The sequence below is a fragment of the Carassius carassius genome, chromosome 7 (genome assembly GCF_963082965.1).
Source record: "Carassius carassius chromosome 7, fCarCar2.1, whole genome shotgun sequence".
Classification (NCBI taxonomy): domain Eukaryota; kingdom Metazoa; phylum Chordata; class Actinopteri; order Cypriniformes; family Cyprinidae; genus Carassius; species Carassius carassius.
In genome coordinates this window covers 1,462,160-1,534,248 of record NC_081761.1, presented here as the reverse complement: position 1 = coordinate 1,534,248, position 72,089 = coordinate 1,462,160, and the positions used below count along the sequence as shown (strand labels likewise).

The window sequence follows — 72,089 nt, the reverse complement described above, 5'->3', positions numbered from 1 at the left end:
CAGCTGGGAAATAAATCGCTTGTTTATTTTAGATCTGTGTGGCAGCAGTAATATACAGTAAATCAATCAATAAATCCACTGTCTCTTTTGAGACTGGGACTTTAAACCGTGTTCTGTGCTCATCTGTGCAGCCAAACACAGAACAGTTGGCATGTTTTGCTCAATCTTTCTCCATGGCATCAAAGCTGGTACATCACACATGCTCGTTTTTTCAGATGCTTGCAGAAAAAGGCTTACCAAAACAAAGTTACTGGGTTATTAATCTTTTTCACCTTTCCTTGATTGGTGGATGCAGCACTTAAAACCTGGAAAAGTCAGATTTTCATGATATGTCACCTTTAAATAAAATAAAAAATAATAAGAAGATATGCTATGATTTTTTGAGTGGAGGGATCTGATCTTTTATGTATGATAATATAAATATGCATCACATTAATGTAATAGTTTATGTTAAAACTATGCAAAAACGAAACAAAAGCATGCACATCACTGGCAAAAATTGGGTGCACCACAATTTTTATTTTTTTTTAAATATTAATATTAATGCCTGCACACCAAAGCTCCAAAAATGCTAAATTCTGTCAGGTGATGTGATGTTAAAACCATGCAATTCAAATACATAAATCTTAAATTTAGCCCTGAAGTTTCCCTGCTCAAGATGCTCCAACGAACAGAAGCCATGTTTTATTTCAGTATTGACTTACAGTTGGCCCTGCATATTAAACAGGTTTGATACAGGAAGTATTTGAACATTCTTCATCTTTAACGTATATTGTTGTCGTCATGTTTTTTTTTCAACTATTTCTCTGCTAACTTCTCTTTTCAGTTGCGGTGAAATAGCTGAGTTCCTCTTTCCAGCAGTCTCATATCAGAAGTCACTCCTATGCAAAACACCCGCGTGATGCAACACACACCCTGCAGCTGATCTCAGGTCAGTCCTCTACAGGAGATCTGCCCTAAAACTGAGCTGAGGTCAGTCTGCTCAAGTCATGCCATACAAGAAGAAAATGGCTTTCACAAGGCTTCAATTGATAACAGACCACAGCAATGAGTAATAATGGTTAATGGTTATAATGTACAATTACCACATTTATTTACCATGTTTAACAAGGGACTATGAAAAGAAAACTACATTATTATGGTCCAAAATATCTGACAGTTTCTCACCTGCTTCATTTATGTACAAATATATGCTTCACATTAAGTTTCTTAGTTTATTCATGTTAAAACTGAGTTTTCCTAATGCATGGACTTATTATATGCAATTCAAAAATATAATTATTTTTTTTATTTTTGCAGTCCATTTGGTGATGCTAGAGGCACAGATATTATAAGTGCCACCTCAAAAAAAATGAAATAAAACAAAAAAAAAAATTATTCCCAGAATGCTCTGTGTGCTCTGTGATGGCATTTAAGGCAAGAGAATCAATGTAGTTTGGTTAGGCTGGTCTGTTTTGAGTTACTAGTCAAAGTTAAACAAGATTCAACTCGATTTTTAAGAACACTTTAATATCATTTAAACTGCAAAGTTTTTTACAGTATAAAATTTAAAGCAGCAACCTTACTGAATTGTTTGAGGTTAAAGTATGTAGATATGCTTTACCGATGCTCTTCAAATCAGTCTCTTATGATATTATATTTAAGTTAGTGTGCTGTCCTAGAAGTCAGCTGCCTATGTAGACAGTGACAGCAGGAAGTTCACTAGGCAGTTAATGCTTATATGTAATAGTGTGGTTGTTATGATTTGTTTCACGTTGATTGATATTTGAAAGATATAATATTTGTCTGTGGCCGAGCTTCATGGGAACTTGTGGTCAGGAGCGCTGTGTGTGTGTGTGTTGTGAAATCGTGGATTTCATTATACTACAACAGCCACAGACATTGTTCGCCTTTTTCCTCTTTGCCATCACGGGCAACCACTTCCACCACAAGCCACTGACTGATCTCAGACCAGATCGACTTCTGTTCAACATCAGATCTGAGATCAGTTCGTATGTAAAGGCATGGCTTACTCTAGAGAAGGCACTAACTTTAGAGAGACTCCACACTGTCTTCTCAGATTCCCATCATCTGTCTCCGTTTAGAGGAGAAAAGTCTGACATCTGTAGTAATAGACCAGTGTTGTTATTGTTAGCTAAAATTATAAAAAAAAAAAAAAGATTTTCGTTCATCACAATTAAGCTGTAGTAAAATATATATGGTACAGTATATATAAATAATCTGAGGGGAGCTGCAATAGGAATCTTGCAATAGAGAAGTATCAAATTGGCTAGAAACATTGTATATATATATACAATGAACTGAAGTAAAATTAGTTTTAGAAAAATATATATATAAACTCTTGAAAAAAGTTTCATTTATGGTGAATTTCAAAGATAAAATCTTGATAAAAGAATACTTTTATTGTGAAGTTAATAAAGATAATATAAATATTATACAAGCAAAACTAAAATACTATTGCTAATTGAAATACAGCTGAAATAAATTATAAAATAAACAACAATTAGACGTGTCGCCTTGGCAACCAACTGATATACAACACGTTTTAATTGAAATAGGACTAAAGCTTCAACTGAAACGAAATTAAATTAAAATCTGATTAGAAATATTAAAAATATCAATATAATAAAAGTGACAATGCACACACACACACACACACACACACACACACACACACACACACACACACACACACACACAAAAGCTTAAACCAAAGTTAATATGAAAACTAAAAATATAAGTTAATTCAAAATACGAATTAATTCTAAATCATACTTAAATTATTTTCGGCATTTGTAATGGATTTCATATTTTAATTTGAATAAAGTTAGAATTGAAAAAAAAATGCATATTTTAATTTTTGACCCACGAAAATAATATTGGAAATATGAATAAATGTTATATAAATAATACTAAAATAACACTGTTATAGGCACAAGTGTAAATTTGTGTAGAATTAATTTCCATCCAAATGTAATATTCACAGACAGTTTCAAAATGCTTCAAACTAAACTCATGAATCATGATTTGGTTGATGAACGCTCAGTTGAGAGTTTAGTTTTTCCCCTGTCCACTGCTGTTGATCTGTGATTGTTGACTGATAAAGGCACGTGTGTGATGTCACCCTGATGACTTCTGGGTAATCGTGGTGCCAGTAAACCCATCAGTCCACGCTCCGTTCTCTCTGTTATGGACATCAGCGCTCTGAAAAGTGTCCTTCTGTTCAACTTAACATTCAAATTAAAGTGCTCGTCTCTTTTATCTCTCTTTCTTCCAACAATCTTTTATTTTTCAGAGCAGTTTTATCATTGGAGTTGATGTAAGTGAAGTTAGACTGAAGTTTCTGAAATAGACTCTCCATCTGTGGCTGTGTTCTTAGTAGGAAATTGATTTCATGGGATTACAAATGCAAAGGAACAGTTGGTATTAGCATGTGAGGACAGTGAAAATAGCCATGCGTTGCTTACACATGTGGTGTGAATGCTGTAACCCGTTAAAATGAGCTGTCTGCACACTGCTGAGGCTAGATGTGTGAAACAGGACACTGTAAAACAGGCCATGGCATGCTACTGGTGGAAGTGTTTCATGTTGGACCATGCATACTGTTGTACTGTTATAATACTTTGACAGATGATAGACATTCTGCATGTTTTCACAATTTTCAAACTCTATGTAAAAAAAAAAAAAAAGTCTGCATGTGCATTCTCACTCTTTATTTAAATATTTAAGAAGTATTTTATGTACAGTAATAACAAAATAATAAAAAAAAACTAGTGTACAAAGTTGAGTTTGTGGTAGATTCAAAGCTTATCTGAAAGTTTAATTTAACAATGGATTTCATATTTTAAGATTGAGTTCTTTTTTGGTTTGAAAGTTTGAATTTATTATGGATTTTATTCTCTACTTTAGTAACTAATTGTTTCCCCCCCTTTTTTCCTTTATGATAGTTTTCATATTTTAAGAGGAAATGTACATTTCATATTTTAACATGGGAACTTATTTCCAATCCAATTTATAGATTTTTTATTTAAAGATGGAAATTCTTGGCAGTTTGAAATGATTATGAATTCAAAATGTTAACATTGCTACTTTTGAAAAAGTTTGAATTTATGCCGAATTTAATTATTTTAGATTGAAACTCTTGAAAAACTTTAAACATTAAGATGAATTTCATATTTTAACAGTGCACTTTATGATGGATTTCATATTATACGTTTAAAACTCTTGAGCGGAAAAGTTGATGAATTGATGAATGAATTCCATAAAAAAATATTTAAACTGGGAAAAAAAAATATATAAATATATATATATATATATATCTGTGCTCAATTTCATTTTAACACCTTGGGACTCTTGGAAACAAAGTCAAATTTATGATGGATTTCAGATTTTAAGATTGAAAAAAGTTAGTTTTTGTGATTGATTTCATAATTTAAGATTGAAAAGTTTGATTGGAACTCTTGGAAGAAGGTTTGAAATGAAAATCGACTTGAAATAAACTCCTATGAAAGCATCATCCGTATATTACTGCACATATTGAGCATGCTTTCTGAGCAGATCTCAGTGACGTCAGCTTCCGTCTCCTCGAACATGATCCTGCACACCTGCTAACTGCTTCATTAGCTCACATTACAGTGTGCTTGGAGGCACGTCTGTCTGTTATTAACCTATAGCTGGCGTTTGTGTGATTGTCTGCGAGCGTGTGTGTGAGCGTGAGCTGTAATTAGGCCGCCTTTGACAGCGTGGTGATCATGTGTCAGTAGTGTGAGGCGTGCTGTAATTACCATGTGCATGATCAAGTGTCATGGCTGGCCTGTTCACTGCGAGTGTGTGTGTGTGTGTGTGTGTGTGCCAGGCACTCCGTAATTAACATCTTTGATCTTCTAGAGAGAAAGAGAGAGAGTACGAGGAGAAAGTTGGCGAGAGATAAAACAGGTGGCTCAAGAAGAGCAAACAGCGTCTTTTTACCGCACTAATACACAGCCTTTATATCAACATAACTGGCTTAGTTGAAATTAAAATGATTGTAGAGTTAAACAAACTCTGAATGCATTTAGTACATTTGTATATTTAAAAATAATAGCAATAATAATAATAAAATAATTTGCAATAATATAGTACATTTAGTGCAAGTGAATTGAAATCATGTTGCAAAAACAAAAATGCAAGCAAATTTTACAAAAAAAGGAAATAAAGAAACAACAAGTAGCACTTTGAATTAAATATAAAATTCTGAAATAGAAAAAGATTAAATATTATTTAATGTAAAATGTACTCCATTCATTTTTTTGTTTTATATGCAACATTATCTATATATTTTTGTTTGTTTGTTTGTTTGTTTTAAAAACAATGAACCGTTCCAAAAAAATTAATTCATATTTTTTTAAAGGATTTTTTTAGTTCATTAAATGGGTTAAAAGCGACAGGAAAGACATTTATTATTACAAAATATTTCTATTTCAAGTAAATGTTATTCTTTTGAACTTTCTATTCATCCGTGGATTCAGAAATATAAAATACATCACGATTTTCACCAAACTGTTTTCAACACTGAACTTGAGCAGTAAATCATCATATTTTCATGATTTCTGAAGATCATGTGACACTGAAGACTGGAGGAATGATGCTGGAAATACAGCGGAGCATCACAGAAATACATTACATTTTATTATAGACACATAGAAATATTTATTTTACATTATAATAATCTTACACAATGTTTTACTGCATTTTAATCAAATATGTTAAATAAGTTAAATAAGGCACAAAGGTATGCCTTTTAAAAAAAGTGCCACCCCAATGACAACTTTTCGTATCTTTTTTCTGAGAGTGATGGTAAATATGATGTTGGCAGTCCACAAAACAGCCTTAAACTTCATGCATCAGTCAGACACCAGAGCTCAGGAACTCAGAATGACCTCTGAAGCTGTGGTCACTCCTTTGTGTTAACTTCTCGTTTCACAACTCAACCACCATCTTGACACAGACGTGACCTCGAACTGTGTTTATGAGGAAAAACCCAACGCTTGTTAACAATCTGGTGGTTTAACTTTAAGATGTGGTGTGTGTGTGGGGTCGTTACCAGCTACAACCAGGCCAGAGGCTCCAGTGTCAAGGGCAGCGACCTTTGACCCCGTCTAAACCACTGAACCGCGGCTCTAATGACTGGAGGTCAAGGGGTGCGATTGTTGTAACTTGCGATGCGTCTAAATTTAGATAAACTTTAACACAAACATGCAAACACATCTTCAGTTGAGTAGCATTGAAGCTGTGAGTAACGCTAATATGAACTTGCCCGTTTTGTTGTGAAATGTAAACCAACAAACTTACTTCAAGAGGAGTATAAATAAGCAGAAGTGCTTATTAAGGTGATGACAGCATGTGGAGAGGGTTTGCGAGTGTGGGGTCAGAGGGCTTGACGAGGGGAAAGCAGATAATTGGCCCCTTGTGGATCGGCCCAAGAGCAATATATATATATATATATATATATATATATATATTAAGACTCTTACACTCTATTCATAAGAATTTTCTTACATTGCTTTTTCTTTTCTGTATGAAAAGAAGGAAAAATTATCTTGTTTTTTGTGAGGATTTTTTAACGTAATTTTATTGTATTCATTACATTTTTTTTCTTTTAACGTTTAACCTAATGATCACGTTTTGGAGAACTTTTAAATGTAACATTTTAAACTTTTAAATAAACTTTATTTACTTATGAGTTTGTTTTTATTTGTTTTAATTGTTTTCGTTTTAAATTAATTTTCATTATTTGTTTATTTAGTCTTCTGTTTATTTAAAATGATCTCATGCTCGTTTTTTGTTGTAAATGTAATGTAATTACATTTAAATGTTATAGAGAAATATAATTGTATTCATTGTTTATTTGTGTATATGTTTTTGTTTTGATAACTTGTACATTTTATTTGATTTTATTTTAGATTAAAATTTAGCAGAATAAAAATTTAGATTTTGGCCTGTCCCATAACTAAGGAGATCTTGCCAAAAATATATATCATATAGCAGTCTCATAACCATTACTTGATCTCTTGAATTCATGTTCAATTCATTGATTCATATTACAAAAAAAAAAAAAATCTTATTTTAATTGCCAAAAATCAAAATTTCTCACATTGCATTCAATAAAGTTACTGTAAGAATGATAAAATAACTGATCAGATAAATGCTTTTTTTTATTTATTGGAAATATATTTAGTAATAACATAAGTTATAACAAATGTCTGATGATCTGCTGAAGAGTTTCAGCTCATATTCTGTAGCCTGTTGTGGAAAGTGGTATAATATATTAACTAAACAATAATGTTTTATTAGCGGCACAGTGGGAGCTGTTCATATCCTCTCTGTTTTTACCCATGCTGCAGTGGGACTGTTAGGGGTCGCTAACGTTTCCTCCTAACGAGGATTTAACGACCGGACGGCCCCCGATGGATCTGACCGCTGCTTCCAGAGAGCAACAGATCCATCCTCTTCATCAGCGTTAGGCTTTAAAGCGTTATCAACACGACCCTCTAACTCGTTATCATCACTCGTTAACTCTTTAGCGACCGCTAACGCAGAAGATGGCTGCAAACGGCAGGATTTGTAAATCATTAATGGACGATTTACAGCGTTTATTAACGGAGGAAGACACTTTAGGAAGTCCTATAAAAATAGAGGCGAAATTGTGGTTTTTTTTTTCTTTTTACACCGGAAGAATCATCTAGAGAAACAGCTGACAGAGCAATGTAAAAAAAAAATGAAGAAAGCTAATTAATAATTAAAATGAACTAATTAATAAGTCAAGTAAGATATTTCTAATTTCCTCGATGTTTCTTCTAGACAGCAGTGAAGTTAATTGCAGAGCAAATCGTTCTCAGATTCGTTTTTTAGATTTAATAAACAAATCAAATTAGAAAATAAATCAATTGCATGTACTGTAAATGTTCTCATAACAACAACAAAACCTGAGCATTAAATTAAACAGATGAATAAACAAGTAAAACATTTATTTAATACATTTAAGAAATACAATTACAAGTCCTTACAACAGCAAAGGGACATAAGCATTATTTGTTAATAATTTTGGCAATGTTCACTCAAAAAGTGAAATTCATTAACTAACCCTAACGAGGACTAGACAAAACCTGTGCTGACTGGAAGAAAACAAGTTGACAAAAGTCCGCTGCAATAACTAGCATTTTCAGGAAAAAGAAAATCCTCCCTGGATCAAAATAACCTGAACACAGCATGACGGTAAAATGAGCAACTATTGAGCAATAAAATGGCGAACTTATTATTTTTCGTAACTTGTTAGTATTTGGAACGTTTTCTTCTAATATGTAAACTTGTAGAGTGTTTTTGGTAATTGTTATGTAGTTTTCTTTTTTTATGTAGCATCTTTTAATTAGCGGATGGCGTGTGTCAGCGCTGTGTGCTCTTGCAGTAGTTCATGCATGGCTGTGTGATTTTAAAGCTCTGATGGGCTGACATACAGAAGAGGGGTCAGAACCCTCTGTCACGCCATTTGCCTCGTATACTCGACTAATTAGCAGATTAAACGCCATCGATAACACTCAGTCCATTAATTACTGCCTGCTGTTGTGGAGCTGTGTGCAGCGCTGAGCAGAAGATGGGCTGGGGGTGTGTGAATCGATCATGAAGATAGATTCAGTTTAATTGAGATGGAAGCACGATGAGTTTCTCAAAGGCCTTTGTAATGATCAGAGATCGTTGGGTTTATGCTGTAGCTTGTGAGTAAATTGGGGATTTTTTTGCATTTATTTTTTGGGGAATAGAGGTTGAATAGAGACTTTAGAGAGTTTACAACGTACAATTCTGACTTTATGATTTTTTTGCGCAGAATTGAGTTTATATCTTGTCACAATGAAATATTGAGGTTTTTCTCTGTTTATCCCTCTGGTGCTCCTCATTTGGGAGTCTCACTTGTGATCTTCACGGTCAAATGTAAAACTTTACCCTTTTCCCTTCAGTAAAAATAATGTAACATATAATTCCATGGTATTAATTAATATTTATGCAATACATATTTACAGTTTCTTCCCATTGAAAATAATACATATTTTAAAAAATATATATTTTAATATTACTAATGCAGTATTTCAGGTTAAAATAGAGTCATTGACTTTAAAAATCTTATTTCTAAAGCCTGATTGATGCCATGTTGTGGGAGTAAAATATGAACAATATCTGCAATCTGCAGCCCATAGATTCCTATATAGCTCTGTATAAAAGGCCCATACATCCTCTAATTGTTTTTAGACATAAATACTTGTTTTTTAAAGTTGTTTAGATATATATTTAGACATTCTCAAAAACAACATTTTGTAAAGTTTTAGATTTTTTTTTTTTTTTTTAATGTTGATTTGAAGTGTCAGTTTTTATTATTATTATTACTCCAGTCAAACCTGAACACAGAGAAAGCATTTTGCATAAATGCTTGGCCAACCGGAAACAAGCTTCCCTAACTACAAAATGTGTTTAACAAAAAGTAATAATGCTTTTATTCAGCAAGGATGCATTCAATTGATCAAAAGTGACAGAACAGTAAATATATTCATATATTACACGGTTAGTGATTTTAAACTGTAAAAGTATTTCACTGTATTTTTGATCAGATAAATGCAGGAGGAGAGACTTCTTTCAAAACATAATCAAATCTTACTGACCCCAATCTTTAATTTCAGATTTTTCATGTTTAATTATTCTTAAAATTGTACTTGTGTCCTTGTGTTAGCGTGATGCATGTTCATATAATCATGGTAATTCAGTGTTACTCTTTGGTGCTTTTTTGGACTAAATCAGACCAGGTGTTCAAGTCTCTCCAGTACTGAAGGCTGAGTGAATGTTTCCAGAATATGTGTGTGTGTGTGTTTTGTAGGGAGTGTGTGGTGAGTCAATGCTATATACATTTACTGGAACGATGAGAAATGTGTGTGAAAATATTCACATCTGTCTGCAAGCTTCTCGATTTAGTGTTGTCCCTCACGTACACTTAGTGAAACTCTAGTGTATACTCAACTGCTGCTCTAACACACACACACACACACTGTCGAACAGACGTTAAACAACATTCTTCCAGTCAAAACCTTCTGTGACAAACACACACAAAGTCATCTGTGATTGTGTTTGATGTTTCAGAGATTCAGTGTCTCATCACACACATCTGCTCCAGCTCGGCTCAATGATCGCTCATCACCGACATCATCCAGCAGCAGTTAGACAGTCAGATATATATAAAACACATATCACACACACAACGTCTGTGCGTGTTTGTCATGGCAAGCATGACACAGTACACAAGGTATTTGTGTGTCATTTCAGGGTGACCTTCTGTCCTAAAAAGCTCTATTTTGATGTAATGTGAGGTGCTTTACACAGACTGAAAATAAAATATCGTGACAGTTGGACTTGATATGTAAGTGTGATTGCTGATGTGACTGAAAGTTGTCTCAGACACGGAGGAAGTTTCATTTTGATGAAACGTGATGAAGCCGAACATTTTTCTTTAGAATAACATTCACTGATGAATCATTCAGAACAAGTAAATAGATTCAAATGTTAATTCAACACATGCTGAATATGTCCTTATATAATATTTCCATCTGTGCGCATCTCAGATACTGAATTACTGAATCGGATTCATCCTGTTTAAAGCAATATTATTTTACTATCATCAATATAATGTTATAGTATTTATTTGTATTTTTTATTTATTTTCATCTCAATTTAAAAATAATTTTAATGCATCTATTTAGTTTTCATTACATATTATTTCAGTTTTAGTCTTAGTATTTTTAAACTTCATCTTTAAAAGAAACTTAGAATTATTATTATTATTATTATTATTTTTAAACTTGCAGTTACTGTAACATAAATGTGTGTGATTATTTAGCTTTCCATAAACAATTGTTTGCATTATGGCATTTTTTCATGCCAGTGTATCCTTTCTGTGCATGCATTTGTGGTTGTTGAATTGCTTTGCACTTGCTTTAAATCACTGTAAATTTGTACGTTTATGTGTGTGTGTGTGTGTATATGTGTGTGTGTGTGTGTGTGTGTGTGTGTGTGTGTGTGCGTGTGTGTGTGCACGAGTGTGTGTTTGTGTGTGTGTGTGTGTGTGTGTGTTTGATTATATGTTGATGGGTCAGTGGTCAGAAATGCTGGCGTGTCCCGGGGCTCTCAGTGACTCGTGGATGTTGTTTGGGGATCAAAGCGCTGCTGTTGTCTTTGTCTTTCTGTTTTCTCCTGCTGTTGCTTCACCTGGAGTCATGTTTCACTGTCTGCTGGGCCCAGTGCCAAACTATGGCAGTTATGAACATTTCCGTAATACTTACATACAGAAAGATATGCGCTGTTTATGCTGTCTTTAATCTTTCATTCTGTCATTGTCATGTTTGCTCACACACACACACACACACACACACACACACACACACACACACACACACACACACACATACACACACACACACACACACACACACACACACACTCATCTTGTTAAGCTCTTCTAGGTAATCGGTCACAGAATTGACCTCCTGCAGCTCTACAGAAATACAACGGCCTGAAAGCCATTTCTGCCATGGAATAAAAAAGGTCATTGTGACTTATCTCATAGTTCAGACTGTGTTTCTTGCAATTTCAAGTTTACATCTCACAATTATTATCATTTTCTTTCCTCAAATCAGACTTTTCAATGGAATTGCATGTTCATTATCTCTATAATTCTGTTTTATTTTGGCTTTTTTTCTCAGAAGTTGTTCTGAACTATTTTTATTTGATGTTTTGTAAGTCAAAAAAAAAAATCAACATTTTGTTTCATTTGATTTCTGACAAAAAGTCAGATTTGTGACACTTTTTCTTGCAACCCCGAGTTTATATCACAAAATCAGGCTTTTCTTCTCAGAATCGAAAGTTCACAAATCTGCATTTATATCTTGCAATTCTAAGTTTGTCTCGAAATGTGCACTTATTTTCTCTGAATCCTGTTTATATATATCACATTTATTTTTACACAAAAAAAAATTTTAAAAAATTAAAATACAATTCTGACTTTCAATCTCAGATTCAGGCTTTTTTTCTGAATTGCCAATGTATTGTTTCAAAATTATGCATCTATACCCTTTTAATTTTTTTCATCCTTTGGCAGAATCAAGCTTCCATATAAAAGAGTATTAAACACTTAAATCATAGTCATTTATCTCTGAATGTCATTTTATTTGATATAAATAATCAAATCAAGTGTCATTTATTGTACGGAAAGATGAAAAAAAAGATGAAAAAAAAAACAATTCATCAAACGTTTGTTGGGTTTAAAAGCGAACGTTGTGTTGAAGATGAAGAAAGTCAGCATCATGTTCGTTTGTGCTTAATGGATCATGTTCTAATGATTTTGGTTCCTCTGCAAGGACAGATGTGTGAACTTCAGAAGAACTAACTTCATTGATTAAAAAAAACAGCGCTTCATGTTTTATTAGCTGGAGATTCCTGTCATGCTCTGTTAAACCGCATCACAGTCAGATGCTCAGATGTTTTCCCCATTACATTCACTCTCAGTGTGTGTGTGTGTGTGAGTGTGTGTGTGTGTGTGTGTGTGTGTGTGTGTGTGTGTGAGTGTGTAACCATTCCAATCCCTCAATTTGTTTTTTGGTTTTTTAGTGTTTAAAGCAGTAGTGAAGATAAAATCCCAAAATAAACAGATTTTTATCACTCTATATTGAGGTCATGGTTACATGCCATAGTCTCTCTCTCTCTCTCTCTCTTTTTTTCTTCTCACAACCAGCTGTGTTTCAGGAATATCTTGTAGTGTTTACTGATTGCATGACATTTCTTAACTATTTGTAACACACGCATTATCGTCCGGATTATTTTTAAATAAATGAATACTTTTGTTTTACCAAAGATCCTGAAAAATCACAGTTTCCACAAAAATATCGTGCAGCACGACTGTGTTCGACACTGATAATAATCAGAAGTGTTTCTTGAGCAGTAAATCATCATATTTTCATGATTTCTGAAGATCATGTGACACTGAAGACTGGAGGAATGATGCTGGAAATACAGCGGAGCATCACAGAAATACATTATTGTTTAACATGCATTCACTTAGAAAACAGGTATTTTAAATTGTACAAGTATTTCAGAATTCTTACTGTATTTTTGATCAAATAAAAAATATTCAGTTTTTTAAAAAATCAGTTTTTTAATCATGTAATTATTCAGCTTATTTAGGCTAATAATATCCAAAAGATAAAGGAATAACACCATGAAAAAAAAAAACACCTTTCAGTTCACCAACAACTCCACTGACCAGTAGCCACTGCACGATAAACAAATCCAAGTCGGGTCCGACACTTTTTGAGGTCTCCTTGAAACATTTCCATTATGGTCAGTGCTATTTGCAGCGCGTTTGTTAATTTGCATGTGTTGTGAGGATTTGCAACACTTGTGTTGTCAAACTGATGAAGATGTTTTCTTCATTTGCTGATGTTTGCATGTGTTTTCTTAAGTTGCAGCGTGTTGATCTGTCTCGGCCACTGTAAGTTAGTGATTAAATCAAATCTCTAACATTAAGGAGGAGAGGTAGGGCTTAAAATGATGACAGTGACAATATATATGTGTTTTTTTTGTTTTTTTGCATGCAGTGTACTTTCTGGTCAATTGCCCGGACAGTGCTCTTTCTCTCCAGCAGTGCTCTGTACAAGAGGCAGATTGTTAGTCCTCGTCATGTGAAAGAGCAGACGGTGTTGGACAGACAGGAACAGAGGTCGTCTGGGAGGGGGATTCTCACAGTTCACTGTTGTCTGTCTGGGATGCTGCTCGAGTCCTGTCTCATCCTCCTCCAGCAGGGGGACGTCAGCAGGTGTTTGAGCTCTCTGCTAATATTAATCTCTTTAATATCTCAGGCGTTTCTCCTAGATGGCATTGAGATGAACTGGAGAGGACACATTTTCTGAAATGCCATCTGTATAGGCTTTCACACATGCAGATGCTCCTCTAGCTGCTGAACTCCTGCATGCAGTGACTCAGGGTTTAATGATTATATTCATCATGACTCGAGTCTTTATCCACAGAGACATCGACAGAACAAAATATGCAAGGAAAGTCCCTGTTTTTATCTCCTCAATCAAACCACAGGCAAGAAAGCAGTTGTGAGAAACATCTGTATTTGTAGAAAATTATGAGGAACTATTAAATGCATGATTTTCTCTTTCCTGTAATGTGCCTCAGAAAGTGGTCTGATTAGTGAAATTCACTTTAACAGTTTTAAACTTTATCAAAACTCAGAAATGGTTAGTTAATGTCATAATTGATTCTCTCATTCTGTGTTTCGATGGACATCCAGGAGTTCAGCGGATGCAGCGAGGAGTGTTTTTCTCAGGGATGAGGATGTGTTTGCCGTGGGAAGACAGCAGGAGATGTGTGTGTAGGACAGCTGTGCGTCCCAGACATCAAATACAATAAATAAATAACAGATAGTCCGCCCTCCTACTCACCACGTGCAGTCATCATCTAGACATCAAGAACACAGAACCCTGGACCATTTCAGGTTCCTTAGCTTGATATGGTTCCAACGTTTAGAAACTGTTTCTCTTGTTTTCTCTTTTAGAGTTATAAAATGCAGCACTAAACTCACTGCGTCAAACTCTTACACACATATAATGAAAAATATAAATAACTATGATTACAGTGCAGCATTACCAATCCCAGCTTGTAGGCCTGCTCATATTTAAAAAATATAAATAACTTTTCCAAAGTGTAAAGTGCAGCATCAACAGTTTCAGTTTTTAGACCTGCTCAGATTTCGTTATTGCGTTGGACCGATCGGAATTAAGAGCAAAGGTCTGTTTAAATGCCGACGGGAGCTGCGTTTGAATCACAATCGTTTTTTTCCTAGTAGTGATGTTCACACTTGCGTGATGCCTTTTGAAAACCTTCGGCCGGTGACACACTGGCATATTGCACCTGTCAAACATAGTCTATTTTGCCATCAATACTGTTGACGGTGTCCTTTATCAGTAGGCTTTATATTTATGCTCAACATGAAGTATAGATATTGTTGTCGTGAAGACAAGATCCTGGTCTGTCGGCGGTATCCCTCTATGTCACCTACAGTAGCAGCAGCGCGCCAGCACCGCGTCAGGCACGATTCTGGTGTGTAAAGACACAGAAAACGTGAAGCAGCCGTCACGCAGCTGACACGCAGCAGAAACGTCACGCAGCCAGTGTGTCACCGGCCTTAGAATCAGCTGCAGGACGGGATTTGCGCTGAACGTGGAGACTTCCGCCACTTAATATGTTCGCTTGGAAACACGAAAATGTATATGTTCCGCAAACAAAATATTGTACTCAGTCATTCGGTACACACGTGCACCGTACCGAAACCCTGTACCGAAACGGTCCAGAACGAATACACGTACCGTATATATATATATATATATATAATCAATCAAATAAGTATGGTGGTATCTATTAGCTGATTAACCTTTAGAAAAAAAAATCTTGTAAACTTCTTAAAATAATTTTTTTGAAACTGTATAAAATGCTTCTTTCTCAAGAAGATGTCCATAAACCGACCCCTTATCGAAAACCAATTCCAGTTCTTGAACATTATGTTGGTTCAAGGTCTGGAATCATGGAACTTGATTCCTAAATGTTCTCAAATGGAATCCACCCCTGCCTTTTCATTATAACAAATATCACACCAAAAAACCGTTGACTCTGCAGTTCAAAGGATTTTTGGAACCTTTAGTTTTCGTATTCTAAAATCCGAAATTCAAACTGGAATCCCTCGACGGCTTCAGCTTTATCAAGCAGGGATTCTATAGCACTGATGTCTGTGGAAGCGTGTCTGCGTGCGCTTATGAAATCTGACTCTGGGTCGGGAGGGACAGCATCTGCTCCCAAACCTCCCGTCCAAACGGCGGAGCCAGGACACAGGTGTGGGTGTGTTTGGCATGTGCTGGAGGCGTGGTGCAGGTGCACATGTGCCAATTTGGGGCCGTCTTACCTGGAGGTGGACGCAGGTGTGTGGCGAGCAGATAATAGGGGCTTGAGGGGATGCAAGGGGCGTTTTGAGTCATGTGAGCATGGTGTTCCTTAGACAAAATGAAACGTCCTAATCAGGTGTGTGATGGGCAGGAGGCTTGTGCAACACTTGGTCGTGTAATGCAATGCCTTTATTAAGGGCAGGTGAGACGGTAATGAGGCCTGCAATTATGTCCACACCCGGCATCATAACGCATAATGACGATTATATTCAGACGGTTCATATAAGGAAAATATACTGGTGTTATTATTGATGTTATGCAGTTAATAATTGATATTGTGTTGTCTCTCATGCAGAATGAACAGACTCGAAGGTACCATGCAAGTCTACAATTTGAAGCAGGTAATGCAATCATTCACAGCCTGATGATGCAAAGGGACTTTTAAAATAATGTATGTGTCATATGCCGTTTGATTTGCATAAAGTTAAAGTATTTACTTGGGTTCCACTTAAAAATATATAAATCGCATTGCATTAGAATTTCAACAAAGCGGATTACATCTGCAAAGTAGATATTTTATGGAGCAAATTGGTTCGATATTTTGTTTTATAAAGCAATTGATTTTATTTATTTTTGCTTTTATTGTTTTCACTGTGCATGAAATACTGAAGCCTTTAGACAAGTTTATTGTCAGTAATAAAACAGTTTTATTTGCAAAATCAACCGGTTGGAATTAAATGTATAATGTATATGCATAGAGTATAAAATGAAAAACACATACTGTAAATAAGATTAATATTGAAGCAGGTGTAACTGCAATCATTTAATCATAATCATGCATAGCTTGAAATATGAGAAGTAATTGTCAAAATGTACCAAATATATTTAATCTTCACTTTAATCAGATGCTAAAAGTTAATATAAGTAGCTTCTAAAATAATTTGACACTTGAGTTGCACTTAAAATTATATACAGTAGATGTCTTTGCACTTTGCATTGTGATCTCTTCAAACATTGGATCCTGAATTTTTTTACACCTAACAAGAGTGAGTGTATTGTTGGTAAATACACTTTCATGTTCTGTTTATCTTGCAGAATCAACAGGTTGAAATTATCTGTAAGGCACCAAGTAACATGAAAAAAAAAAATAAGATATGCCATTAAATTGCCAATAAAAACACAACGCTAGGTGTTTTCTCTAAATATTTTGGTTTTTAGTGCATTGACATTTATTGGGGCTTAAATATATTTTTATTTAGTATGAGATATTCTTATCCATAATTCTGAAGAAAAAACAAATAATAATGATGATAATTTAGACCAAGTAGCCACAACTAAACACACAGTATTGTGTTATCTGTTTGTTTTGGAGAATCAACAAGTTGAAATCATCTGTGAGGCACAATGTAACATTAAAAACATAAAATACGATTTTTTTTTTTTTTTACTTTTTCGTGTCAGATGCTAAAAAGTAAGAAAATTAAACCCATAAAATTATTTGGCATTGAAAGTTTTTTTTTCTATTTTTTATTTTAAAAAAAATTGTGTGAATAAATGCCATTTATGATGGCTCAAATGTGCTTTTATATTCTGTGTGTTTTTTTAATACATAAATCTGATTAGATATTGCATTTTTTTTACACCAAACATGATCAGAACGTGGAAGTTTATTGTCAGTAAATACTGTATTTCTATTTTCTATTTGTCTTGCAGAATCAGCAGATGAGACAGATACGAAAGGCACCATGTAAATTTTGACGATCTGCAGCGCCTTTATGGCGTCTGAGACACAGGAGTAATTGTGTCCTCTGTTGGAGATGGATTTGCATGCTTTAACTTATGCAGTGTGACTCGCCTCGCTCTCGTACACAAACTCTGACACACACACACACACACACACACACACACACACACACACACACAGGCGTGCACGCATTGACTGTTAAACGCTGCTGTGTTCTCACCTACTCACTCTCAACCCCCCTCTGTTCCACTCGCACGCTCTTAACAATTAAAACAGACCACATCTATTTCCTCCTTTTCAAGCAAATGTGGACAGGTGGAGGTTTGATAGACCGGCCCGAATTCCACAAAACCTGTGCAGAAAAGAGCCAGAATTTTATTTGTTAGAACATGTGACCTAAACGGCCCAATGGTGCTTGGATGCTTTTTTTTTCAGTTGTGGGGAACAGTTAAACTTGTTGCCTGACTGAGGGAGAAGCTTTCTGTGGGCCGCCACAACCACAAACCAAGTCTGCGACCGGTCACGGCTCTCTAGGCACCAGAAAACAGCGAGATAAAGATAGACGAGAGGGACTCGAGAGCGAGAGGGGGAGGGAGAAAACGTGTTGATGTCAGCGTGTGAATCAGCCAAATCGCCGAAAAAAACCACAGTGCTGCGTTTGCGCTCCGGCTCTTTTGCACAAGGGTAAGCATCAGTCAACCACAGGCTGACCGCCGATCGCAATCTGCCGTGTCTGTGAACCATGCACAGAATCCAAGGACAGAACCGCCTCGCTGGACCGGCGCAGGGCGACCATGGGTTTCAGGGTGTGTTTTTTGGGGTCCGGTTTAGGGGCTGGAACGCGGAGGGCGTTTGAACGAAGCCTCTGGCATGTCATCATGGACGTATGTTTTTGCTCTTTGCAGGGCCAAGCCGGGAGCCCTTCAAAATTCGGGAGCAAATCAAGTTGGAAGAGTTGGATTCGGACGAAGAAGAGGAGAAGCAGCCAACGTCGCTCACCATGGCCTCCAACAGCATCTTCGAAAACTTCCAGTCGTACCAGTCATGCTTCTCCAGGGGTGAGTATCCGAGGCGATTATCTGCCTTTTAGTGTAACCCGACTCTCATCGCCATCCAACGCGCATCAATGTGGTGTCTGAGCAAAGTGATGACACCGAGGTGCTGGTTTGCACTGTCAGTGGAGTACTAAAATCTTGTGGCTGAATCTGAAAACCACAGGTCTGTGGGTTAGTGAGTACTTCACTGGTTAACCTCATTCAACCAGCCGATACATGGCGGACTCCAACATGCCGTTTCGGACGTTTCCTCATTGACAAAGCTTCAGAAAGGGAGCTACCATTTTTTTCAGTTCTCGTGTTCTTGTTACTTGGGTTTTATAGTTGGTTGCAAAGCTCACAGTGAAACGGACCCATTGCATAATAGCCTTTTTGGATGTGTCCTTACTGAAAAAAGCCAGAGAAAGGAAACTGCATGATTTTTATCACATGCAATGTCAGTTTGAAAACTTTTTCCAGTTCTTGCATTGGTTTTATAGATATTTTGTTGCACACTGAAACGAACCTGTTGCTTAACCTGCGTAATAAGGCTTTCGGGCGTATTGAATGACTTTTCCTTTTTGAAAAAGCTTGCGATGGAGCTGCATGAGTGTTTGAAACCTTTTTTGGTTCTTGCATTATGCAAAGTTTTAGAGTTAGATTGCTTTTTTTACGGGAGTCCTGTACAGTGAAACTAACCTGTTGCTAAACTCCAGAAGAAGGTTGCATTGAATGTGACTTTTTGGATGTGTCCTTATTGAAAAACTCTAGAGAAGGTTTGATCACATGCAAAGTGAGTTTGAAAACCTTTTCGGTTCTTTCACTTGTGAGTTTTAGAGTTAGTTTGTTGGGGTTTTTATGGGAGTCTTGCAGTGAAACTAACCTGTTGCCTAACTTTCAGTATCACTTCAATAGTTTAAAGGTCATAGTGAATATCTTTTTAGATGTTTACTTATTGAAAAGGCTAGAGAAAGGAAACTGCTTGAGAGTTTTGTTGCATGCATTATGAGTTTGAAAACCTTTTTTTGCATTCTTACATTGTGCCAAACTTTGAGTTTTCTTTGTTTTTTTTTTTTTATTTTTATGGCAAGTTGTGCTGTGAAACTAACAGCTGTGCTGTGGCTAAATGTTTATATTATTGCTTTAATAGTTCAAGAAGTCAAATTAATTTGTGTTAACAAATTTAGAGCTATGGTAAAGAAGTCAACTCTTGACCTAATCTCAGTTCTGTTTTTTTAAATTATTATTATTATTTGTATGACACAGATAGAGAGAAACCGCTTCATTTTTATCCACAGCTCTGGACTTTCCCTCCTGATTAAAGCCTGTGTAGTTTCTCAAATGTGTTTGAGTTCACAGCTGAAGCCCAAAGTTGATGTTTTAGTTTCTTTCTCCTACTGAAATGACTGAGTGAAGGGTGAATGGAAATCACCCTGTAATGGTTAAACTGACTCATTTAGCAACTCTTGAGTGGATCATCACACAGATACATTCTGCTGAGGTAACTGGCTCTTTATAAGTCACTTCTAACTGTTTAAATGCTCATTTGTATTGTCGATCATGCTTTGGGATCGTTTCTGTAGCTGTTGTTAATGAGGTCATGAGGTATGGTTGCTTTGTTTTTTGTTTTTTTTTCTCAGTCGCTTCTTGAGAAAGTCTCATTTCAGTTTCCTGACTGTCTCTTTCTCATGCACACATACGTGTAGATGCATGCGAGCGCTTTCAGTTAACACAGGAAGTTTATCAGTCGCACCCGATGCATGTTTGTTCTTGAGCACATGTGAACAGCCTCGATGTAACATCTCGAAGACGAAGCGAAGACCACATGAAACTAAATAAACGACCTTTATCCTATTAATGATGAAGGGTTGCTGAACCGAAGGCGTCTGTTTGTGCAGCTCAAAGTGTACGTTGTTTTAAAATGTGATGGCAGGAGTTTAATGAATAGTTTGGCCGAAAATTTACTTACCCCCAGGCCATCCAAGATGTAAATGAGTTAAATGTGGCATTGCATCAGTGTCTCTACAGTGAATGGGTGCCGTCAGAATGAGAGTCTGATAAAAACATCACAATAATCCACAGCACTCCAGTCCATCAGTGAACATCTGGAGAAGACAAAAGATGAAACACATCCAGCATTAAGATGCTTTTAACTCAAATACATAGAGTCTATAATCCATAATAATACTTGCTCCAGTGAAAAAGTGTTCTGGTCTGAATCAGGAGAGAGATCTGCACAGATCAAGCAGTGTTTAAACAGATCTAAACAAATCTGTGAGAGACAACAGCAGATGCACTTTTTCACTGGAGGAAGAGTTATTATGGATTATGGACTCTATGTATTTGAGTTAAAAACATCTTAATGCTGGATTTGTTTCTTAGAAATAATGTTGTAATGTGTCTCATTCTGACAGCACTTCAGTGCTGAGCAAGAGCTTGAATTACACTTTTCGCCCGATCTGTTCCGATGAAGAAACATGAACTGTTTTCTCTGTTTTTTGGCAACTATACATTTAAACAGTGCTTTTAGACTTTAGTAACAAGTTCTTTCTCATCTTGAATTATTTAACACATCCTGCACTGTATTTTAGTAGCTCATTACAATATCATTAGCAGTCTACTTTACATCAATGTGAAGCAAAATGTACATTTCCTCTGATCGCTTATTATCTGAACTGAAGAGTCTTTCTGAACATCGACGCATTGTTAGCATGTCTTTGTGCACATGTCATATTTGCTGATGTACATTTGCATATACATTTATATATCAAATGAGAATGTTTGTTGCATACGGCTCATTTGCATTTCCCTTTATCAAGGAAAAACTATGCATATGCAAAGCTGAAGAGCATGTCAGCGTATGTAAGCATGCACATGGAGTCACTTCTGCAGGCTTTTTGGCCTTTTTCATCTAGCAGACACATTTCTCTTCTTTACTATCAGCGCAGAGCTGACAGACACGTGTGAGGATTTACCCCGTATCTCTCTGTGGTATCGGTTTATCAGATGGTCTGTGTGTAAATCTAATACACACACACCCTCTCTATCGGAGTCGCTATTCATGCACATGCTCACGGTTCTCAAAGAAAGTTCTCTCTTTGAGCTTATTCTTTACGTCGGCGCAGAAAGGTGTGTGTGTGTGTGTGTGTGTGTAAATAATAAGGGAAGTTTGCTTTGAGACTCTGGCTTGACGTCATCATTACCAGTGTTGGGGAAGCTGCTTTGAAACTGCATCTTGTCAAGCTACAAAACACTCAATTTAAAGTTAAAGCTCATTTGAAGCTTCAACGAAACAATATTTATATAATTTTTATATTATTACAAGCTACTAATATAATGTAAAGCTATCTAACTAGACCAGAATGTTTTTAGTAGTAATAGTTTTTTGCAATAACAGCAGCATTTGATGAACTAAATATTTATTTATATATTTATTTATTTATAGTTAATTTTTTATTTAATTTTGTTAAATTTATTTTCTTATTTTAACTATTTCATTAAAATTAACAAATAAAAAAAAAATCAGACTTGATTTATCGAAAAAATTAAAATAGTTTAGATTTTGTTCAATGATTGTTTATTTTGACCCGTTATAAAATAATGTGCAAATTAATATTATATATTAACAAAAAGGTATAATTTTTGTGGCATACCTTTATTTGACGGTACTTTTATTTATTACTTTTTAGTAAAAATAAATAAGAATTTTTGCACTCGTAAATGTTACAAATACCTAAATATAGCAAAATAATAAATAAATAAATAAACATAACAAATAGTAGAAATACTGAAATAGATTTTTTTCTTTATTTTTTATTTTTTAGAAAAATATACTCCGAAAAACGTTATTTTATTTACCTTGTTTGGTCACACTTTATTTTAAGGTCCAATACTCACTATTAACTAACCATTAACTATTACTTTTGCCTTAATTAACTCCTAATTTGCTGCTTATTAATTGTTTTTTAATTATAATATAATTGTAGTTTTTAAGTTTAGGGTATTGGGTAGGATTATGGATGCCATGCATTATATGTACTTTATAAGCAAGCCAATATGTTAATAATAGGCATGCTTATAAGTAACTAGTTATTAGTGGGAACTGGACCCTGTAATAAAGTGTTACCCTTTGTTTTTAAAACAGGTGGCATCAACATAAAAAATGTTTAGAGACAGATCAAGCTGAAGTTACGCTTGGTTTGGTAGACGATGCATGTTTTAACTTTATTGGAGTAGAAGTTCTGTATCGATGCACTTTAATGTAATTCACTGGTGCGTGACTTAGATCTGCGTGGAGGTTAAAGGTTAACTTCAGTAGGCCGTGGCACGTCTGTGTCGAAGGGTGATGAGGAACTGTTTGAATCTATAAAACTGCACGTTTCTTTATCTTCAAGTCAAGCCACTTTCACCTCACTTTCACCTTTATTGCCCGTTTCCTTCTCCTGATCGTGCTCCATGCCGTCTGGCACCCTGGCCTCTGTTTCTTTCCATTTATCTCTCGGGTGTTTAACAGTAACTGAAAGTTTCACAAGGTTGCTTTTGTCCCTCTGAGGTGAGATTGTGGACAGAGATGGATTTACGGTGGTTCTCGAGGCTCGTTGTGCTCCTGTGGACCTGCAGTCGTTCCAGCGGTCTCCCGCCTGGCCTCCGCTGATTCTGGTTATCTACATCCACAGGCACCTGAGAAGGAAGCCGCTTCGCCTGGTCCATGCAGATTCACAGAGGGACTTGCATAGGGTCATAAATTCCTGCTGCCCGCTCCCATGTGTCCCTGTGGTCACTGGGGTGAACTTCAAGGGTTTAGCGGAAGGAGAAGGTGTGGATGTGAGCGATGGCCGTATCAGAGCTGTGGGAATGTGGTCACCTGCAATAAATTAGCTGCTTTACCACACCAGCCACCACAAAGTAAACTCATGATTTACCAGAGTACGTCTGCAATAAAAGGAAACCGTGCATCCGATTGGAGAAACACGGCACTTTCCCTGCACCTTCCCAAAGGCTTTTTATGGGCCTTGTTTCCTGTTTGAGACAGGTGGATGAAATTGTTAACAGAACTTACTCTCTGTTGGACATTTGAATAAAATTCTGTCTCTAGAAAATGTTGTTTAAAATTATGAATATAGTACAAAAAAAAAAATGTTTAGTGCACTTATTTATTAGACTTATTTCAGATTTCTATTTGATTAAATTACGAATATTTGTATTATTGTGTATTATTTTATTATTGTTAATTATTAAGCCTTAAATATTCTAATAAAAGTTATTATTTTATGCAATAGATGCAAATTAGACACTTCATTGATTTTGCGCTAATTTGTCATTTGCATTAATGTTGAAAAACTGAATATAGTCAACAAAATATTCTTTTTTTCTTTAAAGTTTAAGTAATTTCAATGGCTGTTTTTTATATATATATGCATATTATATATCTGTATTATTTATTGGTTAGTTTTAATTATTTAATTTAATTTGTTTTTATGTCTGTATTATTTATTAATTTTTATTTGGTTAGATTTAAGCATTTAGTACTTCAGTTGTCTTAAAAATAAAAATGTTGGCTTGATAACTAGCTTTTTCAATTATTATTATTATTTGATACCTGATATGTATGAAAGAGCCCTGTTCTGATATGAATTGCTGATGTCTCAATAACAGCGTCGTCTCTCATTGGCTAATATTGAGTTTCGTCCCCCGGTGTGTCGCTGTGCTGAAATGGATTTTCTGCTGGTCATATTGAGCCCATGTCTGCTGGACAGACCAGCCGTCCGCTCGCTATTGAGCCCAGCGTCCGACAGAAGCACGATGGGAATGTATTGAGCGGCGTCATCAATGCAGGAGATAGAGATGTCCTGTTTGAGATGGGTGTATGACATGAACACAACCCAGCCACTGGTGGACTTTACTTCCTAAAAGTCTCTGGGAAATGCTGTTGAAAAAATTGTGAACAAAAATATATGTTTACTTAAACATAAAACTATATCCACTTTAATTAGCGTTAATTAAGAATATTTTAAATATTTTTTTAACAATTATGTTTTATTAAAAGTTTATTAAAACAGCAGGTATTTTCTATAATGTTAGTCAAAATCATAAAATATGCAAATTATACGCTTCATGATTAATTCTGTTAATGTTGCATTAATGTTCAAAAAGCATTGTTTAATTTTATTATTATATAAATAGTTTCATATCATCTGTGTATATAACATTGTTATTTTAGTCTCATTATTTAGTATTGATATACTAATTAGATGTTTGTTAATATTTTGAATTCTATTAAATTTTTATATTATTTTTTCAGTTTAATTTCAGTAAAATTTTAAGCATTGTATTTAAATGGCTGTGTGTGTGTGTGTGTATATATATAGATATATATATAATATTTTAATATTTATATATAATATTTTTAATATCAGTTGAAAAGTTTGGTTCATGCAAGTTTATTGTAAAATAATCTGTCCATTTTGATTTTGAGAAAATGGCTTTTAACGGTATTTTTGTCGATAAAGAGGGAGATTTGATGCTCAGTTTGTCTGTAGTGTCTCTGTGAAGCGAGAGCAATGCTCGTTTATTAATTGTTTTTTAATTATAATATAATTGTAGTTTTTAAGTTTAGGGTATTGGGTAGGATTATGGATGCCATGCATTATATGTACTTTATAAGCAAGCCAATATGTTAATAATAGGCATGCTAATAAGCATCGGATGATGCTTGCCGTAATATCTTGCAATTTTTACCATTAATTAAAAAAAGTCTGACGTGTATTTCTCCAGGGAGGTTTGCTTTGCTGCGAACACGCACCAGTTTCATTTCAATAATTATTTTGAGGCCAGACATTGATTCGCTGACCACATCATATTAAATCAACCGCTGATTGGTCAGCCATCAATCTGCAGGAGACTCATATCGAATTGCAGCCGTCCTGTTCGTCATAATGAAGACTTCATGATCAAAATCAGTTTCGGAGCCCGAACACGTGTCAACTAATACGAGATGTTTCATAACTCAGATGTGAAGGGAAAAGAAAGCAGCGTCCTCGGCCTCACTGCGTATGTTCAGAAACCACAGAGAGGTTTTGTGCACGCAGATAAGAGGTCGGGAACTCTGCCTTCTTCAGTTCTCCTTCACTATTGGCCTCCCCTCACCCACTTTTCCTGTCAGTCGACAGCTTCACGCTACGAGGGAGACGTGCTGTTGAAAATAACCGTACCGCTGAGAGCCCCAGTCTCTGTTTTAGCACCTAGAGCCCTGCGTTTTACTTGAGAAAGCGGAATAAGACTCCGTTCAGGGCTCTGACAGGAAGAAGCAGCTTCTGCAAGGTGCGCGTCCCTTTCTCTCCGTCTGTTTGGTGTGCACAGGATACGTGCAAAAGCCTAGTGCAACTCTGAACTGCAAATATCCTCAGCGTGTGGCTTTAATATCCAGGGTTCGTGAAGCTGCTTTCAACCTCGTGAAGCTAAAGCTGCTCGTAATAGAAAGTAGATGAACTACAGTCAAGCTACACTTAACAACACCATTAGCTGCTAATGTAAAGAATCCTTGTTATTTATTTATTTATTGAACCTAATTGAACTGAATATTTTTATTCAGATGGTTTAATAAAATTAACATTATTATTATTATTAACAATCTTTTTACTTGTTAATTTCCTTAAACCGACCATTTTCATTCCAACAGTTCAATTAAAATCTATTTATTTATTTTATTTTAACTGAACTTGTTAACTTAATTAAACTGACTATTTTCATTCCATCAGTTAAAATATTTAAAAATGATTTTTTTTTTTAATTTATTTAATTGTTGAACTTGTTAGTTATTTAAAGCAACTATTTTCATGTAGACAGACCAATATAATAAACAAGTTAAAAATAAAATGTTTTTTTTTATAATTTTTTTTATTAAATCTGTTCATTTAATTGAACTCAATAGGTTAAAAAAATTCCATTTTAATTGAACTTGTTAATTTAATTGAATGTATTAATCATTTTCATTTAGAGGGATCAAATAAATCAACAAGTTAAAAATAAAATGTATTTATTTATTTATTTTGAACCTTGTAATTTGAATTGAAAATTGAACAGGTTGAAAAATATTGTATTTTTTTAGTTAGATTTATTTATTTATTCATTCACGACCCTGTTATTTACAATGAACTTATTATGAAAATATTTATAGAAGATGAAGCACATTTTAGGGGAGCATGTTCAGCTGCATGCAAATGTGCGACGTGAATAACGGTTTGTAAACACCTGAGTGACTCTCATGCTACTGAAAAACTGTGGTTAGGTTTGTAGCTTCGCCAAACTGAGTAGCAAATGTTCATTTCATTAGAAAGGCCATGGGCTTGTTTGTTCCTGAAGTTTCTTTGTTGAGTGTTTGTATGCGTCTGGAATCAGTAACAGAAGCCTGTCTGTGGTAACGCAGCGGTGACTGTGGCTACCTGGCTAGCCACACTTCCGTACCCACATGCAAAGTAGCCTAACCAGAGATCTCATTCAGGCAAAGACAGTCATGTAGAAACATGCATGCAGTAAAAACAGAACTACACTAGTCATGGGCTCACCATCTACTGCCTACAGACCAGGCTAAAAGAGAACAGTGTCAGAACGTTCTAACCCAGAACTATAATCTCTCAGCGTTACGAACAAACATCGTTCCAGTAGAACATTCATTCAAACTTCATAATGTTCTCAAAACGTTGGCACAAAAACATTTATACATTGTTTATGGAATGATTTTCGGAGTTGGATCTTTGATTTAGAGGACATTCAAAAGTAGCATTCCTACACTGTTTGCAACACAATAAAAGGGAACATTCTCCTTGATTTTGATAAGTGTGGATATCACATATCAATTAAACCTGCAGGGATATATATATATATATATATATATATATATATATATATATATATATATATATATATATATATATACACACACAACGTTAAGGCATTAATTCCGAGTCCTGATCGTTGTTTTGTGCAATATACTTAGAGATAAAATAATACACACCTCATTCAATTTATTTTTACTTCTTCACGTTATACATAATATGATCGGGACATTTATCACAGAAGGGAATACAGGAGGAGTCGAGATGATGTCTTTTGAGTGTGGTCCAATAAATTCTGTGACAAAAATTATAATGAATCAGTTAGTGATTGGGATTTTTAGATGAAGTGAACGTACTCTTCTGCCGTACTCTTCCCCAGTCTGTGACGAAGTAAAGAAAGTAAAGTGAAACCCTCCTCCCGTCTCTTTCCCAAGTGCGCTGTGTAGCTGAGAGTTTTTCTGTAACCTCTTTAAGGTCCCATGAGGGGAAATGGTTAGAAGAGGACGAATCAAACCAAGCAATGCATGGATGCATGGGAACCACGTAGGCCTTCATGGCCGACCTTAGGCACAAATATAAAAACAGAGAAGAGGTTTCAATTCCATTGTGCTCATACAATTCTTGAAAACTTAACATGCAATTAGCAACCAAGGAACCCTAGAGAGAGAGGACTGAGCCAAACCTTGATGCATTTTATTTGAAAGGCCCTATGATATAATTAAAAGTTTGGAAGAGCCAATCCCAGATTATCTTTGGTCAAACTTACCATTCCAGATTTATGAATCTTTTTTCTGTTCCATTTATGACTCATAAAATTAAGTTTGTGCCAAAACATTTGTAGGAGCAGGTGATGGAATCATATAACTAAGAAAATTGATTTCTGGCATGAGTCTGGCATGTAGTGATAAGGGCATCGAAGTCCATCTTTGGAGAGCTTCCTCCACCCTAGTTAAAGTTTGCAGATAGTTGGCATCTGGAATAGTCTGCAGGGATAAACAGAAGAACTAATGGAAGGTTGTATGGGAACATTACATGGTAGTCTAACTTTTTTAGCCATGCAATTAAAGTGGAAGCAAAGACGATTTATCCCAATTAAATTTTCCAAATATCTTCAGTATCCAGGAAAATGTAGATTGTAGGGCTGAAATAAACAGTAATATATCATCCGCATAGAGATGTATGTTGTTTGTATAGGACTTCACTGAAATGTTGATGTTGTCTTTAATGTTCACATAATCAGGAACAAACATTTAAAAACGGACATTTTGAACATCAAAAACATTTAGAAAAAACATTCTCATAATGTTAAAAAAAGGTTCTTTGAACAATTTTAATTGCATACTAACTATAATCAAACAAACAAACAAAAAAGGTTTAAAATTAGCAACTAAAAAATGTATACATTTTACCGACTAAATATTTTGCATAGAAAACAAATTTTAAAAAGCTTTTCAAAACTTTCAAACAAGCTTTTGTCAATAAATATAAAAAAAATGATGACAAACCTTCCTAGGTAACAAATTCATGGTTATATAAAATAAGTACTTCTTAAAATATTCTACTCACTTTTTTTTTTTACCCAAATTATAATGTTATTTGAACGTTTAGTTTAAATATTCTAAGTCCAGTTTCCTTGTTATAAACACATTTCTCAAACATTCTTCTAATTTTAATTTTATAATATCAAAATATAACGTTTTTTTAAGGTTGTTTTTAATATTTTAAGAATGTTAGTCCATTTTTCTTTCTGCGATTATAACGTTATTAAAGGTTTCAAAAAGGTTTCTTAGAACATTCATGAAGTACAAAAAAACATCATAAAGACATTCTGAGACTGTTGATTTCTAAGTTTTGTCTCAACATTATGAAAAAATATATAGTAAATATGTACAAAGTTATAAGAACATTCCATAAACATTACTTTGTCCTAACATTTATGACTTCTAAAAACATTCCTGTTGGGTTGCTTTTTGCTTTTGTGGTTAAAACTTTTAGTTTAAAAATTTTGGTTTACAAACATTTATTCAAATATCAGTTGAGTGTAATTCTACATAGCAATTCTACATCCTATATGTTAGTTCGATTCAAATTCAGGAACTGAAATTGAATTTAAAAAAAATTCACACACAAACATCCGGTCATGTGGTCTATTTTGAATTAGTTAGATTTTTTAGAAAAAAGACCACATTTCAGTGGTTAAAGTTCTAGCAACCAGTGACATTCTGAATCTGAAACGACAGGGTTCACATGTGCGTTTCTCTTTTTCCGGTAAATGATTGACAGGCCAGTCATTGGATGGGGGGTGACTTCCTGATGGCACATCCTTTGCAGCATCAGTTATTGGGCCTGTGTGTGTGTGTGTCATTAGATGTCACAAAGACCCTTTCAGTTAGACTGAGAGTTCCTAACGGTGGCCCTACAGCTGCAGCTTCCTTCCTCTGCAGTATCTGCTTCACAGGAAGCTGTTATTCAGTGTTTTCACAGTTGCAATATTTAGTCTAAATATTAAAAGAACTGTAGAAACCAACCCTTACAAAACCTGTGGTGCTACCATGGTCCAACGATAGTTTCAGATGGCTGCAATATGGCACTTTTATATATACCGTGGTGCTAATATGGTTTTTTGAAATGTAATGTGGTTCTGTTATGGTTTTTGGACATGTATCATGGTTCTTCTATGGTTTTTATACATGTTTAAATGGTAATACTATGACTTTTGGACATGTATCATGGTTCTGCTTCGTTTTTTGGAAATGTATAAAAGTCATAGTAAAACCACGATACATGCATTATGGTCATACTATGATCTTTGGACATGAAATATGGTTCTACTATGGTTTTTGGACAAGAACCATGGCATTACTATGGTTTTTGGACATGTATCATGGTTCTACAATGGTTTTCATAGTTGTATTATGGTAATACTATGCTTTTTGGACAAGTATCGTTTTTTTCTTGGTCGGAAGTGTGCCATCTTGTGACCATTGTGACACCCATATATTTATATTTACATTTAGTCATTTTGCAAAATTGGGGGATACATAAATTGATTCTTCTTAAAGAGGCAAACAGACACAGGAAGTGCTTGTAATACCAAGTTTTAGACATTGTTCAAACAAGTAAAAGCTAGAAAGAGAAGGCAAAAATAAAGAGAAAGTTTTTTGTTTTTTTTTACGATGAACCCAAGTAGTTTCAAAAGATATGAGTTTTCAGCTGTCGCTTGAAAATAGTCAGGTATTCATCATTCCAGATAGGGGTGGGAAGATCATTCCACCAGCCAGGAATGGTGAACAAGAATGTTCTGGAAAGTGATTTTGAGCCTCTCTGTGATATTATCATGAGGCGTCACTAACTAGTGGATCTCAGACTTCTGGAGGGGATGTAGATTCATAATAGTGAATGGAAGTAGAGGGGTGCTGGGCCTGTGGCTGTTCTATAAGCAAGCATCAATGTCTTGAACTTGATGCGAGCCGCAACCGGTAGCCAGTGCAGGGAGATAAAGAGAGGTGTAACATGTGCTCTTTTGGGTTTTTTGAAGACCAGTTGTGCCATTGCATTCTGAATCATTTGTAGAGGTTTGTCTGTGCTTGATGAAAGTACAACCAGAAGAGCATTGCAGTAGTCCAGTCTAAAAATGATAAGGGCCATGTGGGACAATGAGTTGTGCCACATGCTCTGATAGAAAGGGCCTGATCTTTTTGATGTTGTGCAATGCAAACTTGCAAGATTGAGCAGTCTTTGCAGTGTGATCTTTGTAGGTCAGCTGGTCATCAAAGGTTACACCAAGATTATTGACTGAAGTTGATGGGGTAATTGTAGAAGAGCCTACCTTGATGGAGTAATCATACTGTAGAGTTGGAGTGGCAGGGAAGACAAAGAGCTCAGTCTTTGCCAAGTTGAGCTGTAAGTGATATTCTTTCATCCATGCCGAGATGTCCGCCAGGCAGCCTGAGATCCGTGCAGCTACCGTTGGATCATCATCTGTTTGAAATGAAAGATAGAGCTGTGTTTCATCACATAGCAATGGTACAGTAGGAGAATCCATGTGCATGTATGATTGGACCCAGTGATGTCACGTATATGGAAAAGAGGAGGGGTCCAAGAACTGATCCCTGAGGAACCCCAGTGACAAGTTGATGTGCTTTGGATACCTCCCCTCCTCAAGCCACCCTGAAAGACCCATCAGTCTCCGTTGAATGGCCACTCCTGAAACCTGACTGGTTAGTGTCCAGTTTGTTGTTCTGTGAAAGAAATAATGATATCTGATTGAAAACAACTCTTTCGAGGGTTTTCACAATGAATGGAAGAAGAGATACAAGTCTGTAGCTGTAAGAGAAGTGTTTAGGTTTTTTGAGCAGTGGGGTTACCCGAGCCTGCTTGAATGCAGTGGGGAAGGTGCTTGTGAGGAGAGATGTGTTGTTAATGTGTGAGAGTGCTTGTAAAAGTGTAGGAGAGATTAGTTCTAGAGGGCATGTTGTAAGATGGCTGGAGAGAATTTTTGATATTTCTGACTCAGTGAGGGGACAGAAGAAGAAGATGGGAGTTTTAGTACTAGGTGTGGTTTGTTTGAAGTCCTGTATGTGGGGGGCTGAGAACTGACTAATTATCTTACTGGTTTTGTCTGTGAACAATGTGGCGAAATCATCATCATCGGATATAATTGAATGTTTTGAAGAGATTACGTGTGTCTGGAGTGCTGTGGATCTTGTTGTGGAAGTATGACGATTTTGCAATATGGACTTCAGCAGAGAAAGATGAAAGCGAAGACTGATACATCCTCAGGTCTGACGGATCTTTTGATTTGCACCATTTTCTCTCTGCTGCCCTGAGTTTGGTCCAGTGCTCACAAAGAACATCGGATAACCAGGGGTTTGAAGGGGCAGCCTGTGCTGGCCTGGAGGAGAGAAGACAAATATTGACTAAGCAAGGGGTTGAACTAGAGCATAAAGTATCAGTAACTGCATTCACATCCAGAGATGAGAAACAGGTAGGTTAGAGAAGAGAGGAGGATACTGTGGAGGAAAGATGTGAGGGGGAAAGAGAGCAAAGGTTTAGTCTAAAAGTAACCGGTATGTGGGGTGGGGGCACACAGGTAGTCATGGACTAGTGGTTAGAGAGTTTGACTCCTAATCCTAAGGCTGTGGGTTCGAATCTCGAGCAAGGCCCTTGAGCAAGGCACCGAACTCCCAACTGCTTCCCTGGCACAGCTGCATAAATGGCTGCCCACTCCTCCGGGTGTGTATTCACGGTAGTAAATGTAATGAAGAAATGGTCAGAGATATGTAGAGGTTTTACCAGAATGTTGTTTGCAATACAATTGCGTATGTAAATTAAGTCAAGTTGGTTGCCTGATTTGTGCGTGCTTGTAGTGGTAAGAAGTTTGAGATCAAATGAAGCAAGGAGTGAAGACGCCAAAGACTGAAAGTGGACTTGCTTGTGACATTACAGCATTTTCCAGAGACAACAGAAATGGTTTGGAAACACATGACAGAGGTTAAAAAGAGAGGACAGAAAAGGAAATTAAGGAAAGGGAAGATATTAAATAGTACTTAAGTGTTTTGACTGTTTCGTTGTTCTGTGAAGTCGCGCAGGTAAAGTCGCAGGTCTTTACAGTCGTTGGTCTTCACACAAGGAGGCTGAACTCTTCGGCTGATGATTCATATAAATATCATATAAATACACAGTCTAAGACAATAAAGTGAAAACAGCTGTGGCCACCTTCTAATTAACACAGGCAATAGCCTATAGCAGGGCAATGCCTTCAAATCGAAACTACAGTTGGCACTTAAAAGCAGGAAGGGAGAAATGCAATATACACAGGCTCCTTCTTAGCAGAGGGCAATTAATATAATCGCCAGTAAATGCAATCAAAAATGCAAACGCCTACGAAAATACAAAGTAGAAATACACAGAAAACTAAACTAACTATAACAGGTTAATTAAAGTAATTAAAATAATGTAAGAATAAAATAATATTTAAATCAATGAAAAATCTTACGATTTGACAACATGTCATGTTGGACTAATTTAAACTTTCTGCGTCACGACTTAATTATAATATTATAAAATACATTTAATAATAAATAAAGTTGATGTGCTCAACTTAAAAAAAATAGTGAAAAAATCAAATTTAAGGGGCACAAGGCAGGAAGCAACACAAAGAATAAGAGCAGAAAAATATCAATATAGACATAAAAGTTAACGACTGGGTATTAGCTCATGATGTTTATGCCACCAACAAAGCCTGGGCCAGCCCTGAATTTTTGACACGTATCATGGATCTACTATGGTTTTTTGACATGTACCTTGGTACTTTGTTTTTTTGGCAAGTACCATGGTGTCACCATGTCTTTTGCACATGTGTCTAGATACTACTGTGCTTTTTCTACATGTAATATCATACTACCATTTTTTTAACTCACCATGGTACTACTTTGGTTTTTTGGACATGTAACATGGTACGACTCTGGGGTTATGGAAAGTATCTTCAGGGCTCCAGACTATAACGGTTGCATTTGAAAAACAAAATCTACTGTATACCATGTTATTTTTTTAAGAATAGAACCTTAGTTCTTAATTCAGAGCTAATTTACATATTCTACGCAGAGCTAATTTACATATATTCTCATGTTTCTGCAATAGATTCCTCTGCACTATTTGACTGCTATCATCTCAATCATATGTATTTACATATTCTCTCTCATCTTCGTCCACCTGTCTTTCTTTTGCTTCGGACAGACGGCTCACTCTCATCACACACACACAAATAGTTCCATCTTGCACGTCTCCTTTTAAAGCCCATATGCGTCCGTCTGCGTGTGCTTCTGTGAGAATGCCATCCACAAACTTAACGATGCACGTCTGCTGCAGTAATTATGTCCGTGTGACTCAGCGGCTCTTGGCGCAGTTCGCATCACCTGTTTCCAGCGCAGTCATCCAGGCGCCCGTGTGTGTGTGTGCTCATGGTGAGCTATGCTTAGTCAGAGGAGAGGCAGCGAGTGGCAGAGCAGTTGTCTATGTTTAGTCACAGCAGCATCAGTGATACAGCACACAGTCAGACAGACTATCCTCTGCTCGCCGTCTGGCCGAGGAAGAAAGCCTCAGTCATGTCTAGACACCGTGTCTCGGTCCGTTTAGCGCTAATGCTTAAACACGGCTGCGCTGGAATGGACTGACACGAACTCTGTGTGTGTTTCTGTGTCTTTCTAGACATGATTAGTGAGCACTAAGAGGAACATAATAAAGGACTGTCTAAAATGATAAATCTCTATAAATATATGAAGGTTTAATTTACGAAAAGGGATAACTCCGTTTTTAACCATTTTCAAAAATCATTTTTTTATTTTTTTATTCTGAATTCCAATTAATGTTAATCAAACTACAGTTGGGTTATTTTGGTTAGGTCAAAAATTACAAATAATAATAATAATAATACAGCTAACTAACACAATAATAACATGATAACATAATTAAAAACAGGAATAAACTTCAATATTTATATAATTTATTAGTTTAGATAGTTTATATGAATATTTTTTCATTTGAATATTATTATTATTTTTTTTTTTACCTAACTAACATCTCTTAAAGCTGCTCTCAGTATTTATTATTATTATTTATTTATTTTTTGGTTAAAAATTATCCAAAATGAACTTTTGAACAAGTACATAACTAATAATCTCCTGTTTTCAAAACTGTTTATTATTTTTAATGAACTTAGACTTCCAGACTAATTATTCCTCTGATAAAGTGGCAAAAATTAAGGTTTGGAATGAAGCGATTAATTGATGCTGTAAAAAAAAAATATTTTTTTTTTATTCCACTACTAATTTATACTATCGCTACCATTAATTATTATTATTTTATAAATTTTCTAATGTGTTTTCTCTATATTTTATCTTAATTTGACAGTATAACTGATAATAACGATATGAAAAATGTAATTTTGAGTTCATTTTGAAATCAGAAACATCTTTTGATTGCAGACTTTGGTATCTTGGTAAATCTGAGCACAGTTTGAGAAATTGATGAGATTTCTAATGAAAGGAGATCTTGGGGTCTTTTGAAGAAACATCTGGAGGCTTTCCATTTGTTCTCCATTCAATCTCTCATGCATGTGTAGAATAAATAAATGACCTTTGTGCTTGTTCATTCCAGTAGTCTTCAGACAGTAATGCAGATAGTTTGTATGATCCCACGCTGTCCTCGCAGTCTCTGTAATCTATGGGAGTGAATTACAGACTGGCCTCTGAGGCCCCGCCCCCTCCTCCTCTTGGCCCCGCCCACACCCGGGGGGAGCCCGGACCATGTGGCGAACTGGCCGAGGATCTGAGAGTCCCGCCGGCCTGTTTGATCTACGCTCCGCACCGCTCTGCACAACATCCGCAGCACAGGAAGAGGATCTCTAATAAAGCCTCTTCATTTCCTTTTATTTTCATTTCTCTACAATCTCCTTCCTTGCTACAAAAAAAGCTTAGACCTACTAAACTGGATCAACTGGTGTTCAATTGAACTTGGACATGGTTTTCTTGAGACTCACGCGTTACACTGAAATGTAGTGACCACATCTCACTAGTCCCACTCTACTTTTGTTTTTCCTCATTGAATATCCCGTTTAATTCCAAAAACCAACCACGTTGCATGAGTAAAATGCTTTCATTATTGACTGTTCTGGTGAAGGCGAGGCTCTGGACATACAGACAGACTCAGTCTTGCTGTAGATCCATGCGGCCGGTGCACTGATACACTCCTCCGTGATCCAGCAGAGACGCCGGGCCAGAAAATATTGATCAGTGTGCCATACAGCATGAAGAGACTGGCTGAGGATCGAAGGGTGTTGCCATTGATTGCAACATGGCTCTTGACAGGAGCCTCTTTGTTCCTTTGTAGACTGTAACTGAGAGCGCTAATCGCTCTGTCTGATGTCCTATAGACACAAATGATCTGCTGTGTGGAAGTGCATTTCTGCCACGGAACAGAAGAATAAAAAAAGGAAACTGCAATTTTTATATCACTAATATTCTTATCAGAATTTGTGAGAAAAATGGAATTTTGAGATTACAAAAAGTCAGAATTGCAAAATTTAAAATCTGAATTGTGAGATGAAAAGTAGCAATTTTTATTTGTTGGCAGACAAAAAAAGCTGAATTATGAGATATAAAAAAAAAACACACACACATTAAATTTCAAGAAGAAAGTTAGAAGAAGAGTTAAAATGTCAGTTCCCTTATTTATTTTTTAATCCGTAATAGAATTAAGCTTCTGTGGTATTTTACTTCTTCAATATTAGAGTATTTTGTCTTACTACACTGCAGCAGTGTTGTTATTGTATTAAAATAAATAGCAATGAAGTATACATATTAGATATAAAGTTTAAATGAAAAATTAGAAATATTCCATTGGAAACTAATGGAAGTAAGTTTAACTTAAAGTTCTAAAATCACTAAAACTAAAATTCAAATAAAAATATTAAAGCTAAATATAAATAAATAAATAAATAATCCAAAAATGACTGAAACTTAACCTAATATTAAAATAAAAATATACACTTGAATAGTATATGAGTTATAATAAAATAACAATATCAATTAACTCATTGAAACTTAAAAAAGATATTCATCCATATTAAGATGCGTAATATTTTATGCAGTATTGCTTCTCAAAAGACATTTTAATTGTAAAATAAGACTCAAATCCTCATTAAGAAAGATTTGCAGAGCCGTATCTCATTGCTAATACATGCTTTTCCAAAGAAGATGATACATTTGAAGCCTTTGGTGAAACAGTATTTAAAAATAGTGAAAACTTGTAAAATAATCTAGTTTTTGTCCCGCTGAAGGCATAACAACAGTATTCTCGGAGGCTCTTTCTCATCTGTCCTGTCTGATTTAAGTGTGCACACTAGTAAGAAATCATCTGTTACATTTGGCCTACTTCGTTTGATTACTTTTGCAGCAATTAAGTGCTAACGGTGATGCTAAACGACGTTTCAGAAGCATGCGGTCGCTCGAAATGCACGCGGCCGCTTCATGCCACCCCGTCCCGTCACCGCTGTCCCAAAGTTGTGAGACCGCAACAAGAAATGCCAATATAACGGTCGATACTGGCACGGAGCAGCACATGGTCAGAGCCGTTTCTCCAAACCACAGAAAGCCTCCTAGACTTTGATAATGGAGCATCCGGAGCTCCGAGGGGATCCATCTCGAGTGGACTTCCACCATACTTCTGCCATGTGGTTAACGACTTCCTCCTCCTCGTTTAGGAGCTTTTCCTGTGTCCGTTGCTAATTTATTAATCTGTGGATTTCTTCTGGACGATCCCATTTGCTGTAATGTTCTTCTGGCTAATTTGGTAGGCCCTCATCCGCATAATAGTTAGAGTGGAGAGAGCTACCAGAGGAGGGCTGGAAGTGACTTTTGTCCCAGGACTTTCTGAGTAATTAATTGATTTTGTGGGTGACTAATGACTTTTTTATTGAGCAGTTTCCTCACGCTCCTGGAGGGAGAAAGCCGAACTGACCGCACCGAAACTCTGTGGCCTAGATAGGGCTTTCTGAACAGAGCACACACAGCAGGGAGAGACTCTGGAGGAACATTTAATAAAAAATAAAGACAAACTAACATTTTAATTTGTAGCGACTAAAAAGTTTGTTTAAAGGAGAATTTAAAATGGACTTTGGTTATCAAAAGGGAACATCTACATATATGTATATATATATATACACACACACACTACTTTAAACTAAAGATAAATGAAAATACACTTACAAAAACAAAATATATATTTAAAAAGGTTGTATGTATTTAATATTAAATATTATATAATTTATATTTTAGAATTATAACTTAAATTTTTTTTATTTGAATTTTTTTTGTAAACAAATAATTATAAATATTATATTTATTTTATGTTATACACTACCATTCAAACGTTTGGGGTTAGTACTTTAAAAAAAAAATATATATATATATATATATCCATCAAGGATGCATTACACTGATCAAAAGTAACAGTAAATACATTTCTAATGTTACAAAATATTTCTATTTCAAATAAATGCTGTTCTTTTGAACTTTCTATTCATCTGTGAATCCTGAAAAATAAAATATATCAGCGTTTCCACAAAAATATTGTGCAGCACGACTGTTTTCAACAGTGATAATAATAATAATAATCAGAAATGTTTCTTGAGCAGTAAATCATCATATTAGAATGACACTGGACACTGAAGGAATGATGCTGAAAATACAGCTGCGCACATATTTTACATAAATTAACATAAAAAATAGCTATTTTAAATTGTTATAATATTTCTGTATTTTATGCAGGATTCTCAAAATGCAAAAAATCTCTCTAGTTTTTTGGTTGCGTATAGTTTATCTTTTGTTGCATGAAAATCTAATCATAAATGAATTGCTAGTCTACCATACATTCAATCCATCCCATCATTACACAAATTACAATTAGCCACTGCCTCTTTAAGCATGCAAAGTTTAGTGTGTTGTTCAGCTGCTGAATTTGACCTGGCTATGTTTTATATGACCCTTCAGTCAGGTTAACAGAAGCTCTGTGTGTTTAGCTTCTCTTCAGTGTCGTGTGTGTTTGAGTGCTGCTGGTGGTCAGTGTCTGAAGAGCCCATCTGCCTCCGCTGACCACAGCTCATCCAGCATTGACCGCCAGCGCTGGTCCATCGTCTGTCTGCTCACACAAAGCTGTTTTGTTTGCTGCTGTGGCTCTGCGGTCCACGCTACATAATCACGGGCTCGCCACAACACTGAGTGACTTGGCTCTCTGTCTCTGAGCTCACTCACCATTTGTTGGTCAATCCCAGGGCTTGGATTCAGAGTACTGTAAACAAGGAAAAGTCTGCAGTGAAACACTCGATGGAGAGATGAGGAAACGCGTGCAGCTGATGAATGGAGGTGCTTGAGTCTGAATCAGTCGGGTTTAATTAGAGGCTGTTTTCACAAAGTTGTGTCTGCATGATTCATATGGAGACAGATGTCACATCATTACATGCATTTCTCAACTATGAGTAAGAATGTGAGTGTAGCATTAAGGAATATTGTCTGTTATCATTTATTCACAGCTTTAAATGCATCACATTTAATTACACTGTCACTAAATACACACTAAAGTTAGGGAACGGTAAGATTTTTAATTTTTTTGAAAGTAGTCTCTTCTGCTCAGCAATGCTGCATTTATTAGATCAAAAATACAGTACAAATTGTTTAATATTATTATTATTATTATTATTATTCCAAATAGCTGTCATCTATATGAATATCTGTTAAAGTGTAATTTATTTCTGTGATGTGCAGCTGTATTTTCAGCATCATTCCTCCAGTCTTCAGTGTCACATGATCTTCAGAAATCATTATGATATGATGATTTGCGTTACGATATTTTTTTTTTAGATTTGAATTTTCAGTACTCACAGATGAATAGAAAGTTTAAAATAAAGAACATTTTCTTTATGAGGTATCTCTTAAGAAGCGTGTTTTAGTTTCTCTTCAGGCTGTAGTGGGATGGTGAGCAGTCTTTGAGTTTCCGTCTCTGTTATCACACTTTCCTCACACATCTCTGGCTCTCAGTCCTGCCACATCCTCGCGTTCCTGCGCCAAAGACAGCTGCTCATCACAGATACCCTCTGCTGGATGATCTAGTCCAAAACCTTCCTCCACGGAGCTCCGTTAATTCAGTTCCCTTGCATATTTGCTTCAACAGTGTCTTGTAAATGTTATGTTCTTCTCATTGAGCATAAAGCCGTGGGTCGAGCCGAACCGTCTGGCTGTGGACTGGATTGAATTCAAGGTTAATAACGCTGTGTTTGAACATCATTGCATGGAAAGTTTCTCAGATATTGAAACATTATGTCAGCGTGTGCATGTGAAATCCATTTTTGTAGTAGTTTTACAGGAAATCTCAGAATTATGGACATCAATAATGCTGGGATATACTTTTTTACTGGAATCGTTTAATCAAGGTAATTTTGGGGGAAATAAATTAATCTAATCTTCTCTGTTGCTTTGTGGTAAATATAATCATTAATGACCAATAATGGCATTATTCTGAAACCCAACAGAGTAGATTTATCACTTTACTGTAGATTTATACATGACAGAAATGTATTTATGATAGACGATCTGCGGCTTACAAGACTTTTGGGTTGTGTGGTTGCTAGGTCACTGCTAAAGTGACCTGGCGTTTTTGTAGGTAGTTGCTAGGGTGTTCTGGAAATTAGATCGCAAAAGTGATGGTTGCTTGGGGGTTTTGGGTAGGGTGTACTTTCTGGTTGCTAGGTGTTTATTAGGGTGTTCTGGATGGTTGCTAGGGTGTTCTGATGGTAACTGGGTTAGGGTTTTAGGTAGGGTGTACTTTCTGGTTGCTAGGTGTTTATTATGGTGTTCAGAGGTGGTTGCTAGGGTGTTCTGATGGTTACTGGGTGTTTTGGTACAATGTACTTTCTGGGTGGTCGCTAGGTAGTTGCTAGGGTCTTCTGATTATTGCTGTGTGTTTTTACTGATGGTGTTACTGATGTTTACTGATGTTCTGATGGTAACTGGGTTAGGGCTTTGGGAAGGGTGTTCTTTCTGGTTGCTGGGTGTTTATTAGGATGTTCTGGGTGGTTGCTAGGGTGTTCTTTCTGGTTGCTGGGTGTTTATTAGGATGTTCTGGGTGGTTACTGGGTGTTCTGATGGTTGCTAGGTGTTTGTTAGGGGTATCCAGGGTGGTTGCTAGGGTGTTCTGATGGTTGCTAGGTATTTATTAGGGTGTTCTGGGTGGTTGCTAGGTATTTATTAGGGTGTTCTGGGTGGTTGCTAGGGTGATCCGATGGTTACTGGGTGTTTTGATGGTTGCTAGGTGTTTATTAGGGGTGTCCAGTGTGGTTGCTAGGGTGTTCTGATGGTTACTGGGTGTTTATTAGCGGTGTTCTGTGTGGTTGCTAGGTAGTTTCTAGGGTCTTCTGATGGTTGATGTGTGTTTATTAGGGTGTTCTTGGTGGTTGCTAGGTGTTTATTAGGATGTTCTGGGTGGTAACCAGGATGTTCTGGATGGTTGTTAGGGTGTTCGGGTGGTTGCCATGTGGTTTTTGGTAAGGTGTTTTTTTTTCTTGTTGCTGGGTGTATATTAGGGTGTGCTGTGGTTGTTGGTGGTTACTATGGTGTTCTGGGTCCCTCAGAGTTATTAAACATCAAAATTGCTAGGATGTACATGTATTTCTGGAACTGAGGTCATTTTAGGAAATATTAATATAGTTTATTTTAATTTTACCATTATTTCAGAATCATTCCATATAACTGATTCCAAATGAATATGTATCACTTTAATATTATTAGGGAAGCACGAAATATCACCCGATATTTAATGTGCATCTTGTCAGTAATACCGGTTCTGTAATCAGCGGTAAATCTCTACACATGTGCGGGCGATATTTATCAAGCATCCCTAAGATTTATGTATGACATAAACTTAGAAATTTCTTTATAATACATGATCTGCAGCGGTCAAGAGTTTTTCGTTGCATGTGATGAATAGATTCTCAGCTGTAGAAGTTGCTATCAAACATTGACGCATGTGAAAGTCAGTGTAATTTGCAGTGACATATATGTGCGATAGTGTGTGTGTGTTTCATCTTCAGCTGCACTATATCTACTCAACCATTCAAACTGCACTAAATAGTGCCCGAGGCGCATCTCTAGTCGTCTCCTCCCACACACAGCGCTCCAGGCAGCGGGAGGCCAAACCGGGCCGAACGCACACCTATACATGAGACTCTTACAGGCCAGAGTCTGTCCGCATGCCTTCAGAGGAGCTTCAAAGTGAAGTTTGAAGCCTCTCCTGGTGATCTAATGTGAGATTTTCCTCAGCTAATATCTGCTGAAGCTGTCTAGTCTAGTAAACGTCTGTACTGAGAGCATAAATCTGCGCTTCAGTGTCAAAAGACAGTGTCAAATATTCAGCATTTTCTCTTTATGTTGTAGCACTTTCTGCTGCCAGGCCCTCATCCATGTGCCAGAATATCAATCAGCAATTTCAGAGGAAGTACTTGTCGAATGCAAGTCTTGAACTAATGGGGCTTCTGCTAGGTAGCTGCTAGGCTATTCTGGCTGATTGCTAGGTACTTTCTTACTGTCTCAAATAAAATGACTCACTGATCCTTCCTTCAATTTCTAAAAGCACACTTTTCAACACGCTTGAGTGAAATATGATTCATGCCTCTATAGCTCAAACGTTTAGAGCATTTATTATGTTAAACATTTAGAGGCTTAAAAATTTTGTTTTAAATAGTGCTGTCAAACGATTAATCGCGATTAATAAAATAAAAGTTTTTGTTTACAAAATATGAGTGTGTGTACTGTGTATATAATAAATGTACACAGTACCCACACATATATTACAACCTGTCCTCCAACCAATACGCTCATATAGGTCATTTGTCCAAATCCCTGAAATGCAACCCATCAGAGCGTATACTACAATTGTGCCCCTATCGGCAACAGGACATTTTCATATTAATGTTTTGTACTCTTTTATTTGCACTATGTTTCAGGTTTCGTGTAGCTCAGTTGGTAGAGTATTGCATTATACGACTATATGTAATTATGCGATCATGGGTTCGATCCCAAAGAATGCACATGCTCAAAATGTAAAAGCTCTATAAATAATCATTTTGTATGATTTCTGTGAGGGGTAGGTTTAGGGGTGGGGTTAGTTGCGAATAAGCTTTTGAGTGAATAAGCCACCTACTAAAATATGTACAAATTACTGTGAGTTCGGTGTAAAAAGTCCACACATTCCATTTAAATAAATGCACATTTTGTTTGATAATGACGTTACACGTCATTTCATGACGACAGACGCAATGCAATACTGTCATTATTCTTACACTCACTAGAGGGCGCTTAACTTTAAAACGTAAATATAGGTCGTAATAAGGTGCTTGCACAAACAACCTATATGGTCGTTTTTTGTTGGAGGACAGGCTCTATATTATGTAAACAAAAACTGTTATTTTGGATGCGATTAATCGCAATTAATCGTTTGACAGCACTAGTTTTAAAGTTACATGCACATCATTGTTCAGTGCATTAATACAGACTTAATTCAGTCACATTGGCTTTATACGATTTGAAATCTGTTAATTTCTGCTTTAATCCACTGTAAATGTATCATTCAGTTGTTTGATATTAATATAGTTGATTGTGCACAGTTTCTTGTGTGTAGCCCATTAGATCGTGCATCAGTAGGATCTCTCATTACAGTATACGAGGCTTCTGGGAGCCGTGATGGAGGTAGATTGAAACTCACAGCGGGATCGTTCCATGTGCTGTTGTTTCCTCTTAAGGGCCGAGACGGCCCCTCTGTGAGCACTTAAAGCTACGCTGCAAACACAACTGTTCTGAAGCAGGTGTTCACTGGCAAAGATTCAACTCAGTAGTGCTCATGGACCAGACTGGAGGACCATGGGAAAAGCAGCGCCTCCGACTGCGGTGACGTCAGACCGAGCGCGTCTCCATACGGGAACGCTCTAAACGGCAGCAATGTCAATACAGCTGGATGAAGCCAGCGTGTGTGTGGCCCTGAGCAGAGGACAGCTGTGCCTGTCCTGTCCACATCCTCACACACATACAGTATTATAGTGTAAGTACATCACAATGTTGAATGCTCCTGTGTTAGTCTCTGTACTTCTGTTCCAAAACACAGTGACCTGTCTGCTGTCTACATAGGCAGCGGCCTTGAAAGGCAACATTCTGAGCGTCATGGAACCTTGGAAGTAGAACAAACTACTCAGTTCACATAAATAGCGATCACATGGCAAATCACACTAGAGTCCAACAGAGATTGACTAATTAAATTCAAATAATGCTATAATATATCTCTCAACAGATATGGGGTAAAATAGTTATTCAACTTTCATGATGCTTTCAGTATAGAGATTTCAAAGATTTTGACCAATTACGTAGTGAAGAAATTCATATTTATATAACACTGCTGTATATATTTCACATCATAAACACTCACATAATATTATCATATAATAATATAGTGTACATACGAAATGTAATTGTGTGTGTGTGTGTGTGTGCATATGTATCATAAATTCTCTGCAATTATTTGTTTTAATATATGACATGAATGAGTATTTGTGATACATAGTGATATTAATTAAATTAACTTGAATTACTGTATATTATTGAACTTTGAATGAATGGATGGATTTTTACAGTAAATTGCTTCATCCATATTTCTCGCAAAGCTACCTTTTATCAAAACGAGTTATCTTAAAAGGCAGCATATTGTTGGTGCTGTACTTTTAGGAACAGCTTTTGTGTCATGAGTGTTACTTATGATGGTCACTAGGTTGTGCGTGCGTGTGTGTGTGTGCGTGTGTGTGTGTGTGAGGGCAAAGTGCTTTGCTCTGTCACTTGGCTGTGCTGCTAAACGATATGTCAGAAAATCAATTAATTACTTTTAAGCAGCAGTTAACGGCATCCACACAATATACAGCCGCTTGAATTATTAAAGAGCACGAAAGCTGAGTTACCCCCCCCCCTCTCTCTCTCCCTTAACTAACCTCCAGCACAGTACAGAAGAGAAACGACAGAGACAGACAGACAGACAGAATGAGAGGAGGTTCGAGAGAGGACGACTGATCAAACAGGGCTGGAGGACAAAAGAAGAAACAGATTGATACATTTACAGAATGTAGAGCACGTTCTGATGTTGCCGTGCAGTTGCTAAGGTGTTTTTAGAGCAATTCTATGTTGTTGAGAGGTTTGGACTTAATTTTTTCCAAAGTAATTTATATTGGAGACCAATTCTAAACTCAACGGAGACCTGCATTAATTCCTCTAAACTATGAAACTTGTGCAATACATGCATTATTGTTAGTATTATTATTACTACCTTATTTTGATAATTCTTTATCGAACACTAGATGTTGTGAATAGAATCGAAGACTCATTTTATTCAGTGGATAATATGAATTAAATAAATAATTAAAATATTATTATATCAAAAAATAGACATTATCTCTAATTATTGTTTGCATTTTGTTCACTATTTGGGATTTATCTATATAACCCTAATTTGATTTAATGCTTCATTTTCTTCACTATGTGTAAATCTATATTTTTGTTGTTATTAAATTAAAACTGTGATATTAGTCCAGATGATTTTATCTCTTTTTATAAAACAATTTCAGTTTGCTATATTTGTATGTAATCATAATTTTGTTTAATGCCATATTTTATTCACTAAATTAAAAATTTGAAATCTATATTCTTATTATTAATATGATTATATCAGATTTGGGGGAAAATGTCACATTAAACCAAATTAATATATGTTTAATCAAATACTTCATACTCTTTGATATGTTTGTATATAATAAGAATTTAGTTTAACGTCTCATATTATTCACTGAATAAATCTGTTATTATATCCTGTAAACAGAAATGGAAACAAACCCTTTTTCCTCTCTCTCTCTCTCTTTTTAATGAAATTGCCTTCAGTAAGTCATGCATTGCAGTGTATTCAGCTCGTGATAGATTTGCTCAGTAGTTTTGGCATCATTGATTGTGGGCCCCAGGAAGCGATTATTGATCCTGTGTGCCCAGCAGTGCTGGCCCCGGGGTGGCCGTCTCTGGGGGCCCGTAGGGGACAGACTGCCTGCGGGCAGAGGGGAAAACGACATCTAAATCTGTGCCGTTAGTGTGCATGTAAAACTGAAAAGGCTAGGACTGTAGAGATGTGTATTTTTCAACAGCTGTGTGGTGTGTTGAATCTGTTGTGTCTTTCCTCATCTGTGTGGTATCAGCAGTGAAGCCTGTCAAACACATCCCAGTCCTGATGTTACGACCGGCACAACTCACTGTGGCTTACCAACCTTTTCCTGCTCCCCTCCCAGACAGCCGAAGTCCTCCGAACCCATTGAAACTCCATCTGTGGTCTGAATTGAGTCTTTGCCAGTATCTCTAATGCCAGCTTTCATATGGAGACCAAAATAGACATAGACACCCATCAACAACCGCTACAGTCACTGGCAGATCCACCATTCACTACATAGGCAGCAAGGTCATGGGTCAATCATTTACATCTACGCACAAGTCATGAGTTTGATTCACAGGTAATGCATAAACTGCACCTTCAGTGATATACAAGAGCACAATGCATTTTGCATTCACAATTTATCCATTAGACAGACGCAGAAAATACCTTTTATCAGTTTGTGAAACTTTGACTTTGGCATTGTGCAAAAATGTAGATTCATACTGTAAATGTAAAAGTGTCTGTTAAAGTTTAATTTATTTCTGTGATGCTCCGCTGTATTTTCAGCATCATTCCTCCAGTCTTCAGTGTCACATGATCTTCAGAAATCAAAATAATATGATGATTTGCTGCTCAAGAAACATTTCTGATTATTATTAATGTTAAAAACAGTTAAAAACAATATTTTTGTGCGTATTTTTTCACCATTCTTTGCTAATAAGAAAGTTCAAAAGAAAAGCATCCGACATCCTTTGTAACATTATCACCGTCTTTATTGTCACTTTTGATCAATTTAATGCATCTTTACATAATATTTATAACTTTTTTGAGTTCTCTAGTTCTGTCAAAAACCATGTACATGGTTTAAAGATCCCAGAAACCAAACTACTGATCAGAAGAACCTATAATGATAATAACATCAACAACTCAAAGTTCAGTAGTGATGGTCAAAATGAATCTGCTTTGCCTTTTAGTGTGTTTTGCCTTCATTTTTAATGCTCTTCTTCGCACACTTCACCTGCTCTCTCATGCCTAATTTCCCCATGTTCACAGCCTGGAGAGACGGCTGAAATCAGAGGCTAAATGAAATTAGCAGGTTAGAAGTGCCCCGGGGCAGTCTCCTGAGGCCATGCTTACTGATGGGATATATTAGTCATGACTGCGTGTCAACTTGTCCTCCATCTCCTCTGAATCTGTGTTTTGTGTAACATGGAGCAGGGCAGGAGACGTCAGGCTATAAATGCACCGAGGAGAAGGAGGGAATTCGTATTTCGAATCCTGGATTGAATCAGAACGGCTCGAAATGAATCCGTGCCCCTTCAAAGCGTCCAGACCGATCTCGTGGGCCATGTACTTCATGAGGAAAGGCCGAAACAGCAACGCACTATTTGGTAAAGACAAAACTCTTGTGGTTCGTCGTCCCCTGTTGTATCTGTCACGCTTTCGTTCTCCATGAATCACATTGTCCATCCTTTTTTCTTTTTTTTCTGCTCTGTAGTTTCTCTTGGTTTATGGCTTTAGAATGTGAAAGAGGAACTGTTGAAATCGGGAACAACAACTTCATGTGCCTTCATTGTGTGTGTGTGTGTGTGTGTGTGTGTGTGTGTGTGTGTGTGTGTGTGTGTGTGTGTGTGCACCATCAGGCCTTTGTTTTTCAAGATAATTGTATATTTGTTCATTTGGTTAAAGCTTATTATTAGAGTTAACCAAATATTAGTAACAATATGCTGACATTAACGATGACAGTCTGATATATATATATATATAAATTGACATCTGAAATATTGTTTAGCATGTATTAAAACAACAGCAGTTCCCTTTCGGAAATGTTTTTAATTATAATTACTGAATTAAGTTTAGAGGAAATATTTGAGGGAAGAAACTAGGTGTATCAAATTGTTAAAATCATATTTTAGTCAGCGTGTGCTTCCTCCATGGCTCGAACCGAACATGTTCAGATATTTGTAACCCTGTCGATATATTTTATAGCCGACTACAAGCGCTATTGATTGCTCAACTTTCAGAGATCAGATTTCTCCAAATCAGTAAAACACAAGACCGAGATCCTGCACATCCAAGACCTGCGGTGCCTTTGTGCTAGAAAATCATTTATGATTAGCATGCGTTATATTATTTTCCCTGGAATTGATCTTTGCTTTCAGATTCCAGCTGATTTCAGACCGTTATATATTCAGACTTTACTGAGCCAAAATTATTATAATTGTTTTGTGTTACTTAGTTACAAACTAAGTTTTCATGAACACATCTTTCTTGTTCTTCACTAAAAATCAGTCTACGTAGATGTGTTGACATGCAAACACACTTTATTGTCAGATTAACCGAAAAGCATCATATTAGTTTTCCATGAGCTGAAATAGAAAGACTGACTCGAGTATACTTTGAGTAATGAACAGGATGGTTTCTACAGAGGCTGCATTTCATTAGCATGTGACTGATATCAGGATTTGCATGTTGTTTTGTGTTTCATGTTGAGTAAAGACAACAAGGAAGGTGAAACGTGAATAACACGGATCTCATAATGCAGCTCTTTACATTTTAACAAATGAATCAGGCCCTGTGAGCGGAGCAGAACGAGATCTCTTAGTTCTCCGTTACTGTTATTATGAACGACTCTGCACAGTTTGATATGACTAATGCAACTTTATCTTGGGAATTTGCAACAGTTGCAGCGTTACAGAATCTTTATTAGAACTTATGAATAGAGTCCATCAGACGTTGCTCTTCTGTTTAAATGTAACATGCTCTTTCATAAAGCACTCAGGCAAATATCTACTGAAAATGATAGATGTAACGATAGTGGATTTGGCCTCAACTGTGATTCTTCTAACTTGTTCTATATGTGCGCTTCCCATCCTGTGTTTATTCGGAGCATGAACTATTCTGAACTGGATAAGTGCATTTCTTAAAACAAGGTGTCAAGCTATTATTATTTGTAATTAATTATTATACTCAGTACTGTGCTTTCTTTAAATAATTGGCAGTGTTTTTGTGAAGGCGTGCACTTTCAGATGAATTGACATTCTGTTGATTTTACTGAAAGATGACGAGACATTTCTGTGTTGCTTGCCGTTTTCACTTCATGCGTTCATTCAGTTTGAGGATCTGACAGATCTATATGGCGCATGTAGATCGTCTGCTGCCCCCTTTTGGCTACAAAACACAAATTAGATCATTACCAAGTCGGTTTCGATCAGACATGATTTCTTTTACTTATCCTCTTTTGTGTGCAACATTATTTTTTATTTTATTTTTTTTAAATAAAAAAAAACTATAGACTTTACTTTATTCCCTCCGGCTATTTTAACTGGAATTCATATTTATTGCTTTTTGTCATTCACATTTTTTGAAGGTTTTTTTTTTGTGGGGGGGGCGGGGGGGGGTTGTATTTGTCAGCTTTTTTGTTGTTGTTGTTTCTTGATGTGCCTATAATGAAATTCTTGTTTGCATGATTTACTAGCATCACATTGGTTTCCTTGAGAACAGCGTGGCTCTTTGGAGTTTCCGTCGTGTTCTGCTATCATGTTCTTTCTGATAAAATAAAAACAACATCTGGTACAAAACATTTTTTTTATTCCATATACTATGTGTTTTCCTTATACTTTTAAAAATGTAAGTGATATCTCAAAATGATATATTAGATTATATTTAAACAAACTGTTTTTGCTTTTATTTAGCCTGCATTTTAGCTTCCATTTGATAAGTAACTTAAATCCAAACAATTCAACAGTGGAGCATTTGACGCGAGCGCGCGAGGAATTCCATTGACTGCTCAGATCCACTTTTTTCCCCGGTTCGGACCGTCTTCTGATTGGTCGAGCCTGTTGAGGTCTGTCATCGCTCACCAATTAGAATGCTCGGGGAGGAAGGCCTATGCAAATGAGCTCTCCTGGCTGGCGTTCCTGAGCTGCCCATTGCCAGTAAAAGCGCGTCGCTGCCGAGAGATTCATTCACAACGCATCATCCTTTCCATTAGGAGTGGCGTCCTGGAATTTGGATGAACACTTTCTCTTTTAAACCGCTTTATACAGTGTTAAAGAGCTGAATGCATGTGCTTTTTATAGAGTTAAAGACTGAAAGCGAAAGCTGTAGCGTCAGGTGCGCCGTTTGCACGATGCGCAACTTTACGCACACTTTCTAAAGGATACGCCAGCGTAATATCATCCTCTCTTGATGGCACCTGCTGAAAGAACAACAACGTCTCCATAAACTGTCTTGAGTTCGGCTCAGACTGAACGGCACGGTTTGCACCTCACCAAACGGATAGTAAGACGCGCAAACTTTCCACGTCGCGCTTGAGCTCGTACCCTTGATCCGTCTGATCAGCTGCTCGTCTGGAGCCCTGGATCCTGATCCTGACTGAAAGGCCGTTCAAAAGATACCAAATGGTTTTTCTTTGGGACGCCAAATACGGTAAGCGCGTTTCTCAGCTCTGCGTAACGGCGGTTCGGCGAGTCTATTTTTACGCGTCACGTTTTATGATGTCCGAATGGTCATAGCTGTTAATAATCACCGAAAGCTTTAACCTTAAACGATATCGTGCTGTAAATGTGACATTCCTGGTCAAAAACACTGCAGATTCTCTCTCAACTTCAGTTCACTTCGCTTTATTTGGCATGACTAAATCTATAGCTAAATCGTCAAAGCAGTGTAAAATAATAAGAATAAGGCAAAAGGATTGAGCAGGTAGTATTTTCAAACAAAATAGCATTGCATTAAAATTAGAAGTGAGTTGGCAAAATGAACAAAAAGCAATGCGTTTATGAATAAGTAAATAAATATGAGTTATAAAAAATAAATATATTTAAAATAAGAGTAAATATGAGAGGCAAATCAAATTAGCCAATGCATTAAAAATGTATATAAAATGACTTTATTGTGTCAGATGTACGTTGTCCATAATGAAGCTTTTAAATGTAATTTTAATATTTATAAATTGAGATTAAGTAGTATAAACTGTACGAAAAATAAAATAAATATGTTATCAATATATATATATATATATATATATATATATATATATATATATATTTTAATTCCAAGTGAATCAGTCGGAATCGTTATGTTGTCAAACGTGAGAAAAATAATAATAATAATAATAATAGAGATGAGCACAGACCCTCACGACTCTCAGTCGTTTTAATTTAATATTGCATTTTTCCCCTTTATTCTTAATATTGCATTTTAACCTTTTTATATTCATAATGAGGACAAATGGAATCATCTTGATATTTATGTATGCTATTAAACTATTTTTAATGTGAAAAAAGTAATTGAGCAATGATTAGATTCAGAGTATGAAACCATTCATAAAATCCGAAAGCTGTAGAATATGTATGAAACCAATTTGAATATAAAGTTAATATTTTTAAAAGCTTGACAGAAGTGTTTTTAGAACAAAAGATGAAATAATTTAAAAGTTTAGTTTTCGTCCCACGAACTGTGCTGTATGAATAACTCTTTGCATTGTCATTGTTTTTAAATTCTCATATGTCTGGACCCTGTGTGTAAGTGCATGGCTTCCGGAATGTGTGCTGTTCTGTCTGCAAATGCAAATCTGTGTTTTCTACACCTCATCTCCCTCACCCCAAACAGCCATCATCAAACTCCAGTTTTAGCCTGATGTAGCTACTCTGTCTGTTGATATTGGGCGGTGGGTTTGGAGATACTGCAGTGGCACTCTGTGCGCAGCGCTGTAACGTGTAACTGCACTCTTGTGGCATCGATTGTGGTTGGCCGAATGATTGTGGTTGGCAGAGCCATGGGCTCTGGCACAGAAGTCAACCGGGGTAACAGCACCAGAAGCTCCTTGGAAAAGTGTTTTTTAAAAATGTAGTATTTTGTGCATGACAAAAACTAAAAGACAGAAGCTTACTCTGAGCACAGCTGCAGATGACGACATATTGTGCAGTAAAGTAACAATGGAGTCAAAGGATGTAAATAAGGGAAGCCATGCATTATGGTGATTTAACTATGTTTAAGTAGTGTTTTAGTGGCCCAGTTCAAAGTAAAATGACTGTAATATAAGTCCAAAAGTGTCTTAGTGCTTTTAAGACACTAGTGTTTAATAAATAAATGATTTTACTAGAAATTATTACTCTGCTTAGTAATCCAGTGGCAAGTTATGCAACATCTGAGATTTACTTAATTAACATGTGAAAGTGATGGTTTGTTTTATGCATTTTTTGCACTTTTCTTATTGTGACTATGCATTACAGTGATTTTACTATAGTGTTTTTTTTTTTTGGCCCAACTTAAAGTAAAATCACAGTAGGCCTGCTACAAGATAACAGTGTTTAAAAAATAATTATTCATTTTACTAGAATTATTTTGCGTAGTAATACAGTGGCAAGAAAGGCAACCCTTGGTGCATTAATATAGAAGTGTGGTAACAGGTGTGCATATCAATAGAATCAGCTGTTGCTGATTTTAGATCTGTAACTCATCATTTCATGAAATGTATCAGATATAATTTTTGCCAAATTGTAGACTTTTTACATTTTCTGTCGTTGAGTTGAGTGAAAGGCCTAATGCACTTTTGCGTTTCAGAACCTGCGCCTGGGCGACGCTTCACGCCTCCCTCGACCACCCTGAGCTCGGGGAAGATGAATGAGGGGTTGCCCCTGGGGGCTCAGGAGAGCAACGGCGCCGCCCTGATGGGCAAACTGCGCATGGCTGACCGGAACATGGTGGAGGTGCTTTCCGACCACCCAGGAGAGCTGGTGCGCACCGACAGCCCCAACTTCCTCTGCTCCGTCCTGCCAACACACTGGCGCTGCAACAAGACGCTGCCCATCGCCTTCAAGGTACCTGACCACAAACCCCTGGTATCTGTGAATGACATCTTATGGTTTAATAATATTATGCATTATGAAGAACCACGCATGCATTTTTTTTCCAGGCTTGAGGATGTTTTTAAAATCTTACAATCGGACATTAGCCTTTTTCAATGCACATCCTTAATTAAGCTAATGATTTGGCGGGAAGCGTCAGTAATTGTTGTTAATCTCCTGTTGTCACGGGTGACCGCAAAAACTTTCATCATCGTCCGCATTTGGCAAATGACGGTAAAAATGCGAACCACCCAGTCTTGCCAAAACCAGAGCGTAGTGCTGTGCGGCATGTGTGTGCTCTGAAACAAAGAGCTGAAGAATGTGCTGACATTTACAGTTAATATGCAAATAACCTTCTCATTTAGTTTAGATGTGGAGATAATACACAAGTAGATGTAATGCAGGACTGTAACGAGGATTTGAATGTTGTTTGGTTTTTTGTTTTTTTTTACCCTCTGTCCAATGTTTTTGCTCAGTGATAGAGTAATTAAATAAGATCTTTTAGTAAGTCTTCAAAAGTTTGGGGTCAATAAGATTGCTAAAAATAAAGGAATTAATACATAGATACATAAATAAAAAAAACAGTAGTTGAAGTATATATATATATATATATATATATATATATATATAAAATCTTATATAGTTTTATCATATTGCTAATATTATGTTTTTTTATTGTTTTCGTCTTCTTCATTATTCGTCCTACTTTATCTTTTTGTTAACTCGCTTGTTTTTAAAATGCAGTTTTGACAAAGGCTTAAATGTGTCTTACATATCTTCTTTATTCATTGCTTGACAGGTGGTTGCCCTCGGTGACATCCCTGATGGCACTCTGGTCACAGTGATGGCCGGTAATGATGAGAATTACTCTGCCGAACTCCGCAATGCCACAGCTGCCATCAAGAATCAAGTGGCTCGTTTTAATGACCTGCGATTCGTTGGCCGCAGCGGACGAGGTAAAATGCATATAATGCTTAAAGTGCTCCTCACCTAGACATACACATGTTTGAGAAGAGGAAACAGTTGATGTAGACTCACCACTGAGCCGTGACGGAGATATTTTAATGCCAGTGTCTACTTGTGTACATGCTTGATTAAATGTGTGTGTTCATGTGTGTTTTGAAATAGAACTCACACACGTCAGTGCAGACTGTTACCTGCCGCTTTCACTTCCTGTGGCGTGTGGCCAGTGCAGTCAAATAATGCAGATCTTATCTATTTAAATCACAACGCTTTATATATACTTGCTATTCATCCAGTCCTTTGTACCACCGTCTGATTATCGAACTGCTGTGGTCACAGAGCGATTTTTGTGGCTTGTATTTTAGATGTTTAAAGCAACCAAAATGTGACTTTTGAGAAAATGAGGAGTGACTTCTTACTGTATTTATGATGTATGAATCGTCCAGCTTCCATAATGACAGAGTAGTTAGTCAACAAATGACTGGCTTCTGGAAAAACGAGGGGTCCCGCAGGGCTCTATTCAAGGCCCGATGTGATTTTGCTGATATACCCCTCAATGCTAACACCACAGCTTTTAACCTACATGTCCGGGCCTGTGTTAAATATATGGATGCATACACACTCCTTTTGTCCTGCTCTCTTTTGTCTGCATCATCATTTGAACACAGCATAATAGAGGCACAAAGTCTATGTTTGCAACAGGTGTGCTTGCATGGTTTGAACACAAAATGCATGCATTGAAAATGGAAACTGAGTTTGTGTACAAAGAAAAGCATAAATGTTTAGTCAAGATTGTTAAACAAAACATATTTGTCCATTTTACTGCATGAAAGTCTTGCTTTTCAGTGCATTTCAGACATGCACATCCTCACAGACTGTTGTTTATCTGAGCAACGCGATGTTTGAGAGCACCAAGAGCAGCTGCGGTCTGCTACGATGGAAGTGATTAGGTTTAGTGCCGGAAAAGAGTGCAGATTGAGAAAAAACAGTAAGAGCATGTTAAGTAAGGGATAAATGTAACTAATGTAATTCTCTGTATTATTCAGACAAGTAGATAAGACAACAAAGACCATCCATCCATGTTTTCGCAGCATTGTGATTCACTTGATGTCTTCAGGCACATTTATATGTACAAAATGTATAAAGTTTCTTGCTTTGTGAGTTTGACTTGCCCATGCACACCAACACACCGTACAGTGCTCTAAAAAACAGACACATATAAACAAATTATAAACAAATTCCCCCACATCACACACGCACACATGTAGGGACGTCCCCTTGAGAAACGCTCTACACTTCCTCCCTGTTTGGGCATTGAGCCTCTCAGACAGAACGTCTCCCATCCAGACGCTAAACCACTGAACCACAGTGTGTATGAGAGTGTGTGTGTGTGTGTGTGTTAGTGCAGAAGGTTTTGTGATGAGTGTGTTACACAGGAACAGATGAGTCAGTGTTTTGCATTTATATTTCTTGAGAATTCATATACAACCCGAATTCCGGAAAAGTTGGGACGTTTTTTAAATTTTAATAAAATGGAAAACTAAAGGAATTTCAAATCACATGAGCCAATATTTTATTCACAATAGAACATAGATAACGTAGCAAATGTTTAAACTGAGAAATTTTACACTTTTATACACTTAATTAGCTCATTTAAAATTTAATGCCTGCTACAGGTCTCAAAAAAGTTGGCACGGGGGCAACAAATGGCTAAAAAAGCAAGCAGTTTTGAAAAGATTCAGCTGGGAGAACATCTAGTGATTAATTAAGTTAATTGATATCAGGTCTGTAACATGATTAGCTATAAAAGCTTTGTCTTAGAGAAGCAGAGTCTCTCAGAAGTAAAGATGGGCAGAGGCTCTCCAATCTGTGAAAGACTGCGTAAAAAAATTGTGGAAAACTTTAAAAACAATGTTCCTCAACGTCAAATTGCAAAGGCTTTGCAAATCTCATCATCTACAGTGCATAACATCATCAAAAGATTCAGAGAAACTGGAGAAATCTCTGTGCGTAAGGGACAAGGCCGGAGACCTTTATTGGATGCCCGTGGTCTTCGGGCTCTCAGACGACACTGCATCACTCATCGGCATGATTGTGTCAATGACATTACTAAATGGGCCCAGGAATACTTTCAGAAACCACTGTCGGTAAACACAATCCGCCGTGCCATCAGCAGATGCCAACTAAAGCTCTATCATGCAAAAAGGAAGCCATATGTGAACATGGTCCAGAAGCGCCGTTGTGTCCTGTGGGCCAAGGCTCATTTAAATTGGACTATTTCAAAGTGTAATAGTGTTTTATGGTCAGACGAGTCCAAATTTGACATTCTTGTTGTAAATCACGGATGCCGTGTCCTCTGGGCTAAAGAGGAGGGAGACCTTCCAGCATGTTATCAGCGTTCAGTTCTCTGATGGTATGGGGGTGCATAAGTGCATACTGTATGGGCAGCTTGCATGTTTTGGAAGGCTCTGTGAATGCTGAAAGGTATATAAAGGTTTTAGAGCAACATATGCTTCCCTCCAAACAACGTCTATTTCAGGGAAGGCCTTGTTTATTTCAGCAGGACAATGCAAAACCACATACTGCAGCTATAACAACAGCATGGCTTCGTCGTAGAAGAGTCCGGGTGCTAACCTGGCCTGCCTGCAGTCCAGATCTTTCACCTATAGAGAACATTTGGCGCATCATTAAACGAAAAATACGTCAAAGACGACCACGAACTCTTCAGCAGCTGGAAATCTATATAAGGCAAGAATGGGACCAAATTCCAACAGCAAAACTCCAGCAACTCATAGCCTCAATGCCCAGACGTCTTCAAACTGTTTTGAAAAGAAAAGGAGATGCTACACCATGGTAAACATGCCCCGTCCCAACTATTTTGAGACCTGTAGCAGAAATCAAAATAGAAATGAGCTCATTTTGTGCATAAAATTGTAAACTTTCTCAGTTTAAACATTTGCTATGTTATCTATGTTCTATTGTGAATAAAATATTGGCTCATGTGATTTGAAAGTCTTTTAGTTTTCATTTTATAAAAAATTTAAAAAACGTCCCAACTTTTCCGGAATTCGGGTTGTACAAAATAGTACTATTATTGCCATATACTGTATACCAGGGTAATGTAAATGTTTAAAAACCAGTCATATACATGTGGAAGTACCATGGTTTCAGATGATTTTGACATGCACTATGGTGTTTACATGATACTTAAAATAACACCATGCTAATACCATGCTCCATGTCCGAAAACATGGTATTACCATGGTACTGGGTTCAGATGCCATGGTATTATCACTGGACTCAAAGAAACTTCAAAGAAACACCATGGCACCATTTCCAAAAAACATGAACGATTGCTATGGTATTTAAATGATCCTCCAAGGAACTTTGTGGCAGTACCATGGTATCAGATAGTTGGTCCTTTGTTGGTAATTAGTAATACCATGGCATCATGTCCTAAAAAAGTACCAAAGTAATACCATGGTTCATGAATTTTAGTGTAAAAAAACTGTATAGATGTTATTTAACACTTACCATGCTACTAAATGATTACTGTATTCATATATCATAATATTGTATTTACCATATCCATATCTACATGTACCATTTCCAAAAACATGGTAATATGGTATTATATATATATAAATATATATATATATATATATATGGTAATATAATGGTAATATGCTGCTTTTTTTTACTGCGGTGCTTTTTTTTTATCAAGGTAAAACCATGGTACTTTAATACACATATCATGGTACTGATGATTTATAAGGCTATACTCTTACACTAGAAGTGCCATGGTACTACCATAATTTTTTGGATGTGTCCATGTTAGAACTTCGGCGCTCCATAGAAATGCCATGATAAAGAACCATTAAGTACTGTATATATAATATTACCACAGTAGTGGCTGTTTACTATGGTATTTATGCGGTTCTCAAAGGTACCTCAAAGACCACCTCACTGTATGTCCAAACACATATTACTGTAATTATCATATTATTGTATTCAGTTGTCTAAATGCATAGTCATGCCATAATTTGACACATGCATGGTTTTAACATGCAAAGTATCATGGTACTTTTTTGATAAACTGATTACTCTGAACGTTTAGTTGTAGAAGCAGAGTGTTAGCTCAGTGTTACAGAGTTATAAGTGTGTTTTCCAGGATGTGATGTTTGTGTGTGAGATCATTGCAGACAGAAGTGGATCGGTGTTGTCACAGTGACTGTGCTCAGAATAGCACCTGGCATCGCACTCGAGCGCTGATCTTTGGCGCGGCCCGTGTTTGTGTGTGCGCCGCACATCTGTGCATATGTGTGTGGTCAGGCCTCGTAGTTTGTCAGATTTTGGGGAACAGATTGGAGTTTTTCCCAGCTCCATTTTTCTGGCTGAATAGCGAGCAGTGCGTGTGTGTGTAACTGTACCTTGCTTTGGCTGGCGAGCTTGTGCCCGTTAGTGGCGTGTAACTCAAACCCGCTGTTGGCACGTAAGCGTTCGCCTCCCTGGGGTCCATCTTATCATCATAGCGATGAGTGACAGGTGAAGGCATCAGGAATTGTGGGTACAGCTCGCATAATCCTCATAGTCAAATCGAATTGTGTCGTTTGGCACATGTGCACGTTTCGCCTCATAATGTCAGTCAGTACAGTAGAAACAGCTCATTATGAAACCGTGCATCTCATTATGGTTTGAATGCGTTTGTTGAGTCATAGCAAGAGCGGCTTGAGTGAATTAATATAAACACTGACTTTTAGGGCATTTGGTATTTTTAAAGCAGTTTTGAATTATTTTTCAAGACTCTTTAGGAGCTAGTACTTGTTTCACAAAATTTCACCTAATTTGATAACAGTGACAACTAAATGACAATTATCCAAAAACGTTAAAAAAACGCAAGTCAAGTGTGTTTGTGATGCACACCCTTTTTTATTGTTTTTATTTTAGGAAATGAATACCTTTATTCTGCAACAACGCATTCAGATGACCAAAAGTGACTGTAAAAACTATAATGCATCAGCATTTCCTCAAAAATATTGTGCAGAACACCTGTTTTTAACATTGATAAGAATCAGAAATGTTTCTTGAGCAGCAAATCATCATATTAGAATGATTTCTGAAGATCACTGAAGACTGGAGGAATGATGCTGAAAATACAACTTTGATCACAGCGATTAATTACATTTTAACAGATATTCAGTTAGCAAATAGCAGTTTAAAATCATAATAATATTTAACAATTTATACTGTATTTTTGATAAATGCTGCCTTTTATTACTTAAAAACAATGGGTTAAATAAAATTATTATAAATCAAAGTAATAATTAAAAAATATCACCCAATAATGTGTATGCTTGTTTTTTTGTGTGTGTGTGTGTGCATGTTTTTTGGCATTACAGTATACAGTTGAAGACTTTTTGCATTAAGGTGTTAAAAATCAGGCTGTGAAATGTAAAAATTATACCAATTGCAAACAATCATAAATGTCCTAAAAAATTAGTTCCATATATTTTTCTTTCGACTTTGGAGGGAAATGCAATCTTGGCTGATTTTATGACTTTCACCTTTTTTGGTTGTTTTTATTTGTAAGCATGTATATTTGTGTCTCAGTGCATGTGAAATCTGTCCGTCTTTGAGCCGCAGCTCCTCTCTGTATTATTTCTGACTTTGCACTGGTCCATGTGTCCTCTGTTTATTTGGGGACTCGGTCACATAATGTGCTGTTTGGCCAGAGTCTCTCCTGTGCTCTCTGAACTGTCTCTGTTTAAGGACACAACAAAGACGACTTTAAATCCCCTTCTGTGTCTGATCATGGAGTCTTTATTGTGACACGAGCACTTATGATGACAGCCGTCCATCAGATAGATCAGCCATAATGTCTTCATCCAGAAATACATGTGCACTCGGTCTCGTCTCTCTTACTGTGTGTGTTACACTCCTTTAAATGTATGCATCTCAGAAAACATGCTAGATATATTCTGCAAATGCTGAATTTCTGATCTGCTTGTCTGTGTTTCTCAGGCAAGAGTTTCACTCTCACCATCACCGTCTTCACAAACCCTCCTCAGGTGGCCACGTATCAGAGAGCCATAAAGATCACTGTGGACGGACCCCGAGAACCACGACGTGAGTTACCATGCATTGTATTTACATATAAATAAAAATATTAAATAGTACATATTCACACATGCTTTTTGAGGAGATACATGTCATATATGAACTGCCAGCTTGTGTTTGTACTGTAATGTTCGTTATCACTGTCTTTGATCAGTGTAAAACAGTGAATTAAAGCGGTGCATGTGTTTGTGTCTGATGTGGTTTGGCTGTTGGTGACCAGGATGGGTTTCGTTTTGTCTCTTCTGTGATTTCAGTCAGTTTGTCAAGTAACGAGTGAGGTTTGTGTTTGATTAGTTTGTTGGTTCACAGGAAACTTTTTATGCCAGTTACTGTACAAGCCAGTACATAATACAGTGATGGTATCTGATGTAAATACTACTGTACTGAATGTTTTTACCATGTGTATTAGACGGTATTCAAGGTATGGTGAAGAAATCCTGTGTTCATTTTTGTTAGTGGAATGTTTTTATTTAAAATAATTCTTGACAAATGAAACAGGAAAGAAGACATGGCTGATATTAATATTGACAATGAAAACAGTGAAAAATGTGTTTTTGCATAATTTTTTATCTTTTAATGATATTATTTTTAAGGTTTAATAATAATAATAATTTATAACATGTATTGTTTCTTAAGATTTTCATTTTTAAACAATTTTATAAAATTATTAATAATTATTAATAATTATTATTTTTAATGTATTTATACTTGAATTTAGTATATTACATTATTATTATTCTTAGTAGTAGTAGTAGTAATTAAATTTTGAATAATAATTTAATAATTATAACAAATACTTAAAAAAAATTAATATGCATTAAATTATTATTATTATTATTACGTGTATTTTTATTAAAGTACCAGGACTTGCATTAATATTGAGTTATCTTTCCACAAATTATTTGTATTGGTATGTCTCTGAATCACATTGGTCAGACTAGTGTACAGTGTGTGTGTGTGTGTGTGTGTGTGTGTGAGTGTGTTTTAATAGCATGTCTTTATATGAGTGTGTATCACGCTGTGCTCTCGTGTTGGTGGCTCTATTCCCCGTTGGTCCGTTATTCCGGTCGGGAATCTGTCAGACGGCGCCACCCCACATATTCTGGGTCTATCTGGCGGGATGCACTGGCCTCGTCTTCAAAGCGTTCAGACACGCTCTCTGATTTCAGCAGGACTTCCTTTCCTCGCGTGCGCAGACGCCTGCGCGGATGAGTGCGGCTGATGGTTTCACACAGCTGCGACCTCGTCTTTTCCATTTGCCTTTTTCTCTCATCGCCTGTGATCATTAATCCCACCGTGCTCTATGTGTGAGGTCAGAGCGACTCACACACTCACACACACATCAGACACCACAGCGCCCCCTACTGGAGCAATGGCATGCTCAATCAGCATCATTAGATGTAGATTAGGAGATGTACAGAAGTGTGTGTGTGGTCAGATCATGGTGTGCATGTTGTGTGTGGGTGTGTGTGTGTTTAAATGGCTTTGATTGTGTTAATGGACAGTGAGTAACTAAATCGTTCTCTCTCATCTCCATTCTGTGTGTGTGTGTGTGTGTGTGTGTGTGTGTGTGTCCAGGCCACCGACAGAAGCCGGATGAAGCAGTAAAGCCAGGCGCGTTAGCTTTCTCTGAACAATTGCGACGAAGTGCCATGCGGTGCAGTCCACACCATGGCCCCGCCCCCAACCCCCGCCCCGCCCTCAACACGCCCCCCTTCAGCAGCTCCGCCCACAGCCAGATTTCCGGTGAGTTAGACTGCAAAAACTCTGTCCCTCACGCACATCTACATCACAGAGCAACTCGAGAGCAGACCTGTTTGTTAGCTCTATTCAATTCCATTCTGTCCTATATTCTATTCTACTCTTCTACTAAATGAAGTCCTGTTTGTTATTCTAGTCAATTCCATTCTGTTCTGTCTTATTCTATTCTATATTATACTCTTCTACTGAGGGAAGAACTGATTGTCAATATTGTTCAGTTCTATTAAATTATATTCTATTCCCTTCAGTTTTGTCCTGTTCTATTCTGTATTCTACTTTTCTGCCGAGGGCAGAGCTGATTGTTAATTGTATTCAATTCCATTCCATTCTGTTTTGTAGTTCTGTCAAGCTCTATTCTATATTCTACTCTTCTGCTGTGAGCAGAGCCATTTGTTAGTTCTATTCAATTCCATTCTATTAAATTCTGTTCTGCTGTTCTATCTGTCTTCTATTCTGCTCTGTTCTACTCTTCTAATGAGGACAAACATGTTTGTCAGTTCTATTCAGTTATATTTAATTCCATTCTATTCCCTTCTGTTTTGTCTTTTTCTGTTCTATATTCTACTCTTCAATGGGCAGAACTGTTTGTTAGTTCTATTCAATTCCATCTTTTGTCTTTATATTTTTTTGCTTTTCTATTCTATTCTGTGTTCTGCTCTTCTACTGACGGCAGACTATTCTATTCTATTCCGTTCTATTCTATTGTAGAGGAGTTTACTAAAGACTCATTAGAATCATTATTAAAGGTACAGACCGTTAAATTAATTTTTATTGTGTTCTTCAGTTCAATTTATTTATATTCCAGGCATTCCCAAACTTTTTTAATTTCCTGGGTAAGTTTTTATTATTTTATTTTATTTACTTTATTTACTAAAATCTAAGAATATTTTAAATAAGTTAGAATATAAATTTATATTATAAAATATAATAAAAATAGAAATAAACATAAATCAAAAACAGAAAAAAGAAAAGAATAGAAAATAGAAAACTTTCTGTAGTTCCCTCTCAAACCCATTTGGGAAACCCAACTATTCTGTTTCATTTTGTTTAATTTCTATTCATTTCTATTCTATTCATTTCGTTTCGTAGTCCTTCACCCCTTATAATCCGTCAATAGATAATTCTAGGCATCACTGACCTCATTAGAGTCAGTAGTAAAAATCATATTAATTGCTTTGCTGGAATAGGAACAGTTCATAAAATCAATCAGAATTTCCTGCAAACGCTCGTGTTATGCTTTTGCATTAGTGTGTAATAGTTCAGGGTTAGTGAAAGGAAGTGTGTGTGTGTGTGTGTGTGTGTGTGTGCAGCATGTTGTTTTTGGTTCTGCTTGTTCCTGGCAGGTGACGGGGGGAAGTGGGGACACATCACACATCATCAGACATTCAGACATAACAAATACAGCGAACAAGGCCTTCTTTGATTGGAGCTTAGACAAGCATGCCAGAGCGTGCCGCCACACACACACACACACACACACACACACACACACACAGTAGAAGGGAAAGTTTACAATCAAAAGCCTCGTGGGGGGCACAAATGTGTTTTTGCTCTTTCATCATTTCTTTTGTTTCATACTACAGAGAAGCCAGACTTTAACATTTGTACAGAAGAATGTTTGAAATACACGTTTGCTTCAATTAAATCAGTGCAGTGATATTCACACAGTCTGAACACTTTACAGCATACACATTATTCCTGCAGATTTTCACCACTCAAAAGTGTGATGTCTTGTGTGAAGCACTTATTCAATATTTAATAAACATTTCTGGTCATTTGATTATAATTTCAGTTATGAATAAGCGGCATTCACACAGAATTAGTATTTTGCATTGAAAACAGCCAGATGGAGTTCTGTGTTTTAAGTCTCTTCTGCTCACTAAGGCTGCATTTTATTTTATGAAAAATACAGGTAAAAATAGAACATAATATTGTGATTTAAAACATCTGTTTTCTGTGTGAATATATAGTTACATGTAATTTATTTCTGTGATGCAGAAATCAGAATAATATGATGATTTACTGCTCGAGAAACATTTTGATTATTATCAATGCTGAAAACAATCATGCTGCTCAATGTTTTTGTGGAAACCGTGATGAAATGTATTTTTCAGGATTCACAGATGAATAGAAAGCTCAAAAGAGCAGCATTTATCTTTTGTAACATTATACATGTCTTTACTGTCAGTTTAATCCTTGATGAACAAAAGCAATACTTTCTTTCAGTCTTTGGAACAGTAGTGTATATATTCAGAGCCATCTTCTGAGAAATCGACCGATTACAGCTCTAAGTTTGGCTTCTGCAGCACTTCTGCTTTTCATGCGTCGTTTAAAACATTTCCCAATCTGTAAACACAGACCTCCCGCTCCGAAATACTCACATCCTCTCAGTTTCTCTTCCCCTTCATGGGTGCAGATGGGAGAAAGGTGTGTGAGAGAGAGAACGACAGAAAGACGAGCACCTTGCAAATGCGTAGCGAGGAGGAAGCAGAACGCAGAAAAGAAGAAGTGAGACGTGTTTGACAGGAAGCAAGCTTGTGTGAAAATCCCTCATTCAAACTGCAACCAAATCTAGCGCCGTTTGATTTTATTCATGAAAATAAGGCCATTTTAATTAATGATGTTAGGGCTGGTACCAGTCTTCCTAAATCACCAAAGTGTGCATTTAAAAGTCATTTAAAAAATCATTTTACAGATCTGCATGACAACTAGTGACCGTTTTGATTTCCACAAAACGATTTTCTAAGAAACGTCGGCCGAACTGATGATGGAGTGATGAAAGGCCTGCATGTTTCCTGCCGGCCAGAAATAGCAGTGGGATTACGACCAGCGGAAACCGTTATTAAGTCATTCTAGGGCACTCTTTTTCTCTCCTTCGTTGCTACTTCTCTTTTCAAACCATGGAAATCAAAAGCAGCTGCTCACATGGGCCCGATGTGTCCGTGTTTGGACCAGATCTGCGGTCTGCAGAATTGAGGATGTGCATTTACTTAAATGTGCATCTGCTTTTGTAGCTCAACCTAAAGTGTGCTTAGATTAGAAAAGTTTGTTGTATTTGTTTCTCTTTTTTTTCTAATTTTAGTTAATCCCTACAGTATATGTGACCCATGGACCACAAAACCAGACATTGAGATTTATGAATTATCTGAAAGCTGAATAAATAAGCTTTTCCATTGATGTAAGATTTGTTAGGAGGACAATATTTGGCCGAGATGCAACTATTTGAGAATCTGGAATCTGAGGGGTGCAAAAACATCTAAATATTGAGAAAATCATCTTTAAAGTTGTTCAAATGAAGTTCTTATCAATGCATATTACTAATCAAAAATAATAGGTTACAGTAGGAAATTTATAAAACATCTTCTTGGAACAGGATCTTTACTTAATATCCTAATGATTTTTGGCATAAAAGAAAAAAAAGATAATTTTTCATTTCAGTTTTAGCTATAGTTTATATTTTCTCAGTTACATTTCTAATTGTATTTTAGTTTAAGCTTTTATTCTGATATGTAATAATACTGTTAATTTGGAAACTTTTGGTGTAACGGCCACTTCTGTAGGTTTTTTATTTTTATTTTTGGTCTCAGATCACTAGAACAATGTAACATGAACAAACTCACAGCCAAACTTCTCGAATGTCCTCAGATGATTAGATTTTTCCCAGTAGTTTTCCGAAAGTGGATGAATGGGAGTGAATGGAACTGGCTGAAGGGGATTTTAGAAGCTGGAAAGTCTGCTGTCTGATAACTGAGACTTCGGTTAAAACATTCACAACTTTGATCATTTCACAAATCGAACCTCAGACAATCCCAATGAATTCTTCTTAGGGAAATTATTTTAAAGCCACTTCTAAAATATGTGTTTCCAGTCATTACAGGAACACATTCCCAAGTTGGCTCTTCTCGCTTCCTATCTAGAAATTATTTTCTTAACCCATATGCTGTTCATTTTTCAATGGATGACAGAAAGCATTTAGTAGAGCTGCTCTGATTGCCATTGATCAGTTTAATAATCAAATCTGCATAATGCATCAAAGAAACAGATTTAAATATATGATAAAGAGGTTAGGGAGATTTAAATATCAGTCTATTTTACACAAACCTATTGTATAACTGGAATATAGCGCATATAAATTCATACGGACAGGTTCCTTTTATTTTAGTACTAATATACCTTTCATATTATTTATGTAGATTTTAATTTTATATTTTCATTTTTATATTTGAATTTCAGTTTGTTGCCATTTTAATGTTTTTGCCATTTAAAAAAAAAAAGAAATATATATATATATAATTTTATTTTATTTATTTTTAGCTTAATTTGATTAATGATTAATTGCATCCAAAATTAAAGTTTTTGTTGATATATGTGTGTGTGCTGTGTATATTTTTATGTACGTATATATTAAAACACACACATATGGTATATATTTAGAAAATATGTACATATATTTACCTGTATATATTTATATTCATATAATTTATATAATATATAATTATATTGAATAAATAATAATAACATATTTATTTTCTTATATATATATATATATATAAATGCATGTGTGTGTATTTATATATACATAATAAATATACACAGTACACACACATAGATCATGTACACAAAAACTTTTATTTTGTATGCAATTAATAATTGCCCAGCACTAATATATATATAAATACATAGCTTTATATTTATTTCGTTTTAAATATTTATTTAGTTTTATTAATTTCAGACACACACTCGCTCTCACACGCAGAGATCAGTGAATAGAAACCTATGTGCGTGTGTGTGTGTGTGTGTGTGTGTGTGTGTGCGTGTGTGTGTGTGTGTGTGTGTGTGTGTGTGTGTGTGTGTGTGTGTGTGTGTGTGTGTGTGTTTGTGTGTGCGTGCGTGTGTGTGTGTGTGTTTGTGTGTGCGTGTGCGTGCGTGTGTGTGCGTGTGTGTGTGTGTGTGTGTGCGTGCGTGTGTGTGTGTGTGTGTGCGTGTGTGTGTGTGTGTGTGTGTGTGTGTGTGCGTGTGTGTGTGTGTGTGTGTGTGTGTGTGAGCCCAGTAAAACATGAGTCCCGCTCGCACCGGATGCTGAATCCGCCTCCAGCCACCCACCCAGCCATGTGTGACTCCTGCTCCAGATCACCAGCCCTGAGTTTGGGGAGAAGAGGGGGATTCTGGGAGGCCTGGCAGTGGGCCGTGCTCTGGCTGCACTTGAAACGGGCCGCACACTCTTTGGCTGCTGTGCATAATTTGCTTCCTCTCTGATGGCTCTCCCTCTCCTTCTGTCTGGAAGTCTGCAGGCGATCGGCGAGAGTTTATTAAACCTCGAGGAGAGAGAGACTCATACAGAGAGAATGTCTTCTCCTCCTCCTGCTCCTCTCACTCCATTATTCATCGTCCTCACGTTTGTCTTCATTAGAGATCTTTTTTTAATACTCTACTGATTCTGATTGGTGTGTACCCTGCCATTCAAAAGCATTTAAAAGAAATTAATACTTTTATTCAGCAAGGACGCATTAAATTGATCAAAAGTGACAGTAAAGACATGTATTAATAATGTTACTAATTTTTTTATTTCAAATAAACACTGTTCTTAAGAACTTTCTATTCATCTATGAATCCTGTAAAATAAAATGTATCAGTTTCCACTCAAATACTGGGCAGCACGACATTTCAACATTGATAATAATCAGAAATGTTTCTTGAGCAGCAAATAATCATATTTTCATGATTTCTAAAGATCATGTGACACTGAAGACTGGAGGAATGATGCTGGAAATACAGCTGTGCATCACAGAAATAAATGATATGTTAACACATATTCACATAGAAAACAGCTGTTTTGAATAGTAATAATATTTCAAAATTTTACTGTGATTAAATAAGGGCAATCATTTATTACAGTATATTATCATCTGATACCAACACTTTACTGTTTTTAAGGGATGTGAACGTGTGTTTACTGGACAGAAAAACTGTAATGCATAAAACGTGTGTGTGTGTGTGTGTTATCAGTAGCCATTAATAATATGTCTGTACGTTTGAGTGTATTTCTTGGATTTGCTAGTGCAATGGAGTGGTCACAAAGTCACTTATTGAATATGAATGTTTGTTTCCAGACTCTAGGCAGATGCAGACGTCTCCGTCCTGGTCGTATGAGCAGTCGTACCCTTACCTGGGTCCCATCTCCACCCCAGCGGTTCACCCCAGCACACCCATCTCTCCCAGCCGCAGCACTATACACTGTGAGTTCCTCCATTATGCAGGGACTCTTATTCTGTACTCTCTGTGACCAGTTTTATCGATCAAAATTATACTTCATTTTTTCCTTGTACTCCAATGATTATGTGTTTTATGTTTTACGTTCACATTTTATTTCCATACAAAAATATACTTTGTTTTAGTTAACAATTATATCCCTGTTTTGCACAATAATTTGATGTTTCTGCAGACAAAAAGACCCTAGTAATCTCACACGCATCTCCTCTAAAGTTTCAGATCTCAATATGAACTCTAAACATTTCTCATCAAATGATATGAGCTGCTCCACATTCATTTTCAGCTCTGAACTCTTACTAAATGACGAATACTAACTCATTTTTGCCTGTCTTTAAAGTATCAGTTCATCCAAAAATGAAAATTCTGTCATTGAGTACTCACCCTCATGTTGTTCAAAACATGTCAGATCTTCGTTCGTCTTCACAACATAAATTATTCTTGAAATCCGTGAGCTCTCTGACTCTGCATAGACTTTTTATAGAGTATTTTTTAACTGTATAACCATTCCTTTGTGTTCCTGCAGGTCCAGATCTGACGGCGTTCACTGACCCTCGCATGAGTCTGGAGCGTTCCTTCCCGTCGCTGCCCTCGCTCCCAGACGGCCGTTTCTCAGACCCGCGGGTGCCGTACCCCACCGGAGCGTTCACATACACACCCACACCCGTCACCAGCGCCATCGGTATCGGCATGTCGGCCATGAGCAGCCCGGCAGGCCGCTATCACACGTACTTACCCCCGGCGTACCCTGCGGGCTCCTCGCAGGCTCAGGCCGGCCACTTCCAGCCCGGCTCGTCCCCGTATCACCTGTACTACAGCAGCGCCGCTGGATCCTACCAGTTCTCCATGATGCCGGCCGGAGGAGGAGGAGGAGAGCGCTCGCCCCCCCGCATCTTACCGCCCTGCACCAACGCCTCCACAGGCTCTGCCCTCCTGCACCCCTCGCTGCCCAATCAGAGCGAGGTCCTAGTGGAGGCCGAGGGAAGCCACAGCAGTTCGCCAACCAGCCTCTCGGTGGAAGCCGTCTGGAGGCCATATTGATGCTCGCTTGACCAAGGAGGCAGGGCCGGATTTACACTTGCTCGTCCAGGGAGACCCAAACACAACGAAGAGATATATCATATTTTTGTTATACGATGAGCTATCTACAACAGTAAAAGAACCAGAACCCAGAAGACGAATGTGACTCAGTCCACAAAAACCAGTCATAATTTTGAAATAGAGATTTATGCATCATTTAAAAGCTGAATAAATAATGATTTTTGGCATAAACAGGAAAATCTATGATTTTGACCCATACAATGTATTTTTGGCTATTGCTGCAAATATACCTGTGCTACTTATGAATGCTATTGTGCACATACAGTATGTGACCCTGGAGTACAAATCCAGTCTCTGGGGTGTATCTGTAGCAATAGCCAAAAATACATTGTATGGGTCAAAATTATAGATTTTCCTTTTATGCCAAAAATCATTAGGATATTAAGTAAAGATCATGTCCAGTGAAGATATTTTGTAAATATCCTACTGTTAATATATCAAAACTTAATTTTTGATTAGTAATATGCATTGGTAAAATTAATTTGAACAACTTTAAAGATGATTTTCAGATGATGTATTAATCTCAGTTTTGAAAAAGTTGACACTTAAGACTGGTTTTGTGCTCCAGGGTCACATATAACAAATAATAGGCTAAAAAATGACAAACCATTTCCATGTTTCCCACCTTTTTATGTACGGAAATCACGGTGTCACAGTACAGACACGCACTCGCTCTCACACGCAGAGATCAGTGAATAGAACATTATTATCAGCGATGCCCCGTTTATGAATAAATTAGTTTACATGAAATTTCTCAGTAGTAAAGTTCTTGAAGCAGTTAAACTTACACATTCGCTATTAGTAGTAGAGACATCAATGCATATCAATGGCAAAATATTTTAGTTCGCTGGGGTGATATTATTATATTAATAGGGAAGTGGGGCCCAAAAATGTGATTCGCCTATGTCACCATAAGAGGTAAATCCGGCCCTGGGCGTCTGATTGGACTCGACGGATGGACTTTTTTTATTCACAGCGCAGCATGAGACTCGTTTGTTTTTTAAAGTTGTGGATAGTTTGTATTGTTGTTATTAATATTATTGTTATTGTTATTATTATTACTGTTGTCTGTCTTGTCATCACTGTACAACTTTGTTCATCAGTGCCAGATATGTTTAATGTCAAAAAACAAAAAAACTCAAGGCCGGAAACAGACTCTATGAAAGTTCTCAAACGCAAGGAAATTAACACAATTTTAGTGTTCATAAATGCATGTAAGAATAACAGTTCCACCAAACAAAGAGAAAATATATTTGCAACTATCTAGACTTTGCATAAATATGGTATAATAAAATGAAATATGAATAATGCATTTTATTATTTTTATTATACCCTAATGATTACTTATTGCTATATTTCTTGCTTTTGTTTATTCTGATGATAATTCAATAATTAAATATTTAGATACATTTTGCTTCAATTATCAGACACTTCATAAAATAATTAACATCAAAAAGACGACAGGTGCAAATTAACATTGCATAAATATAATGCTATATCCCATGAATTTAAATAATAAAATATCTATAATGCATTTTATGTTTAGTTAAATACGATTTACTCTAATGTCCGTCTACAATCTTGTGCATTCTTACTCATTTCTTAATGTAACGATGCATGACAAATTGATCTTGTTTGTGTTGAACTTGTGTAGAGTCTGTTTCAGGTCTAATACTTTTAAACTGATCCACAATGAAGAATCCAAATGTGATCCGTTCACGATTGAATGGTGTGAATGTGTCGACAGATGCTCAGTGAGTTTCACTGTAGTTGAAGTGAAGAAAGCGAAGCCCTGCTCTTAAGAGCTTCAGCAGACTTCTGACTCTTTACATTTCCAGGTTTACGAGACTTCGCCCAATCACTGCCTTTCACGCTCGTTCTCTCCGCTAGATTTACAGCCAATTCAAGCTTTCTGACTGATGCACTCGTGTCACGCTTTGCTGGATGGGAGATGGAAGAATCATGGACCTGATTTTTGTGTAAATAGATTGTAAAAGACTCACACACTCAACACGGTTCTCAACTTCCACAAAACCTTTTGAAATGCAGCTTCATTTTTTCCTTTTGTCAACATTTCTTTGTTGTGAAGAAACTGCTTATTTCTAAATCATGTGTGCTGTGTTTCTTTCTTATTAGTGGTGTTTTCAGCTTTTGTAATAATCTACCCTGATGGTATCCTACTGTAGTTCATCATTACATTCACACAACATGGACCTCACACACTAAAGTACATGCACGGTAAGTTATCCAGTTATCATAGTACCTGGTACAAAAAATTGAATACCATGTACTTTTTTAATCTTAAAGAGTCCATTGCAATTTCAGACAGATTTTTGCACAGGCAAGCAAAACTCCAGTTTCCTTTAGAAAGTGATACTGAAGCACTCACGAATATTGTTTTAAGGCCAACATGAAATCAAAACTGGCTCAAATTGCATACACCTTTTTGTGAATGACTGATCGAACATTTGGAGTTTTAACCAAGCAATCAAGATTCAAGATTTTTATTTGTCACATGCACAGTAAAACCTGGTCAGCTGCTTCGGTTGTGTATAAATAGTAGGTAAAAACGTTAACGTAAGAAACATAATAATAATAACAAAATACAGCAGCAATATGGTAATAAATCAGTT

General features: G+C 36.6%; 1 protein-coding gene across 7 annotated transcripts; it reads left to right on the top strand.

Moving 5' to 3' along the window:
* The first annotated feature begins 17,939 nt into the window (after window positions 1–17,939).
* On the top strand, window positions 17,940–69,957 carry LOC132143344 (runt-related transcription factor 1-like). Of its 7 annotated transcripts, none has more exons than XM_059553474.1 (8): window positions 17,940–18,560; window positions 18,660–18,812; window positions 52,964–53,220; window positions 54,047–54,203; window positions 60,232–60,336; window positions 61,906–62,073; window positions 68,199–68,324; window positions 68,882–69,957. In XM_059553474.1, the coding sequence occupies exons 1-8, from the start codon at window positions 18,497–18,499 to the stop codon at window positions 69,394–69,396; spliced, it is 1,545 nt and encodes a 514-aa protein (XP_059409457.1). In that variant the 5' UTR covers window positions 17,940–18,496; the 3' UTR covers window positions 69,397–69,957. The 7 variants fall into 7 exon arrangements, with proteins under 7 accessions (XP_059409457.1, XP_059409459.1, XP_059409460.1 ...); XM_059553476.1 differs by having other exon boundaries at window positions 17,941–18,438; XM_059553475.1 differs by lacking the exon at window positions 17,940–18,560 and adding an exon at window positions 47,615–47,787 and having other exon boundaries at window positions 18,684–18,812.
* Window positions 69,958–72,089: the final 2,132 nt, after the last annotated feature.

Excerpts from the sequence above, each read along its gene's own strand:
- LOC132143344 (XM_059553474.1), top strand. The coding sequence starts at position 18,497 with ATGCACAGAATCCAAGGACAGAACCGCCTCGCTGGACCGGCGCAGGGC. Across the intron at positions 18,813-52,963 it reads CCAGTCATGCTTCTCCAGGG|AACCTGCGCCTGGGCGACGC; the intron begins GTGAGTATCCGA and ends TTTGCGTTTCAG. Across the intron at positions 62,074-68,198 it reads CGCCCACAGCCAGATTTCCG|ACTCTAGGCAGATGCAGACG; the intron begins GTGAGTTAGACT and ends GTTTGTTTCCAG.